This window comes from Lontra canadensis, unplaced genomic scaffold, assembly GCF_010015895.1.
Source record: "Lontra canadensis isolate GAN:19392208 unplaced genomic scaffold, GSC_riverotter_1.0 scaffold327, whole genome shotgun sequence".
Lineage (NCBI taxonomy): Eukaryota > Metazoa > Chordata > Mammalia > Carnivora > Mustelidae > Lontra > Lontra canadensis.
Genome location: NW_022631321.1, coordinates 1,346 through 72,903, shown reverse-complemented (window position 1 = coordinate 72,903; position 71,558 = coordinate 1,346). Strand labels below are relative to the sequence as shown.

Here is a 71,558-nt window from a genome sequence, read left to right as displayed (position 1 = left end):
TAAACCTTATTTAAGTCTACTGAGAATCTGACCTCTTGGAATTCATGGAAAAATACTTTAAGAAAGCGGGGCGCCTGGGTGGCTCAGTGGGTTAAGCCTCTGCCTTCGGCTCAGGTCATGATCTCAGGATACTGAGATCAAGCCCCATATCAGGCTCTCTGCCCAGCGGGGAGCCTGCTTCCCCCTCTCTCTCTGCCTACTTGTGATCTCTCTCTCTGTGCGTCAAATAAATAAATAAAAACCTTTAAAAAAAAGAAAGAAAGAGTTCAGGGGGTGCCTGGGTAGTTCTGTTGGTTAAGCATCTACCTTCAGCTCAGGTCATGATCCCAGAGTCCTGGACTCAAGCCCCGCTTCAGTCTCCCTGCTCAGTAGGGAGTTTGCTTCTCCCTCTCCCACTCCCCCTGCTTGTGCTCTCTCTCTCTCTCCCTCCTTCTGTCTGTCAAACAAATAAATCAAATCTTTTTAAAAAGAAAGAAAGAGTTCCAAAATAAAACATTTACTTTGAAATAAACCCAGATCTGTTACCTATTTAAAAATAAAAATGTGAAAAATCTCACAGCATTAGACCCCCTTTCCCCCACCAGTCAGTGAAGCAGAGGACAGGTAATCTGGCTTAGAGAGAATGTGGGCTCTCCCACGAGCCACATTCTTCACTCCTCCTTCCACCTCTGTTATGGAGACTGTCCGTTATGAAAACCATCCCACCTGCACTTCCTTTATTTCGGAGTGGACAAATATTTCTGTATTCTTCTATGGTGAAAGTTAAAAAGAAAAGAAAAGAAAAAGACTGAAAGACCCAGCTGTCCATCCTTTCTTGCATTATATACTTCAGAAATATTAAGACATTTGCAATTCCCTAAATATGCCACATAGAAGACATCCTCTCTTGAATGCTTTCCTCTACTTCTCTACCTGGAAACCTTCTCATCCAGACACTGTGCCTGGAACACTCCAGAATCAGGAGATAAAAATTGAGAAGCAGGAAGGGGCAAGAAACATGTGGGACCATTTTTCTCTATGTTAGGGAGTTTCTAGGACTTTCCTCTGCAAAGATGAAAAGCAACTGAGAGTCACAAGTCTGTTGTAGAGAGGCAGAGGGATCCTCTTCATAGAGCTTTCAAAAGATTGATATTATAATATTTGTCTCTGATATCAAAAATAATCTATTTCTGTCATCTGAAGTCAGACTGTGTTTAGGACATATCTGGTGTGGAAATGAACATTCCAAAATCAAGCCACATGACTGAAATGCTGAGCCATTGTGATAGTTAAAGTGCCCACTAGAGGCTGATCTCACACAACATTTCTAGACCTAAAACCTGAAAAATCTTTGCTTCTTCATTTCTATTGACTTTTGAAAAATTTTTAAGTTTAATTTTAATTTAATTAACATATACTGTATTATTAGTTTCAGGGATAGAATGTAGTGATTCATCAGTTGCATATCACACCCAGTGCTTGTCACAACTGTGCCCTCCTTAACACCCATCATCTACTCCATCTTCCTCCCTCCTCCCCTCCAGCAACCCTCAGTTTGTTTCCTGGAGTTCAGCATCTCTTATGGTTTGCTTCCTGTTCTGTTTTTACCTTATTTTACTTTATTTCCCTTCCCCATATTCATTTGTTTTATTTCTTAAATTCCACATATGAGTAAAGTCATATGGTATTTGTCTTTCTCTGACTGACTTATTTTGTTTAGCATAATACCCTCTAGTTCCATCCATGTCATTGCAAATGGCAAGATTTTGTTCTTTTTGATGGTTGAGTAATATTTCATTGTGTATCTAGTAGGGAATATTAAATATATAATGGAATATTAATATTATAATGGAATATATATATAGAGAGAGAGACCATGTCTTCTTTATCCATTCATCAGTTGATGGACATGTGGGCTCTTCCCATAGTTTGGCTATTGTGGACATTGCTGCTATAAACATTGGAGTGCAGGTGTCCCTTCATTATCCAAACCAATCTCTTAGGCCGTAAAGTCCTTGAAATTCTTTATTGGAGCTTTGTCTCCCATATTTGATGGCACCAAATACTGTCATTTCTTCCTTGGGAACTGATGCAGTGAGGACTGTGGGACAGTAATCTGTCTGAGGTTTGCACAATCTCAAGGTCACCATTGAGCCTAAAGTTGTCTGCTTCTTAGTAGGCCAGGAAGTCCATCAGCTACAAAGCATAGTTTATCCCTAATCGAAAGTATTTTCATAGCATCCATGATGAGGAGTAAAATCGCATTTTGGGTGAATGGGATTTGTGACTTCCATGGTTGCTATTCAATTCTATTTTGTAAAAGAGGTTGGGAAAATAAAGAGGACAAAGGGAGGAGCTTATGAAAGCCTATAGAAGTGAGGAGGCATCTGGAGAGCTCTTCTCACAGATAACTTCATTTAAGTATGTGGATTAGATACAGAAGAAAAGATTTCAATGGCAGATTTTTTTTTTTTTTTAAACAGAGGAAAGAGAGTCATCTCAGGTCATGATCCCAGGGTTCTAGGATCGAGTCTCACATCAGGCTCCCTGCTCAGCTGGGAGTCTGCTTCTCCCTCTCCCTCTGCCACTCCCCCTGCTTGCACTCTCACCCCCTTTCTCTCTGTCAATTAAATAAATAAAATCTTAAAAACACACACACACACACACACACACACACACACACACAAGAGGGAAGAGGATAGTTTTAGGAGCATGAGAATGACCTGAAAAGTATTTAAGATGACCAGTGCCTGGGCCTCACACCAGATCAATTACATCAGAAGGCCTCAGTTGGAGCCCAGGTGATTGAATGCACAGCAGGGGTTGATAACTACTCATCAGGTGTCTTTGGGCCTCAGGTACTCAATAAGCCTTTGCTTAATTTGTAAAATGAGGAGACTGAACAAGGATAACTTCTAATGTCCTTTCTAACTCTACAACACAATAATGCCATGGCCAACTAAAACAATCTTTCGCATATGCAAAATAATTCCCCCAGTATGTCCCAGGCTTTTTTCTTTTTTTTAAAGATTTATTTATTTATCTGAGAAAGAGAGAGCATGCAAGTTTGCAGAGTGGCAGAGGGAGAGAGACAGGGAGAGAGAGAGAATCTTAAGCCAACTCCTCACTGAGCATGGAGGCTGATCTGGGGCTCGATCTCAGGACCCAAAGATCATGACCCGTGCTGGAACAAGAGTTAGTCATTTAACTGACTGAGCCACCACAAAGAAGTATGCAAATAACTATCCCACATTCATGTAGATCAAGGAAATCATTTCTCTACCCCTTGATAACTGTTGGAAGAACCCTGAGAGAAATAAAGAATTACACACTATTGGACTAGTGGAAATGATCTGAGTTCATGTTACACATAGGGCATCGGCCCATCACAGATCTTTTCAGCTTCTTTGGGTGTATTGTCACAGTGGTTTAGAACTTAGCTGAAATGAAATATTTTTTATTTCCTTCTACATTATGTCATCCAAACTTTACACCTTTAGCAACACGTAATCTCTTGATGGTCTAACAAGAAATATGAGCTTATGTACTAGTGTAAACTGTGATCAGGGATTAAATTCACATATAGTGGGATTGCTTCATGATCTCTATTAATGATATTTGAGTGAGAGATAGGATACTTTCTTGGCTACAACTAAAACTGATCGCAGAACAATGTAAAATCAGCTATTTCTTGGCTCAGGTATTTGTAAACATTTGTTCACTCACTTTGCAGAAATGTGGAATTCTCTTTCTTTGAGAATTTCTGTAGATAGAGTTAAATGTGGTTAGTGACATGTCTTCTTAGACTTGGTATAAGCTTTAATGCACAGTGACTGTTTTTTCTTTTTCCTTCTTTTTTTTCTTTTAAGTAGCTTTTCTTTCCTTTTTTTCTTTTAAATAGGGAGCCAAATGAACCATGTAACCCAGTAAAAGGTAGGCCCAGGAAAGCAAAAGCCAGGAAAAATTTAATTAAAAAGCCAACATCATCCATTTGTCTTCGAGAAGATAAGGATTATTACAAAGAAAGGCAAAGAGAAAGTCAAGGTTCACCACTGGAAATTAAAAAATGGGATTTTTGAGTCTGAGAAAGTAGTCTTGAAAGCGAGGTTTGGTTGTGAAACGTTTTCTGAATTATTTTAGTTCCCACTGGCACGTCTTGAGGAGAAACAGAGGGGGATGATGAAATCTTCAAGGTAGAGTATTTGCTGAATAGAATCCAGTCCCCCAGTGAAATGACTGTACTTAATCAGGAAGAGGCTGAATTAAGAGCATTTTTATTAGTAGATTTAAAGCCCCACTCCCCACCCCCAACACTACCCAGTGTGGGGGAGGGTATGAGGATGATTAAGTATAACTTTGAAAACCAAATAGCCACATTTTCTTTGTCCAAACAATTGCCAGCTTTAATCTGAGCCACGATTTATTTTTTAAGATTTTTATTTATTTATTTTGACAGAGAGATAGAGATCACAAGTAGGCTTAGAGGCAGGCAGAGGGAGAGAGAAGCAGGCTCTCCTCTGAGCAGGGAGCCCGATTCGGGGCTCGATCCCAGGACCCTGGAATCATGACCTGATCCGAAGGCAGCTGCTCAACCAACTGAGCCACCCAGGCACCCCAGCCACAATTTTTTTTCTGCACATGGAACATAAGAAGGAGCAAGACGGAGCTGGAGGGATCGCCCCTCACTATCTATCTGCCTTCCAAGATAGTGCCAATATCTACATGTTGAGATCCTTGTATAACAAGCAACGGCAGGGCCTGTCACAAGGAGAAGCATGGCAGGTTTCCATGGGTCACTAGGAAAGTGGAATAACTTAGAAAACCAAACCATGACCTACCAAGGGCCTGGATCTAAAGGGAACTAGGAGAATCCTTTGAAGGATTAAGTTTCTGTGGGATTCTTTTAAGCAGACAACCCTGATCCAGGCTAACAGAGGAGAGGGGGCAAGATTGCTTCATGGATTTGATCGATGAAATTAACATGAAAGATTGCAATTAATTCCCAAATGTGAAAGAAACATAGAACAGGTAACAATTGGGACTAAATAAAATCCCAAAGGAAGATCTCTCTCTCTGTTAATAAGGGGAAGAGATGGGAAGACTCCACACCCAGATCTTAACCACTCTCCTGATTCTTGCAGCCCAATGACAGAAATAGAGTTACCAATTGATTTTGTCTCGCTGCCAAATATTGATTTCCAATTCTAGAGAAATACTAATTTAACAAAAGGATACAGTCTTTCAAGAAAAATATTCTATGTGTAAAGAACTATGCTAAGTACTTGGGATAGAGACAGATAAAGCATGATCCTTTCCTTTAAATGATTTGCCATCTCGTAGGGGTGAGAATCCAGGTACTTAATTTGACAGAACATAAAGGAGAACACAATGATGGGTATAAAATAATAAAAGGTCTAGTGGAAGGAAGTGGCTCTTCTGATTAAGGATTCTGGAGGCAATCACAGAGGAGGTAGTTTTTGCCTAAGTAGATCCTAAGGGATTGGAGGGGAAGGTGTTTTGGCTGGCAAGAGATGATATGGAAGATACTGTTGGAGGCCAGAGCACATTAAAATAAAAAGGATTGCATGACACTCTTGCTAAACCCTGATGTCAGTGATTTAATGACCGGAAACCCCATTTAAGAGAAGAGTCGTCCTTCTTTAGCTCTTCAGTGTTTTATGATATATTAATATATCACGATCATAATATTGATCTTTGTATTTAAAATACTAAAAAACAAAAAAGCTAAACAAAAAAAAAAACAAAAAGTAAATCAATAAAATATGAATAAACAAATGGACCTAGTTTATAATCTGTCCTATTTTCACAGAGAACCCCCCTCAAAGAATTCCACACACCAAGTCAAGGAAAGAAATGTTTAAAGAGATTGAGATCACTTGCAGTTTCCTGCCAAGTATACAGCCACTGGATTCTAGAAAAATAAGAAGCTGGCTGTGCATTTTGTAAGTAGAACACAAAGGTTTATCACACATGGCATTAAAAAATGGTAACTGGTACAAGCTGGCACTGTGTATTTATTTCTGATATGACAAATGAGACACACCTGCTATTGAGAAAGAATGACATGAATACCATGCAAGAATTCGAAAGAAAACATACCCGAACTGCTTAGTCATCTCATTGCTTCCTGCTGGAAATTATTTCTGGGTTCCTCACTGAGAGAGTTCAGAATTCTCTAGACCAGAAGTTCTCAACCAGGGGCAACTTTGTCCACAGGGGACATCTGGCAATTTCTGGAGATGTTTTTGGTTGTCATGACTAGGGAAGATACTACTGGTTTCTAGTGGGTAGAGGCGAGGAATGCTGTCCTAATATGCATAGGACAGTCCCCACCACGTGTTTACACACACACACACACACACACACACACACACACACACAGAGAAAGAATTATGTGGCCCAAAATGTCAATAATGCCAAAGCTGAGAACTGTCCCCTAGACAACAAGCCATTTGGCACAAAAGCAAGTGCTCTAAAAGCATTCACCTGCAAATTTCAGATTGTAAATCCCAAGTCAGTTCTGAAGATTTTCAGTGCAATCATTGTACAGAAATCCACAACCACCCTAATGATACAGTCGTCAGGGAGAGAGAGTCAAATTCTCATTTGATTATTTACTGAGCGACCTCTGGTTGTTTAACTACTTTGTGCCTTAGGTTCCCCATCTGTAAAACTGGGGAAAATAATAGTAACTAGCTCCTAAAGTTGATGCAATGCTTAAGTAAACAAACAAATATAAAGTGCTTAGAATAGGGTCTGGCCTATGTAAAATACATGTAAAATGTATTTTTTTAAGATCTTATTTATTTATTTGACAGAGAAAGAGAGAAAGAAAGAGTGTGCCAGCAGGGGGAGCAGCATGCAGAGGGAGAGGGAGAAGCAGACACCCCAATGAGCACAGAACCCCACTCAGGGCTAGATCCCAGAACCCCTGGGATCATGACCTGAGCTGAAGGCATACGCTTAACTGACTGAGCCACCCAGGTGTCCCTAAATAAATGTATTTTTGCCTTATTACTAATAATACTTAGCACAAAGAGGAATTTAAAATTTGCATTTATCTAGACCAATGTCCAAAAGTTCAGTCATTTAAATAATTTTATTATTTCCAAGTATCATCTAAACTACTATTTTCTTGAGATTTTTTTTTTCTGAATTGTCATGCTTCACCTATAAACTTTTTGTATCATTCACGGGTTCCAACCAGCTGTGGTTAAAGTTAACACCAGATGGTGCCCCTCATCAGTGTCCTTTTAAGAAACATACACTGTAGTCCCATAAGATAACAACCATACAAAATGGCTAAAATGGATTGTAGAGTCATATGGTATATATCTTGGTTCACCTTCAAAATCAGACCGATCTTTGAAAGTAGTGGTTTTCAATCAACGTTGACTCTACAGGAAGAATATCATGTATGCACGACTGTTTTAAGACAATAAGTGTGAGGGCGAATGTGTTTTAGTTTGAGCCCATTCATAGTAAGGGGTTTAGACTTTTAGGTTTAAGGTACCCACACAGACTAGCAAAATAGCACATAGATGTGAGCTCTATTGTAAAGAGAAAAATGAGATTCCATAAGCTCTGTATCACCCCTCAAAAAGAAAAAAATGGAGTGCCCAGTATGTACCTGGGACAGCCTTCCCAGAGCACTTTCCTCACTGTCTTAGATGATGCTTAGTGTCTCTTCCACAATTGTGCACTTAGCGACACCAAGCAACATCCTCACCACCTTCATCTTCAGCATTTGCACAGTGCTCAGCATTTAGTAGGGAGGGAGGCGAGTTTGCTTTGGCTCAGCAGACTTTTACAGACAGATCTGGTGCTGTCCGGTGGAATGAAACACAGGGAGGGGGCTGGTGATACCTTTAAATACCAAAACCATGATTTGACTCCGTACTGTAGCTTTAACAAAACCCTGACATCTTAGTCAAAGTTCTCCAGAAAAGCAGAACTCATGGAAGGTATACATACCACTAACAGAGTGATGGATTGATTGATTGATTGATTGATTTCAGGTACTATCTGGGTCACACAGTTGTGAAAGCTAAGTTGTCCCACAGTCTCCCCTCTGCAAGCTGGAAACTCAAGAATACCAGTGATGAGATCAGTCCAAATCTAAAGACCTGAGAAGCGGGAGTGCTCCGTCCGAGGGCAGGAGGAGATGGACATCCCAGCTCAGGAGGAGAGAGCAGAAATTGGCCCTTCCTTTTCCCTTCCTATTCTACTCTCAACAGAAGAGACGATGCCCCCTCACGTCAATGAGGGCAGATCTGTACTCAAGTCTACCGAATCAAACTCTTATCTCTTCCGGAAACACCCACCCAGACACACCCAGAAATGTTTTGCTAGCCATCTGGGCATCCATTAGCCCAGGCCAGCTGACACATCAAATTAATCAGCACACTTTCCAACCCAACGTGTGCTGACTTCCAGCTTCCCTCTCCATTCCAGGTTCCGCAGGTGTCTCGGGCGCCTAGACGGTCCTCAGGTACCACAGTACAGTCTCACCTTGGCTGGTTGCGGTAGACAAAATTCTATCAAATTTAAAATATCTGCATCGTATACGATATCTATAATTAGGTACTTGGGGGTTCACTATTGTCAATGTTGAGTGATGTTCACATGCTTATACAATGCAGTTGGTTTTTCTACAAGGTTTTTGGGTATCTTTTCAGACAAATAAGTGTTCTTTTGTATATATATATATATATATATATATAAAATGTATAATATATACAAATATATATATTTAACAGCTAGCTGAGAAAACAAATAAGTGTTCTTTTATATATATATATGTATATACATATATATATGTGTGTGTGTGTGTGTTCTTTTTAATAGTCTTTATTGTAGTAATTAGTTTTAAATACTTGACTCAGTAGGGCTTCCTCCAACCCCCCAAATTTCCCAGATGACACTGAATTAAGGACAAAAGAATATTATGACATAGAAAAAGATTAGAAAAAAATCCATATGGTGTTTTTATATGTACTAGCAGGAGGAAAAAAAAAGTGTCCTTTTCAATTCTTACCACTGTTCATTTTGTGCATCTACTTAGCACATAATTATTGTGTCTGTGTGTTTGTTTTCTCAGCTAGCTGTTAAACATCTCTTGGGTACATAGCACCCACCCAGCTAGATATCTTTACTCACTGATTGCTTAAAAGGTTTCATGTTTTCTAGCCACTTAACATGTACCCCAAAAGTGAAATGCAAAATTTCAACTCACTCTTCTCAGGGGGCTAATAAACATGAGTAGAATATAAAGGGGGAATTTTAAAAAATAAATTATGGTATGGAACACCTGGGTGGCCCAGTTGGTTAAGGTGGTTAAGCCGGTGACTTTGGCTCAAGTCATGATCCTAGGATCCTGGGATCGAGTCCCACATTGGGCTCCTTGCTCGGCGGGGAGCCTGCTTCTCTCTCTGTCTCTGCCTGCCACTCTGCCTGCTTGTGTTCTCTCTCTCTCTGACAAATAAATAAATAAATAAAATCTTTTTTAAAAATACCTTTTAAAAAAATAAATAAATTATGGTAAGTAAATAAAATAAGTCTCTGTGCCTAATTACTAAGTAAATTCCTTATAATAAATTCCTTGACTCCCTTGTTACTTTGAGAATTCTATCTCTAAAAGTAGTCTTGACTCTCGGGAACAGTTAGGAAGCCTTAGTTATCCATTAAAAAGTGAAGCATAACCTTTATCATTTCACCCTTTGGCAATGACGTTTTCTATGGCATATTAGTCAGCAAGTGAGTTATTAGCTTCCTGTTCTATTAATTATTTATCCATTATTGCTATGTATGACTTATATCACAATTTTCTACAGCCTTTATTTAAAGATAATTCAGAAATATTCAGGAGATCTGAAACGTGGGCTAAAAAATGATTTTTTATGGAACTGCAGTAGTCTACAATTTGCCATGTGTATGTCATCAAATAAAGTTTATAAAACTCCTGGGAGGAGCCCACCCATGTTGTGGCCCTTGAGAGAGCAAAGGGCCTCAGAACAAATAACTTTCCATATGCACATTCTTTATAAGAAGTTCAGATCTTGAAGTCAGCCAGCAAAATAGAGCCAAAATGGGGGCAGGAGTGTGGAAAGCAAGGAGTTCTTATCTTGGGTATCTTAGTCATTGTGTACCCTTACAAAGTCAAATCTGATTTCTAACATGGAACAGGCTTTACGATGCCATAAAGCAAAAAGACTCTGAAAATGCAGATCTTGCATCTTGCTACGGACACAGCTTTGCTCAGAATCATGAAATAAAAAGTCAGAAATAAAAATACTCTTTTGCCCATTAACACCGGCGATGCTAACAAATTAGCAAATTTTGGGAACAGCAACAAAACAATTTTTATTGAGGTTCATTCGTTTTAGTAAGAAAGGACTAAATGAATGGGCCTGGCTAGAATCTCAGAATCAAAGTAGACCTAAGATGGAAGGACTTTACAAGGTACTGGTCTAACCTCCTTGCTTCACAACTACAAAAATGGAAGCCCAGAAAGACAAAAGGACTTTCCAGTCATCAGCTCATTACAGAGAAGGACAGGGCCGGATGCCTTGTGGGTGACGTGCCCAAGGAGACCTTGGTGTCCTTGGAATGACCTTGTGAGCAACTACCAGCTCTACCTCAACCCAACCAGGCCAACTCTGATTAGAATCAAATCTCTTTACACAAATCAAATTAAATTTGCTAATCTTTAAAAAATTAATTTTTTTAAAGATTTTATTTATTTATTTGACAGAAATCATAAGTAGGCAGAGAGGCAGGCAGAGAGAGAGGAGGAAGCAGGCTCCCCGCTGAGCAGAGAGCCCGATGCAGGGCTTGATCCCAGGACCCTGGGATCATGACCTGAGCCAAAGGCAGAGGCCCCAACCCACTGAGCCACTTAGGCATCCCGCTAATCTCTAAAAAATTTAATTAAATAAGAATTTTTTTTTTAAAGAATTTATCATTGGAGCACATTGGTGGCTCAGTGGGTCAAGCCTCTGCCTTCAGCTCAGGTCATGATCTCAGGATCCTGGGATCGAATCCCACATCGGGATCTCTGCTCAGCGGGAAGCCTGCTTCCCCCTCTCTCTCTGTGCCTGCCTCTCTGCCTACTTGTGATCTCTCTTTCTGTCAAAAAAATAAATAAAATCTTTTTTAAAAAGAGGGAATTTATCCTTAATTGGTCATCAAAAAATAAAACTATCCAAGAAAAGATTGCTTCTGTTCATGTGGTTTGTATATTCCTGAAAACCTGTATGGTTAAGTTGTACAAGTAAAATACATTTTAGACACTTGGTTTGCTTCGTATTTCTCTCAGGTGCAGTCAGCATAGTTAAGCATGTTCCTTCTTGAAACACCCTCTTGCCTTTCTAGACATCCCGTTCTTCCCACTTTGCTCTGCTCTTACTCTCGGCTCCTTCTGTCTCCTTTGCTGTCTCCCCTCCCTTTCTCTGCCCAGTAGGTAAGTGTTGGTCACCTAAGATTCAGTCCTGAGCCTGCTCTTCTCCTCCCTTCTCTGCACTTCCCTTCTCCATTCTCACACTCTCTCCTAGGAATCTCCACCTGGCTCATGACTTACATGTGTGCTCATGACTCCAAAGGTGTCTCTAACACAGGCATCATGCATACATACCCAACTGCTCCATGCGGGTAGCTAATAAGCTACCACATACTAACAAGATCTGAGCCAAAACTCCTGCTCCCGCCGCTCCCAGATCGCCTCCCACTAGTTAAGTGATTGGCACCCCACCCAAGAGTTTGAGTCTCAAGTCTGAAAGAGACACCCCTGATTCTCTTTTGCACTCCATCCACAAGTCAACGTGCCAACAAGTCCTCTTGGCTCTACTTCCAAATCTCTAAACCCCACATCTGCATCCAAGCCACCTGCCCCCCCCCAACCTGCTCCACTGGGAAAGACTCTTAGTGATTTCTTTTCTTCTGCTCTGTCCCATCAAGTCCATCATAGCCCACACGGTTAGGTGATCTTTGAAATACTAACTCAGAGCCTGATATGCTGTCATCTAAAATTCTTTGGTGATTTTACAGTTCGCTACAAATGTCCTCAGAACCCCACCCTCACCCCCTCCCCCGTAGCCTACAAGGCTCAGCTGAATCTGCTTCCACCCATCCCACTGCATCCCACTCTCCCCCACCCTTCAGCGGTCATCTTTTCTGCCATTCAAATGTACTACAGACTTTCTACCTGGGGGCCTCCTTTCTCTCCCTCAACTGCCTCCTCTAGTTCTTTGAATGCTTCATCTAGGTCCCCCACTCACACAGACTGCCCCTTCCTGCCCCATCACCCCTGGCCTCTCCCCTTGCTTACCTTCCTATCACCCTCTTTATTCCCATCACAGCACCACACTCCTGGCAACCTGTCACTCTTGTTTGTGTCTTTGTGTACTTGTTTCTGTTTCTCCAGTGGAAGGTAAGTTCCATCACGACCCACAGTTGTCCTGTCACCACCAATCCCCAGTGTCCAGCAGAGCACCTGGCACATAGATATTCAACAAGTAAGTAAATAGTGGCTTAAAACATGCTAATGAATCTTCTTAAAAGGATGGTAATGGGAAACAATCTAAGAATTGCAGGATCATTCACATACACATCCTTGCTCATCTTTGGATGGGAATCTCAGCTTTCCTACCCTGAATTGACTGAAAGTGAGAAAAACTGTGTACACACACACACACACACACACACATGCACACACACACCTACTTTCCAGCCAGATTATTTATTTACTGAAAAGTCACATGAATGAAATTCCTGCTCAAGAAATTTTTGTATCCCTTGGAGATGGTCACCACAAAATCTGGCCTATGACAAGCAACTTTCTAAAGAATTCATTGATCTTGGCCACTCACTCAACAAAGACACATTGTAAGTCAGCTGCAGTGATTCCCCTGGGACAAGTGCCACACAAGACTCGGAGGGACAGAAGTGAAGAGGAGGTGTTCGTTGTCCACAGGAGGTCCAATTCTGGGGTGAGAAGGTGTAAGCAGGGAAACAGTAAGGTGAGGGCGGACGCAGGCAAGGTAGCCTGCGTCCAGCGATGCCACACATTCAATTGTTGTATCTCGTGTGTACTTTCTTTTCTTTTTTTTTTAAGATTATTTATTTATTTATTTGTTTGACAGGCAGAGATCAGGGCTTGATCCCAAGACCCTGAGATCATGACCTGAGCCAAAGACAGAGGCTTTAACCCACTGAGCCAGCCAGGCGCCCCTCTTGTCATTTTGTCTGAGGAACCTTTTGACTTACTCGATGGTCTTTTTCTGTTCCCTCTGCCCTCACACATCTCAAGACTCTATCATCCTTCTGCATGGATGGATCCCCGAAGGGCTCCATCCCTGACTTCTCGGCAAAGCCCAGCACCTCTTCCCTCTCCGGACCTTTAAACTCTTCATTTGTGAGCCATCTGGCACTTCAGCATCCACATTCCCTCCTAGAGGAGCTCCTTCCTGGACCGCTCAGTAGCTGAAAATGCCAGCCACCCCGCCTGAAACCCTGGGTTCTCTTCCATAGCTTCCCCTTCACCACTATTCAAGAGCAGGCGTCCCCATCTAGGTTAACTTTTCAGGTCTCCTCAGCTTCCCCTCACTGCTCAACACAATATATTCTCCCCTGTTCATTCCCTAAAGGCATTCACCACTTCCAGTGCCAACCCCTCCGTGTCCTTCCCCTAACTGCCCTTCCAATTGTTGCCAGAGTAAGGCACAGGCCCTCATGAAGCCTCCCTCATTCCTTCGGGCCATCATTTCTTCCTTCCCAACTTCTGTAACATTCTAGTTACAGAATAGCCTATCATAGTCTGTATTTGTCTGTAATAGTCCATAATGTAGTCTATAGTAGTCATTTCATACATCAATTTTATCCTGGCTGACAACTGTTCTTTTTAATATTTTATTCCCTACAAAGAAACATTACATTCTTGGAGGACAAACACCCTATTTTTTACCTTCCTTTCTTCTGCCCCATAGTGCTCAGCACAGAGTTATAACACTCCGAATGTAGCAAATGATACGTGTGTTAATGGATGAAGGCTGGGATCTGGAACCCTGCAGTGTAGGCCAAAAGTGGGGGTTCATCTTCACAGAAGTGTGGACCATGGAGCCCTGTCCACCAGCCGGCACTGAAGCAAAACTCCTGGGACAGAGCCCATAGGAAGGAGCCATTGGAATGGGGCTGCTGCATGGGCGCATGAGCTGCAGTCGAATGTGTCCATGGCGGTGGCTAACTGCAGGCAGGGTGCCCCCAGGGATGCACAGCAAGCTGGACCAGAAGGGAGAGCTCCAAGGAAGGGCACTTTGCTCCTCTTTTTGGTGGCTCCAAAGTCAGTTCTCATCCTCTTAGTGGGTTCAAAATAATCTGGACTACTGTTTCCACCTACTCTTCCCATTCTCAGGACCTTTCTCCCCTTTTCCTTTCATTCTCTCCTTTTACTTCCCGTATTCTGCAACTTTTGCCCTCTGCAGTGGACATGTCTTATTTGGCCACCCTACCATCCACTCACCCTTCTTTTATTAAAAGCATCCCAAGGGTGCCTGGGTGGCTCACTGGGTTAAGCCTCTGCCTTCGGCTCAGGTCATGATCTCAAGGTCCTGGAATCGAGCCCCGCATCAGGCTCTCTGCTCAGCGGGGAGCCTGCCTTCCTCTCTCTCTGCCTGCCTCTCTGCCTACTTGTCATCTCTCTCTCTCTGTTAAATAAATAAATAAAATCTTTAAAGCATCCCAGTTTTCTCTGGGTGTCCCCCTTCCCCCATTCTCAGACCATCCACATGGTTTGGGTGGACTTGACTCCTTTCAGCTCTAGAGGTGACATGAAATCCAGTCTTCACTATGTTCCCCCAGCTATAGTGGCCAGTTCAGAGAAAGTATGAGTCCTAGCTGCCACCAGAGATTCAGATCAGGATGTATATTTGGATTTGGAGGAAAAGAAAGCTCTCATTTTCTTTTCACTAGTTTTGGAATTGTAAGATGAACATGTGGAATCACCAGCAGCCATCTTGCCCTTAAGAAGGGGGGTACCTTTGAGATGGGAGAAAGCAGAACTAAGAACTAAGAGACACCATGGATTCTGCGGATATATTTTGAGTAGCTAGATCCTGCTATGCCTGAAGCTAACCATCTCTTCCAACTATGTAAGCCAATAAATTCCTCGTTTGATTAAGTGATTATGGGTCAGGTTGTTAGAACCCAATATGTCTTCTGAAATCCAAGTTATTCATCGTATTTTAGGTCTGGAAGTAAATGTAGAGATGAAGTTCAACTCTTACCTTTTTATAACAGAAACCCAAGAACTGGAGAAAATGTGATTCTAATATGAGCATACTCCTAAGTTGTAGTAGAGACCAGCCTAAAACCCAGGTCTTTGCTCTCCCAGTGCTATGGTTTTTCTGCCACAAAATGTTATATTAAATCAAAGCATTTTGTCTTCTATGGATTTTTTCCCCCAACTGGAACATAAACACCTAACAGGGCAGGGTAGGAGTGATGTCCTAGATTTTTCACATGCCCTGAGCCCAGCATGGTATCTTATGTGTGACAAACATACAACTACTGGTTAACCAATCACTGAGTTAAGAAAGCTTTTTGTACCGTGAGATTTTTCTTTTTATGCTTGCAAGATGATGTGTTACTCTCAGGGTTTTTACTATTGGAAAAGTATAGGAGTATAGATATATAGCTGTTGTTAGCAACTGTAATCATTTCCTGTAAATGTCAGTCTTTTTGTCTTAGTCAAGGAACAACTTTTATTAAGTAGCCATGGTATGAAGACACTGTGGGGATTTCTGAAGCAATAAGCCTGTCTCTGCCCTTGAAAAAGTTATTAACCTCCATCAACACATGGCCTTCTCCCCGTGAGCCTATGTCTTCACATGCTGTTTTCCTCTTCTTAGAAGGACACCAGTTATAATGGGTTCTGGTCCATCTTAGTGATCTCAACTTAACTTGGTTATCAGCCAAGACTCTATTTCCTCAAATAAAGTTACAGGTACTGAGGATTAGGACCTTACCATGTCCTTTGGGGGATACAATTCAAGCCATAAAAGATGTATAAGTGACATTTTTAAGAAGTGTTAGAAACTTCACCTTGGTGGGTGGTGAAGGAAGAGACTCTCTTCGGCAAGATCAATTTATGACTTGCTTTTGAGACTCATAAGGTTAGAAGGATATTAGAACTCTGGCTGCCATCACCACTTTGAGAACCATCAAAGTCCAAGAGATATAAATAAACAGGCCCAGCCTAGTAGAGAAAAATATGAGGCAACACCTGTAAACATCTAGAATCACTAAATATTTAAGATGATAATAACAAAACCCCCTCCCCCCTCACTGTTCTGTGTCCTCCCTCCCCTAAAATGTCTGCTTACTCTTCTCACCTCTCCTTTCCCCCCACCATGACAGCCTCCCAGAAATGACCTGGGATCACAGGAATTCCCCTTCCTTCCTCTTACTGCTATTGCTTGAAATTATTGTAGCCGCTTTCCTATGGACCCAACCAGCTGGGGAAGCAGAAAGTTGGTGACAGTAGAAACAGCCCTGTTCCAGTCAGAGCCAAACTTGATCACATGCAAAGTGAGATTACCAAGAGGTAGTTATAGTGGTGGTGATCCAGAAAAACAGAAAGTTAATGTCAACTTCTCACTTGGCTTCTAAGCTTTCTATCTCATCTCCCTGGAGCCACAAGTTATATCTTTTCTGTATGCATTTCCAGTGAACCTTGAACAGAACTTATCTCTACTTCGATCACTGCATATCGAATTGCGCCAATCCTCTTGAACCTTGAGCTTCAACAGCCTGGGGAGGGAAAGGAAGGAAGACATCCCTGATAAAGGCTTTTAGGGAGGGTTACTGACACAGAGGGTGGATTCAAACCAGCACAGATGTGGGGCAGGAGAACTTGGCCCTGAGCAGTCTGGGGCTGGGAGAAGGTGGCAGAGACCTATAGAGCCCAAATTAGATGTTAAAGGCCAAAATCATAGAGAGTGGCCGAAGCATTAATTGTTAATTTATGTCTTCTTGTCATCCCCCAAGCCCCATTCCACTGCAAATTCCTGGAGGAGAGTTTTGTCTTGTTGACTCCCTGCACCCATCCTCCCACCTGGCACACAATATATCCTAACCTCTTCAAATATCTTTCCTTTCCTCCAGTTAGCAAAGTTGTTTCCAATTTCTGAACCTCAGTGCAAACTAAGAGCATTGGATTTGGAACACTTTATTTTTTGAAATGATGGGCTCTTTCTCATCCTTCAGTTCCTAGCTTAAATGTTATCTCCTTGAAGAGTTTTACCACTGTTTAAATTACGCGCACACACACACACACACACACACACACACACACACTCGTCTCTATCATAGCACCCTGCTGGTTTTCTTCACAGGCTATACAACAATTTGTATTGGTTTGTTTCTTGCATACTTGACTCCATTCTAGGAAGAGGAAATTTGAATCTATCTTATTCATTGTTGTAGTCCTAGCAGTTAGCACATCCAAGGCACTCAACAGGTAAAGGTTAAAGAACAAAAGAACCAATATATGCAATCAGAATTTAATAAACCCATGAGAATTTAGTACTCTGTTGCATGGGAATTAGTGCAAATAAAGATGGATTCTTGGACCAGATGAGGAAAGACGAATTATTTACTAACTATCTTAGGATCTATGGAATAACCAAAACTAAAGCTGAAACCATTGCTTCCTTATTCTACATCAAATCAATTCCAAATGGATCGAAGAGCTATGCCTTTAAAAGTGAAGCCATTGTGGGGCACCTGGGTGGCTCAGTCCATCCAACATCAACTCTTGTTCTCAGGGCTCTTGATCTCAGGTTTGTGAGTTTAAGCCTTGCACAGTGCTCCAGGCTGAGCATAGAGTCCACTTTAAAAAATAAAAAAATAATAAAAAATATGTAAATAAAAAAGAAGCCATTAAAAAACCTGAAGAAAATGTACAAGAAGTCTTAATCATCTTAATACAGAGATGGGGTTTTTTTGTTTTGTTTTAAAGATTTTATTTATTTGACAGACAGAGATCACAAGTAGGTAGAGAGGCAGGCAGAGAGAGGGAGGAAAGCAGGCTCCCTGCTGATCAGAGAGCCCGATTCAGGGCTCGATCCTAGGACCCTGGGATCATGATCTGAGCGGAAGGCAGAGGCTTTAACCCACTGAGCCACCCAGTTGTCCCCAGAGATGTTTTTCTAAGCAAGCTAATATATCCATAAAAACTGACACTTTCTGTACTCACACATATGTGCTCAGAACACACTCAAACAGAAGCTAAAGACAAACAACAAATTGGGGGGAAATAGTTGTTACATTTGACAAAGGCTTAGATCTTATTATAAAGTGTTGTTACAAATAAACAATGAAGAGACTAATAACTCAAATTAAAAATAAAGGACATAAGCAGACCCCAGAAAGACTCATGCAAATGACCTTTAAGGATGTGATATATAGTTTTAAGAATAACAAAGGAAAGAAATGTAAATTAAACATTGAGATAACCATTTTTCATCTTTGAAATTGACAGAAATGAAAAACCCTCATAGTATTTATCATGGCCAGTATGTAGAAAAAAATGAGCCCTGGCTATTATTGTAGGGGGTTATACATTCCACCTTTTTAAAGCCAGGCTCAGAAAAAAATAAATAAATAGGAAAAGAAATTCAGGCTCATGGGTCAGCTGGACTTGGACTTGTTCAGCATTTCGATGTCTGTGCAGAGAACAACTGGGCAAGATCGATCAGATTTTTTTTTTAAGATTTTATTCCTTTATTTGAGAGAGAGAGAGAGTGAACGTGCATGAGCAAGGGGAGAGACAGAGGGAGAGGGAGAAGCAGGCTCCCTGCTCAGCAGGGAGCCTGACCTGGGGCTCCATCTCAGAGTCCTGGGATTATGACCTGAGCAAAACCTAACCGACTGAGCCACCCAGGTGCAGCTATCAGACTTTTAAATGCATATATTCTTTTTTAAAGTTTTTTAAATTTAAATTCAATTAATAAACTTGTAATGTATTATTTGTACATTACATTGTACATTACATACATTGTACAGGACTATGATTCATCAGTCTTACATAACACCCATGCTCTTTACAACACATACCATATACTCTTTGATCAGCAATTACATCCTGAGACTTTTATTTTGCAGATAAACATGCACACACAGGCAAAGATGTATAAATGAAGATAGTCCCACAAAAGCCAAAAAAAAAAAACAAAACCCCAAAACAAAACCCTAAATGACCTTGAACAGTGGACTGATGATATAAGGTTTGGTTCATACTCATAGCAGACTACTATGTGGCCACTGGAAAAGAAATGTACCAGTGTCATATACCTCTTTACTATATGAAGCATAAAAGCATAGGAAGTATTGCACAAACCCATTTGTTGACAATAAAACAAAACAAAACAAGAAAACAAACAAAAAATGCAGGCCAGAGAAAGAAGGGAAGGAGGGAGGGAAGGGAGAGAAAGAAGGAAGGAAGGAAGGAAGAAAGGAAGGAAGAAAAAGAGATAAACAGAGCCAGATAAGTAGAGACAGGCAGACATGGCTCTCTATGCAAACCATCAAAAACCACTGGGAGCCGGGGGCCTGGGTGGCTCAGTTGGTTAAGCAACTACCTTCAACTCAGGTCATGATCCCGGAGTCCTGGCATTGAGTCCCGCATCTCGCTCCCAACTCCCTGGTGAGTCTGCTGCTCCTGACCTTCTCTGCTCTCATGCTCTCTCACTCTCTCTCTCCCTCAAATAAATAAATAAAATCTTAAAACAAAAACAAAAACAACACTGGGAGAAGGGCCTGGGAGGTCAGTAGGCTTACTTTCCACAGTACCCTTTTGCACTATTAGCGAAACACTACCAACTACACATATTACTTTTTCAATTTAAAAACTAGCTAGATTATAAATATGATGTTGACATCACTCAAAGTCACCTTCAGAAGGATTCTGTGTAATAGTGATAGTGATGTTAGTAAAACATCATTTTCAGTCTTGTTTAGTGAATGCCTTTATTACTACAAGGTATAAATTTTTAAATAAATACCTAAAATAAAAAAAATAGCTACTCAGTAATCCAGAAGTGAGACAGGTTTAGTTGAGAATAAACTATTCACCTTAAAAAGCCTATACTTGATGTATTAACAAATACTTTGTTTTGAAAAGAAGGCCTAGAAAGCCAGCTTGGGAGGGTTCAGCTCCTTTGTAGCTATCACCACTCCCTACCCATCCCCAACGATGTATTCAAATTCCGTGCCAAGAGTTACTTATTAAACTCAAGAGCTATACCGAAACTATTATAAACTTGGCCTGTATGATTTCATTTCTTAATGAAATACAGAACAACTGTGTTAGAAAAACGAAAATGGGCAATCGTCATGTAAGTATTTATTGCCTTTGGGAGTCAAAAAAGTTTTCGTTGTAGTTAGCATGTGGAGAAGTTTAAACTGTGAAATCATGATTGATACTTTTATACTTGATCATTGTGTTACTCCTTATTGTATGATGGTTTTCACAACAGCGTACCATGCTTTTAAAATGCACTTACAATATACTTTCTCTCTGTTAGTCAAAAATCTTTTAGGAGGGGCTAAAGAGAAGTATTTAAAATGAGACAGTAAACAGTACCCAGCACAGGGCAAATGGTTAATACGGATTTGTGGACTGTATGACTAAAGCTGTTAGTTGTGGCAAAGTCACACAAAATCTCGTAGCTATGCCCACCTAGCATATGTGGGGGAAGACAGGTGGGGAAGACAGGTTCATGTTGTAAACAGCCAGAGGCCAAGGTAAAAGTATCCCTACAAGGCTGTATATAATGTGGGCTGAAAGGTAAACATGTTCTAGTATTCTAAAAAGCATCAAACATTTGGATATTTGCAGATATCCAGGGAATAGACTTAATCTTTGGGGTTTGAGGTTTTTTCCTGAAATGTCTAGGCCCATGTGGAATACTGTGTCTATAAACTATGAATGACTAAAAACTGACTAGAATACTACCATTTGGAACCAACGAGGCACAAGGCAGGGCAGATTGAAATCTTAATTTTTGAGAGGGAAGGAGGTGATGGACATTGGGGAGGGTATGGGCTATGGTGAGCGCTGTGAAATGTGTAAGCCTGATGATTCACAGACCTGTACCCCTGGGGCTAATAATACATTATATGTTAATAAAAATAATTTAAAGGAAAAAAAAAGAAATAAAAGGAAATAAATTTGTTGACTTGCAGTGGAAGTCTAGGGAACAGTTTAACCAGGATACTTTGGTGGAAGTTTATCAGAAATAAATAAATAAATAAATTGTGCTATATTTAAGGATAAAAAAAAACCTTGATTTTTTTTTTTAATATTGAAAAATATGTGTCTAAAGCTGTTGCAGTAATCATTTTAATACGGTCTGGCTGCACCTACTCTAGCTCTCCATGGCAAGAATGACTTATTCTATGTAAACTAGGACCAAAGAGAATGAAACTCCAGAATGTTCTGTAAACTTTAACTTTGTTTATAAGCTTTTTTTCCCTTTGCTACAAATTAAACCTGCACTTAGTGGTTGCAAGCCTACAAATAACTTCTTCAGGGAGTGTCATATTTCAAACCTTTTGTAGATAACATTTCTTTTTTTCTTTTTTCTTGTTTTGCTAGCCAAGAGCCTGCCATTCGGTATCTTTCAGAGATACTAAAACCTATTTTTAAGATACTTCTGATAGCTGCAGAGGGTTCCTGCCATAGCAGTTTAGGAAGACATTTTTATCTTTGGAGTGTCATCCCCATGGGGCAGCTGGCTTGTGTGAGTGGTCTAGCATTTTTATGTATTTCTTTTTTGAATCCTCAGAGCCAGTCTTACTCCCTCTCAGAAGGCAGTCACCAGTTGCCCAGAGGGGACAGCCAACCCTCAGCAGCCGTGCAGCCTCTCAGCCACCCATCAGGGCATGGACAGCCAGAGGCCCAACAGCCTGTAAGCACTTGATTTTTCCTCCAGATCATAGGCATGACTGGGCTCTCTCATGGTCCCAGTATTTACGCACCAATGACTTGTCCCATCGGACCCTCCACCATCCTCCAGCCTGCAGATGTCATCAGCAGGCACAGCTCCCAAGCAGGGGAATCTTTCCCTGGAAAATGTCTGTTACAATGTTTGCAGCTACAGTAGAAAGGTGGTCTAGGAGCTCTGCTTCTGTTCCCAGCAGTATCCCCTTAATCATGCCTTACGGTGGAGAGCGTGATGCTACAGATGGCCACTAGGATATTTTAGAAAATGCGAATGGAATTTAACATAGCACAAGGAATGAATATGTTCTAAGACTGTGTTTCTACATAAGTAAATGCAAAATCTTCTTAAAAGAACAAAAAATCATCTTGGTAATGATTTCAGTTATTTACATTAGAAAGCAACTTGAATATGTACAAACTTCGACCTCTAATGTTTCTGGTTTTGAAGCTTGTTTTGCACAACCAAAACAAATATATAAAACTAAATACTAGTAGAATCCGAGTTGAGAAGGTGCAAATGCATGCCATTGATTTAGCATAATAGATAATATTATCTTGCTGGGATTAAATGGCCACAGTCAGTGTAAAAAATGGCCCTGATGGCTATCATGTGGTTTCTTTTGCATTACAGCGTGTCTAAAATAGGATGTGATGTGTGACTTTTTAATTCTACTGTAATGTTTCTCTATCCAAAACTGAGAAGCTTATGTTTGTAAGACTCCCTAAAAACAATCGGGACTTCTCTTGGCTAACATGCATGATTTTTATATTAAACCTACCTCTCTCTGTTCTCTAATCTTTCATCACTGGCTTGCAACAATTAAACTACGGCTATCTGGCATATATACAATCATAAATAGAAACACAAATGTAAGTGTTGAAATCGTGTGCTTGCTCTTGGTCATCCTGATCATTTAATATGCTTTACGTTAGTTTTTAAGTTATTACCAGCTAGCAATAAACACAGATTTTATTTTTTTAAATAAAGTCTTTTTTTTTTTAATCTTAACTTATTTATCTGACACACAAAGAGATCACAAGTAGGCAGAGAGGCAGGCAGAGTTGGGGTGTGGAGAGCAGGTTCCCTGCTGAGCAAAAAGCCCAATGCGGGGCTCGATCCCAGGACTCTGAGATCACAACCTGAGCCGAAGGTGGAGGCTTAACCCACTGAGCCACCCAGGCGCCCCTAAACATGGATCTTAAAAGCCTACTAGGAAAGTTAAGAATTCCCAAGGATATGTCCATGGACTGGGATCCACAATTTCTTGACAGATAGTACTCCAAAGCCAGTTGGATATTGGTCAGGAAACTACATTTTCCAAGGAACTGTGATATAGAGGCTTTCCTAGCCAATTCGGAAAACTGGAAATTACTTTTTTATTTTGTGCTTTCCCCCAGTCCTATTGCTATTATTAATAGTTTCCTTCAACTGAAGACATAGTGCTTATGACTAACCTATTTGGAGCAGTATTAACCCAGATAAGGGGTTCCTATCATTTGCTAAATCACACAATGTTCAGAGTTTGCTTAGCCTAGAGGACGTGTCCTTGTGCTGAATGAGCTTTGTGCATCAACAGAAAAATACGATTTTCATATTTTTGGAAGATTCTGGAAAATCGTATTATTTAAAAATAAGGTTTTCCACAGGAAAATCTGCTTTGGTTTAGTGAAATGGCGGCTCTGTTCTCTTGCATGGGTTGTTTTCAGGAGAATCGCTTTCTGGAGGAAAATCCAGAATTGAGATCAATAGTGAAATCTCTTTGCCGTTAGGGTATGGTTACAAAGAGTATGGGCAGAGCAATAGGGAGAAAGCAAGATTCAGGGGAGCCGTGGACAAATGTTGAAATAATCACAAACTCAAGAGGACTTTTGGTTTCTGGAAAATCATTTGTAAGGCTGATAAACAGGCACTAGGAATAACTTGCCTGGCCCTTCAAATTGTGGTTTCTGGAATAGAGACAGCATCTGTATTACCTGGGTGTTTGTTAGAAATGCAGAATCCCAGGCCCATGAAGGATCTGCATTTTAGCAAGATCCTGCAGGGATTCTTAGCGTAGGACGGTCTGAGAAGCAACTAGGGAACAAGTTCTCACACTTGGCTGTACATCGGAATCACCTGCGGAGTTTTAAAAACCACTGAAGCCAGAAAGTTTGAATTAACTGGTCTGGTGGTTGGCCTGGGCACTGGGATTTGCAGATGTTCCCCAGGTGGTGCTAAATGTGAAGTTGAGTTTGAGAAACGCTGAACTGGAGCACAACACTCTTCTTCCAAGGGCAGATCAGCGTACCACCAATGAAAGCAGGTGTCCTTGGAAGTGCCCATAAGTGAAAAACAAATTGTGAATGTTAGAACATCTGCTCAGCGATCTGCCACGGTGTTTGGGAACATGCCACATTTATGACTTGCTTGTGCCAATATTTAACCAACATAAATCTTGTCTAAAATGGAAAACAGTTTGGGACTTATGGGAGGGGAACAGGCAAGCTCAGAAGCAGGTGGATTAGGAACACCCAGGAGCCAAACAACAGGTGGGAATCGGTCCAGATGCCCGAGAAGAAAAGGGAGGCTCTGGAGGCAAGTAAAAATGTGACTGGGAATGTGGGATAAAGTAAGTATGGTTTTAACCAAGAGTTGGCCTTAAAGTGTGATCCCAAACCCCAGAGAATTAGTGAAAGAAACCAAGCAGAATCCAGCCTAGACCATGCAGTCCTACCTCTACTATCAGGAAATCATTTACCCCAGAAAATTAGTCCCTCGGAACATCACCATGGCTATAGCAGGAACCAAAATGGGCCTCTGATGTCAAAATAGGACTTGCACTAAAGCATCCCTTCTTCATTTAAAAACAAGCCTCCCATTCAGAGTTGGCTGTATTTTATTTTATTTTTTATTTAAATTCAGTGAGCCAGCATATAATACATCATTAGCTTCAGATGTAGACTTGTGGCTCATCAGTTGTGTGACACCCAGTGCTCGGCTCGTCACATCACATGCCCTCCTTCATGCCCGTGATCCAGTTATCCCATCCCCCCACCCACCTCCCCTCCAGCAACCCTCCATTTGTTTCCCAGAGTTAAGAGTGTCCCTCTCTGATTTCCTCCCATTCCATTTTCCCTCCCTTCCCCTCTGCACTGTTTCTTATATTCCATATATGAATGAAACCGTATGATAATTGTCTTTGTCTGACTTATTTTGCTCAGCATAATACCCTCCAGTTCTGTCCACGTCAATGTAAATGGTAAGATTTCATCCTTTTGATGGCTGAGTAATATTCCATTGTATGTATAAACCACATCTTCGGGGCGCCTGGGCAGCTCAATGGGTTAAGTCTCTGCCTTCAGCTCAGATCATGGTCTCAGGGTCTTGGGATTGAGCCCCATGTCGGGCTCTCTGCTCAGCGGGAAGCCTGCTTCCCCCTCTCTCTCTCTGCCTGCCTCTCTGCCTACTTGTGGTCTCTCTCGCTCTGTCAAATAAATAAAATCTTTAAAAATAAATAAATAAATAAACCACATCTTTGTCCATTTATCTGTGAATGGACACCTTCCACAGTTTGGCTATTGTGGACATTGCTGCTATAAACATTAGGATGCGTGTGCCCCTTCAGATCACTACATTTGTATCTTTGGGGTAAATACCTAGCAGTGCAGTTGCTGGGTCATAGGGTAGCTCTATTTTTAGCTTCTTGAGGAACCTTCATACTCTTTTCCAGAGTGGCTTCATCAGGCTGCATGCCCACCAACAGTGTAAGAGGGTTCCCCTTTTTCTGTATCCTCACCAACATTTGTTGCTGCCTAACATTCATTTTAGCCATTCTGACTGGTATGAGGTGGTATCTCATTGTGGTTTTGATTTGTATTTTCCCTGATGTCAAGGGATATGGAGCATTTTTCATGTATCTGTTGACCATTTCTATGTCTTCTTTAGAGAAATGTCTGTTCATGTCTTCTGCCCATTTCCTAACTGAAGTATTTGTTTTTTGGGTGTTGAGTTTGATAAGTTCTTTATAGATCTTAGATACTAGCCTTTTATCTGATATGTCATTTGCAAATATCTTCTCCCATTTGTAGGTTGCCTTTAGTTTTGTTGACTGTTCCCTTTGCAAAAGCTTTTTAATCTTAATGAGGTTACCAATAGTTCATTTATGCTTTTGTTTCCCTTGCCTTTGGAGGAACGTCTAGCAAGAAATTGCTGTGGCCAAGGTCAAAGAGGTTGTGTGTTCTCCTACAGATTTTTGATGAATTCCTGTCTCACATTTGGGTCTTTCATCCATTTCGAGTTTATCTTTTTATATGGCATAAGTAAATGGTCCGATTTCATTCTTCTACATGAGACTGTCCAATTTTCCCAATACCATTTGTTGAAGAGACTGTCTTTTTTTCATTGGCTATTTTTTTTTTTAGATTTTATTTATTTATTTGACAGAGAGAGATAGCAAGAGAGAGAGCACATGCAGGGGTGAGAGGTAGGGGGGAAAGGGAGAAGCAGGCTCTCTGCTGAGCAACAAGGCCAATTCGGGGCTCAATTCCAGGACCCTGGGATCATGACCTGAGCTGAAGGCAGATACTTAACCAACTCAGGCGCCCAGGCACCCCTCTGTCGGATATTCTTTCCTATTTTGTCAAAGATTTTTGACCACAGAATTGAGAGTCCATTTCTGGGTTCTCTGTTCTTTTCCATTGATCTATGTGTCTGCTTTTGTGACAGGACCATACTGTCTTGATGATGACATAGCTTGTAACATAGCTTGAAGTCCAAAATTGTGATGCCATCAGTTTTGGTCTTCTTTTTTGATATTCCTCTGGCTATTAAGGGTCTTTTCAGGTTCCATACAAATGTTAGGATTATTTGTTCCAGCTCTGTGGAAAATGTCAATGGTATTTTGATAGGGATTGCATCGAATGTATAGATTGTTCTGGGTAGCATGGACATTTTATTTTTTTAAAAGATTTTATTTATTTATTTGACAGACAGAGATCACAAGCAGGCAGAGAGGCAGGCAGAGAGAGGAGGAAGCAGGCTCCCCACCGAGCAGATAGCCTGATGCGGGGCTTGATCCCAGGACCCGGGATCACGACCTGAGCTGAAGGCAGAGGCCCTAACCCACTGAGCCACCCAGGCGCCCCAGCATAGACATTTTACAATATTTGTTCTTCCAATCCATGAGCATGGAATGTTTTCCCATTTCTTTGTGTCTTCCTTAATTTCTTTCGTAAGTGTTCTATAGTTTTTAGGGTACAGATCCTTTACCTCTTTGGTTAGATTTATTCCTAGGTATCTTATGGGTTTTGGTGCAGTTGTAAACGGGATTGACTCCTTAATTTCTCTTTCTTCTCTCTCATTGTTAGTGTATAGAAATGCAACTGATTTCTGTGCATTGATTTCATATCCTGCCACTTTGCTGAACACCTGTATGAATTTTATCAATTTTGGGGTGGAGTCTTTCAGGTTTTCCAAATAAAGTATCATGTCATCTGTGAAGAGTAAGAGTTTGACTTCTTTGCCAATTTGAATGCCTTTTATTTCTTTTTGCTGTCTGATTGCTGAGGCTAGGACTTCTGGTACTACGTTAAACAATGTTGGTGAGAGTGGACATTCTTGTCACGTTTCTGACCTTAGGGGAAAAGCTCTCAGTTTCTCCCCACTGAGAATGATATTCACTGTGGGCTTTTTGTAGATGGCTCTTATGATATTGAGGTATGTTCCCTCTATTCCTACACTGTGGAGAGTTTTATTCAAGAAAGGATGCTGTTTCTTATGCTTTTCTGTATGAATAGAGTTACCTATAGTTGACCAGGATGGCAGCCCTGTAGATTAAAATGTAAATTCATATGCTACTTACCGAGCCTCTACTGTATAAAAAGCACTATGTGCACCTCTGAGGCGTCTGAATCATCATCATCATCATCATCATCAAGATCATTAAAATTATCCTACGCTGATTTAATTTCACTTTAAATAAGTTCTACTCCTAAAAAAAAAAAGATGCTGTGTTTTGTCAAGTGCTTTTTCTGCATCAGTGGTTCTTGTCCTTTCTTTTATTAATGTCCTTTCTTTTATTAATGTGACTTATCACATTGATTTGCACATGTTGAACCAAACTTGTAGCACAGGAATAAATCCCACTTGGTCGTGGTGAATAATCCTTTTAATGTGCTGTTGGATCCTATTGGCTAGTATCTTGGTGAGAATTTTGGTATCCATGTTCATCAGGGATATTTATCTGTACTTGTCCTTTTTGGCGGGGTCTTTGTCTGGTATGGGGATCAAAGTGATGCTGACCTCATAGAATGAGTTTGGAAGTTTTCCTTCCATTTCTGTTTTTTTTTTTTTTAGTTTATTTATTTGACAGACAGAGATCACAAGTGGGCAGAGAGGCAGGCAGAGAGAGAGGAGGAAGCAGGCTCCCAGCTGAGCAGGGAGCTCTGTGATTCAGGACTCAATCCCAGGACCCTGGGATCATGACCTGAGCCAAAGTCAGAGGCTTTAACCCACTGAGCCACCCAGGCGCCCTGCATTTCTATTTTTTGAAACAGCTTCAGAAGAATAGGTATTAATTCTTCTTTAAGTGTTTGATAGAATTGCCCCGGAAAGCCATCCTGCCCTGTACTCTGAAAGAATTAAGGTCGACAAACTCCTGGCCAGACTTCTCAAAAAGAAAAGAGAAAGGACCCAAATTAATAAAATTGTTAACATAAGAGGAGAGATTACAACCAACACCAAGAAAGACAAACAATTATAAGAACATATTCTGAGCAACCATATTGACTCATAGGCATTGACAAATTAGGCAATCTGAAAGAAATGGATCCATTCCTACAAACATATAAACTACCAAAACTGAAACAGGAAGAAATAGAAAACCTGAACAGACCCATAATCAGCAAGGAAACTGAAGCAGTAATAAAAAATCTCCCAACAAACAAGTTGGCTGTATATTAGTTAAAATCACACAGTCTTGGCTTTGGAGGGTTTCTTATCTATGGTAGCTAAAAAGCAGTCATTTTAAAGAGGTGGAAAAAATGCTGTCAAGAACAAATACACTAACAGAAGGAAGATCATACAAATCAAAAAACTGACACAAGAGCTTTAAAGATATAGGAGCCTGGGGCCTCTTGGTGTAGGGTATGGAACCCAGCCTATATCTGCTCTGCTCACAGCAGCAAGAACCAAGATTCCCAGTGATGGTGGACATAACTGGAGGTTTCAAGGCAGCCTTTTGAAAGGATACTGATGATTACTGACATTTCTCAAGTTCTTGCTAGACTGTGAGCTGTTCTGGGGACATGGGGTGAAGTTTGAGCCCTTCACCCTACCAAGCACTCCACATTGATGTGTCCTTTAGACCTCACACAACTCTGTGAGGGAGGTAGTAGTATTATCCCCCTTTGAAATATGGGGAAAGTGAAGCAAGGAAAGATTAAATAATTTGTCTAGTGAGGGTTGAAGCACAGATTGAGATTTAGGTAGAAGTTCTTCACATAGTGCCTTGGGTTCACATTATACCAACCAGAAGCTAACTTACCAGGATTTCTAAACTATTGAACTGGATCATTATCTTCTCTTTACCCCCATCCCTGAGTTTCCTTCCTCTCCCCCAGGCCCCCAGTTAGATTCAGTGCTCTTCCTTAGTGCTTTCATGCTACTCTGCATATAATGCCATCATTCCCCTCCCATGTGATTTTAGAACTATCTGTTCACACCTCCCCAACACTGGACTGATAACTCACTTGTTCATCTTTGTATCCCCATTACAAAACCCTATTACATTGTCCCCATTATAATGACACAAAACCTGGCACACAGCAACTGCTTGATAAAATTTGATGAATTTGTTACATTTTATAGATAAGCCTTACTCAAACCAATGTTTTGTTCTGTTGGAATTCAAATCCCTATGACCAGGTGCACCCCCAAACCACTGTGTGAGTAAGGTCCTTATATTTGTATTTTTAGAAACTCCCCAAGTGACTCTAATGTACCCAAAGTTGAGAGCCATGGATCTAATGTCAGGTGTTCCTCTAGTGCAGGAATGTGCCCAAATGTGGCCCCCAGACCATCATTGGAATAACCTAGGATCTTGTTAGGAAAGCAGATCATTGGGTCCCACTCCAGATCTACAGAATCAGAAATTCAGGGCCTAGGGCCCAGCAGCTGCTGCTGAATAAGCCCCTCCAGTTGATTCTGATGTTTGTTCAAGTGTGAGAATCAATGTTGAAGCAAAAGTATCTCACAGGCCTGGTATGGAGTTACAGCCCAGCTTTGCCTAAGAACCACTCTCATCATTAAGCCTGCAGAGCTGCCCGGATGATGGCCTTTAAAGCCAACTTAGCCCCATATCCTCCTCCAAGGCCTCGCACACCAAGTGCAACCCAGGGAACTGCCCCATTATTTTGTCCACCTGACCCCAGGCTGCATTCTCCCACCACTCATCTTCACATGCATAGAGAAAAGGTAGCTCAGGAGTCCCTCCACCAGCAGAGGAAGGAAGCCACTCTTCATTCTTCCCATCAGTTCAACATATTCTTTGAAAGAAACTTTTATGAGGGTGCCTGGGTGCTGCAGTTGGTTAAGGGTCTGCCTTCAGCTCAGGTAATGATCCCTGGGTCTTGGGATCAAGCCCTGTGTCAGGCTTTCTGCTCAGCAGGGAGTCTGCTTCTCCCTCTCCTTCTGCCCCTACCTGTGCTCATGCTCTCTCTTTTTCTCTTTCCATCTTTCTCTTTCTCCCCTCTCTAAGATAAAGAAGGAAAGAAGGGAGGGAGGGTGGAAAGGAGGGAGGGAGGGAGGGAGGGAGGGAGGAAGGAAAAGAAAAGGAAGAAGGAAGAAAGGAAGGAAGAAAAAAAGGAACTCCTATGAGCCAGATACTGTTTGGGGCTCTACAGATAAAAAGAGATATAAAAGACCACAGTCCATGCCCTTAAAATAGCCCACAGTCTAGCAAGGGAGGAGAACAAATAATTATAACGATGTGTGATGGATGCACTAAGAGAAACATGTCCAAAACTTGGACAGAGGGGGAAGTGATGCTGTGTGGGAGGAAGAAATAGAACAGGCTTCCTGACATGGAGAAGGGCATTCTTTACAGTGCTGGAGTATGCACAGAGATGTACAAGAAGGGTAATGCTACCGGAAGTACAGCTCTCCACTCACCAAAGCACTTAATCCATTAAGCATCACCTGCCTGTGCAGCTGCTAGCCCCTCCATCTCAGCTGGGAGCTTCTGCAGGGTAGACACTGCATCTCACTCAGGGGTCTGTCTCCGGGGCTTGACACCTAACAGGTGTGCCATACGTCCTTTGATAGATCACTGGACAGGAAACGGTGACACAGATGTGAAGGGGTGAGACCCAAAGGCCCTTGTTTGCTATGCAAAGTGTATTAGTACCCTAGGGCTAATATGCAAAGTATCACAATCTGAGTGGCTTTTTTAAAAGATTTTATTTATTTATCTGAGAGAGAGAGAGAGAGAGTGAGCAAGAAAGCATGAGTGGGAGGAGGGGCAGAGGGAGAGGGACAAGCAGACTCCCCACTGAGTGGAGAGCCCTACACGGAACACTATCCCAGGACCCCCCGGATCAAGACCTGAGCTGAAGGCAGACACTTGACCATCTGAGCCACCCAGGCACCCTACAGATTAGGTGGCTTAAAACAATGGAAATACATTCTCTCAAAGTTCTGGAGTCTTGGGATTTGGAATCAAGGTGTTAGCAGGGTGGGTGTTCCTGGGAAGGTACAGGGAAGATTTCTTTCTTGTCTCTTTCAGCCTCTGATGAGCCCCAGACATTGCATTTCTTGGTGCAGGGCAGAGAAACCCCAGTCTCTGCCTCCTTCTTCAGATGTTTTCTCCTCTGTGTGTGTCTCTGTTTCTCTTCTTCATAAAAGGACGCCAGCCACTGGATTTAAGAACCATTCTAATCCAGGATGATATCATCCATGATCCTTTACTAATTATATCAGCAAAAGACTCTGTTTCCAAGTAAGGCCACATTCTGAGGTTCCAAGTAGACAAGAATCTGGGTGATACTATTCAACCGACCACACCAAGGAATGAATTTATTTATTTATTTATTTATTTATGGCTTTAAGCCCATAGCGGCTTCTAAACCTTGTACATCAGATTCCTTCAGAAGGCTTGTTTAAACAGAGAGCTGGGCCCTATCCCCAGAGTGTCTGATTCAGCAGATACTCTTGAGGGGGGCCCGAGAATTTGTTTTCTCACAAGTTACCTGGTGATGCTGATGCTGCTGATCCAGGGACCACACTTTAAGAGCCAGTATCTCAGGCAATAGAGAGTCCCTCAGGGATCTCAGGCAAGGCAATGACAAGGTCAGAGCTGCACTTTGGATGGACTGTGCTAGAAGCCGGTAGAACAAGTTTTCAAGAGAAACATGATCAAAGACAAGTAAAAACACTTGAGAGGCAGTGGCCCTGGAGAAAGATGATGAACCCCTGCTCCCTGCTAAAACAGTGGCAATGGGATTGGAGAGAAGAGGACAGATTAAAAGGTCAAATAGATGTAACTAACTGGACAGGTAGGTGAGGGACAAGGAAAACTATAGAGTGATTCCCAGGTACCTGGCTTGTGTGCCCAGGTGAACGGCATGGATCCTGGGGACAGGGCAAAGTGGAGGTTCACAAAGTATGAGGATGAGTTTGGTTTTGGGATCTGTTGAGTATGAGATTCCATGGGACTCCTGGGTACAATGCCTAGCAGGTAGCTGGATCTGAAACTCAAGAGAGAAGTCTGGGCTTGAGGTAATTCGGAGAATATGAACTCATAGTTCTTCTGTTTCATCTTGCTTTCAAGTCGGTATGCGTTTGACTACAAGTAGCAGACTACAGGATTAACAGTGGCTTCAACAACAGGGACATTTAATTACTCGCCCTCAAACGAAGCTGAAAGGAGGAGACTCCATGTTGGTTTAGCTGTTCAGTCACACATTAATGCCACATCTGCTCTTCTGTTCTGCCATCCTCGAGGGGCTGGCAACAACTCCCCTCATGGGTACTAGACAATGGTCTGCGTTTAAGTTCATGATCTCATACAATAGGATCACAAGTAAGAAGGAAGGGGATAGAGAAAAAAGTGCCTTTCTTCTTATGTACCACCCCCCCCCATCACTGAGAAAAATCCTTTTGGAAAGCCCCAAGCAGGCATCCCATTCAATCTTATTGGCCAGAGTTGGTCAAAAGTCCATTACTAGACCAATCACTGGTCAAGGAGAAGAGGACAGCCATGAACCATGATTCATCCCTGGGGCTAGGGAAATCACCTTGCCACCTAGCATGCTATCTCTCCTTCTCACCCTCTTGCTTGCTTTCTTTCTTTCCATAATTTGGCCTCATTGTTTCCTACTGAAAATGAACTTTTTCTATTGCCCAGTCGTATGAAAAGCAAAAGCTTTTTTGTGAGAGGGAGGCATGGCCACAGATACAGAGAGGTCCATGGCCTCATGTAGCTCCAGATTAACAACATCAAGGAAAAGAGTTTCTTTCACCAAGCATCTATAATGTGTCAGAGAAAAGTTCTGACTGACTTGGGTCATATACCTACTCCTTGGACTGTCACTATGGCAGAGGTTGGCCTTACCAACCCTTGCGGTTTGGGGCTACTGCTTTATCATTATTGCTTTCTTATAACTTTATTTTTGTTAAGATTACTACAGCTGCTGCTGCTACTATTGGATGGACTAAAATAGAGAATGAAGACTCAAAGATTAGATAGAAAGGCAGCCAGATAACTCACCCTTCCTATAATGGGGGTTAGGATGGTTGTGGTGGGAATGATAAAGAAGATAAAAATGTTTAAAAGAATTTTAAAGAAATAATTAATGGGCTTGGAGCCAATGCATTTTTAAACTCTTACCAGGGGAGAGAATAGCATCCATTGTTTTGATTCTGATGGAGAAAGAAATTTGCTCAAAGCAAATGTAGCTATTTCACCTTGTTTCCTTTTTAGCAAATCAGAACTTGTTCACATACTGTTGGTTATGCCCTGTACACAGCACCATTCAGTGAACCCAGCTCAGCCCCCAGCATTTGCTCTTTTCAATTCCATCTACCCACTTATCATTGACTCTTGAGGATCGCAGAGTACACTTGCTTCTTTTTTTCCCTGCAAGCAATGAATCCCAAGTTTATCCTCTCATTGAATTGGCAGAAAAATAGCCTTTGGCGATAGAAGAAGGAAATGGATAATTCTTTTCTAATGAGAAAAGTGCTTCATTTTTCATAACTCCTGAAGGCATGGTTCTTTTCACAGCTGAGGAATGGCTGTCATCTCCCCACGACCACCTTATCCTCCAAGTTCACTTTCGTTGATGCAATACAGCAGTAATTGGATATCTGGAGGTCTAACACTCTTCAGAGGTTTCTGACTCCCAAAACCATCTGTGGACAACATCAAGGCAGTCACTTTCCCCAGGACACAATCTTGTTTCCAGACAATACATATAATTCCACCTCCAGGAGAAACTTCAAGTTGGTCAGCCGAGCACAGTACTAAAGGGCCCCCAAGAATGAGTCAGCAGAGACTGCTGGTTGAGCCTTCTGCCAGCTGAGGCCATGATGCCTATAATTGTGAGGCAGACAAAGTAGCAGAGGGTGATGACAGGCTTCTCACTTTGGACCAACTTTAACTCAGATTCTTCTTCCTAGTTACCTTGTCCCAGTACTCATCTTTCAGATTTGGCATCTGAGTTTCTTTGAAATAAAACTAAGGGAAAAAGACACCATCCTCCGCTTCTAATCCTCCCTTTTATATAACTACAGCAATTCACTCTTTGTCACTGGGGACCTTGCCTGAGTCAGTACCTGTATGCCATTTGCACTAGCACCCCAGCCTTCTCAACACCTTTGGAAGAAACATGTTTATACGATTGGTACAACCATTAGGCCAGGGTGGTAGACCCTCATCCTGTTAGATCTTCACACCAATGACATTAGAACCAAATAATTCTATGTTGTGAGGGGCTGTTCTGTGCCTTGTAGGACATTTAGCAGAATCCCTGATCTCTACTGAGACCAGATTCTACTAGCACTCCCCTGTTTATGACAGTGTCTCTAGACATTGCCAAATGTCCCCAGAAAGACAAAATTGCCTCTGGTTGGTTGAGAACCACTTCATGAGACACAGACCTTAGTAAAAGCTAGGCTAGAGGGCAGGAGATGCCCCATACTGTCTTTATCTGACTGAATTTCTGTCAGGATCCATGCATTCCCGTCCCTCTAGCCAAGATAGTCCCTCACACTGATTGCCTTTCTTTTTTTTTTTTTTTTAAGATTTTATTTATTTATTTGAGAGAGAGAGTGAGAGAGCATGAAAGGGGAGGTCAGAGGGAGAAGCAGACACCCCATGGAGCTGGGAGCCTGATATGGGACTTGATCCCAGGACTCCGGGATCATGACCTGAGCAGAAGGCAGTCGCTTAAACAACTGAGCCACCCAAGTGCCCTCTGATTGCCTTTCTTATCACAGGGTAGAGCCAGCTCTTTTTCAAGACTGGCCCTTGTCCTCCTGTTGGTGACAACAGCAGCTGAGATGCAGCGGTTTCCCCTGAAAGGCTGTTAGCCAATTAGAAACTTCTGATGGCCAGAGTGAGAAGGGCTTCCCTACAGAAATACCCTGTACTGAGGCTGCTGAGCTGCTGGGTTTCCTGCCTAGATGAGCAGAGCTCAACTGGAAAATCACTAATTGAAACATCATGAGTCCATTTGCTCACATCCCTTCTGTTTGGGTATATCCCCAAAAGGACTGCCCCATTTAGTCTCCCTATGCCAGAGCTTAGTGCATAGTGGGTCAGTCACATTGTATTTCTGATAATATTGTCAGTATCTTCAGAAATGATGGTGTCCACCACCTTAGGGCATTAGATATTGGAGGGTCTTAATGTTAGATCTCCTTAAGGACAGTTCCCAACCTTTGATAGGTAAACATCACACCAACTTAATGTGGAACCCAGAGGACATAGCCTGAAAAAGTTTGTCTTTCTGGAAAATGACCTAATTATAGCAGTCTTCATTAAAAGTTATTCTCAAAATGCCAACATACAAATAATCCCAAATTTAGAAGGAAGGTCATTTTTTTTTTAAAGATTTTATTTATTTATTTGACAGAGAGAGATCACAAGTAGACAGAGAAGCAGGCAGAGAGAGAGAGGGAAGCAGACTCCCTGCTGAGCAGGGAGCCCGATGCGGGACTCGATCCCAGGACCCTGAGATCATGACCTGAGCCGAAGGCAGCGGCTTAACCCACTGAGCCACCCAGGCGCCCGGAAGGTCATTTTTTTAATCTAAAAAGTTTCACTCATTTTTTAAGAACACATATCAAGATCTGAACCAAGTGGATGTTTTTCCTCTTTTCAGCCTTTTTTTCCAAATGATGCGACCATTCCTACCCATTTAGAGTAATGGCCAAACACATACTTCATATATGTCACCTTACAATTGCATCTCTGAAAGCATAGATCAATAGCCAAACAGTTCTGTGTACTCAGCACTCCTCAAAGGTTAGCTAGAACTCAGGCATCCTGACACACTGCCTAGCTGTCTGGTCGACCTCCTTGATTAACAGACCTCTGGAAAGGTCCAAGTGGAAAGAAGATCTAAGAATACAGGAATCAGCTTCGCTGTCAGTCGGTGTGACTGTGGAGAATCCTAATGGAACAGTAATTACATGGTGAAATACCAAATATTCTTATAAGATTGAAACTGTGTTTAAAAATAGACCCAACAAATACAATGTGATACATATTTTTCCTTTTTTTTTTACATATCAAGTTTTTTTATTATGTTCTGTTAGCCACTGCATAGTATATAATTAGTCCTTGATGCAGTGTTCAGTGATTCATTAGTTAAGTATAACCCAGTGCTCAACACAGCAAGTGCCCTCCTCAATACCCATCACCCTGTTACCCCCTCCCCCAACCTTCATCCCCTCTGAAACCCAGATTGTTTCTTGGGGTCCGTGGTTTCTCATGGTTCATCTCCCTCTCCATTTCTCCCCCTTTGGATTTCCCTCCCTTCCCCTATGGCCCCCCATGCTATTGCTAATGTTCCACATATGAGTGAAACCATATGATAATTGTCTTTCTCTCTTTGGCTTACTTCACTTAACATAATCCCCTCCAGTTGCATCCATGTCAATGCAAATGGTGGGTATTCATCCTTTCTGATGGCTGAGTAATATTCCACTGTGTATATGTACCACATCTTCTTTATCTAATTAGTAGTTTTATTTCTTGCTCTGACAAGCATTTAAGCAGATTTTGATTTAAAACACAAAGATCAAGACTTAAAAAAAAAAATGTGCTGCTCTAAGGAAACCATGCCCTAGAAACTATCAACTTAATGAAACTATATGCCACTAATCACCCAAGAGTCATTTTTAAAGAGGTGAATGGCCACTCAGTTGTGTTTCAAATTGCCCATCAATGTCTACTAAACGTGTCTGTGGAAATGTTGCCAGGATATTTCTGGCTTTGAATTTATGAACTTTAGTAGTACAATATGTTGCATTCACACTAACCGGTTTCAAAGTACAAACAAGTAACCACTTAGAGGTAAAAGAGCTTTGTTCTCAGGGAGGGGCCCAAATATTTCCATAAAGCAAGTAAGTGATCCTGGGCAAAATTACTTAATAACTAGGCCTCAGTTTACCTATAAAATGAGGGGACTGAATACATTCAATGTTTCCCAAACTTCAGACTTAAGTATGAACTTCATGAATGTTGCCAAATACACATGCCACCTGTTCTACTAATAGTTCTGTTAACTATTTTCTTTAAACTCACTCATCTTGTTGACACACAAAAAATTTATCTTAAAAAGAAAATTTATATCAATACCATAAGTGGAAAATCATTATCAGTTGATATAAGTATAGATAACTAAATGAAAGCAAAAAAGACTATATTAAATTCTAACTAAATACTATTGCCAACAGAAGACTCAGGTTCTGCCATCTGTTTTCTGATAAAAAGATCTACTTGCACAAAGTATGGAAGGGGTTGGCAAAATAATTATTTCAGGCTTTGTGGGCACACAACCTCTGTTACCACTATTCAGCTCTGCCATTGAAGTGTAAAAGCAGCCATTGATTAAATGTGTATGAGTGGGTTGGCTGTGTTCCAATAAAACTTAATTTATAAAAACAGTGGACAGGCCAGAATTTGACCATAGTCTGTAGTTTGCCAATCCCTGGGTTGAAAGAGTGTGAAAGACATAGTGTCACCAGGCAAAGAATGATTCAATCAGAAGAATTGAGAGAGAATTTAAAAACAAATTCCTTTTTCAGTTAAAAGTCCAAAGGGTTTTAATATATTCAGTGTTCCATGCCACCCATTTTGAAAACCCTAGGTTGAATTTCTACCGTAAGAATCTATGATAAACCTCTTTCCTTTATCTTTTGCTCCTTGGATAAAGTCTAGGATTTCTTACCTGTGTCAACCCTCAGCACATTTTTAAGTTTTCTTTCTGATTCATTGGGCTGCCAATGGGAAAGTTTCTGATCTTTGTCAGACCAGCACCTGGCTGCACATTGGATTATCTGGTAAGTTTTGAAAGTACTTATACCTAATATATACCTCGATCAGAGATTCTGATTTCATAGGACCAGGATGAAACTCAGTCATTTGTTTATTTTAAAACATCTCAGACGATTCTAATGTGCATCTGTGGTCAAAAAGCTATTCATCTATATTTTGCTCAGAGCATCTTGCTCAGAGTCCAAAATTTCTTCCATAGGTTTTAATTCTGAGAGCCCCCAAACTATGGTTTGCTCAAACGATTCCAGACCTGAAAGTCTTAGGTATTCATTTTCATTTGTGTTTCCTGTCGAGCCTCCAGGTGGGGTCTGAATGAGCTCTCTCAGGTGTCCTGGCTAAGTTTACTATCCTTTTTTCATCCTCTCTTCTTCATTACCCTAGAAGGCTTGACATCATTATCAGTTCTAGATGTCCAAGTGGTAACTTTGCTCTCCCCTTCCTCTGTCCCCACTATCGCCACTGACCCCTGACATTGATACAAAGAGGAATAAGGCCAGGATGCAAAGGAAAAGGCTTGTGGCATATTCTGTCACATACAAAGGAAGAAGATTCTTCATCCTCTAGAGGGACGAGAAATGCCTCATGGCTACAGAGACTTCAGACCAGCTTCCATTAATATGGTAACATTTACCAAGTACCTGTAATGTGTCAGGCATTATGCTAGGTGCTGGAGATACAACAAGGAATAGGACATGGGTCCTGGTCCCAAGAGGTTTACAGTCCAAGGAGGGAGATAAACTAGTGAATAAGTATAATAATGTATCTTAAGGAGATCTGATAGAAATCTCTAGAGTATAAGTTCAAAGGAGAAACTGGTATGCTAGAACATGTCTCACAACCAGCTCTTGGTGGGGGATGGGGGACAAAAACCCAATTTGTGCCAGAGGCCAATTTCCATAGCATAAATATGAAATCCCAGCTGATTTCAAGTTACTAACATGAGCTCATTAAATACAGAGTTGGGAAGAGAGGCACACAGTTGGCTCTTGAAAGCTTGTAAAGTCAGCTTCAGCTTGGGTGGCAACCATCCTGGTTTACTCAGGACATTTCAGCACTGAAAACCTCACATCCTAGGAAACCCTCCGCCTTGGGCAATCAAACAGCTGGCCGCCTTAGGTCCCACACCCAGCTGAGTCCTCAGTCTTTCCCAAGAGGGTCAGGAATGGTTCCAGAGAGGAGATGAGGCTTCAGCAAATTCCCTTAAGTAGATAGATTCTCCACTGCTGCTAGTGGACTCAATGGTGGGCAACCAGGTATTTAAGAAATGGAGGAGCAAGGGGCACCTGGGTGGCTCAGTGGGTTAAAGCCTCTGCCTTCAGCTTAGGTCATGATCCCAGGGTTCTGGGATTGAGACCTGCATCAGGCTCTCTGCTTGGCCGGGAGCCTGCTTCCCGCCAACCCCCCACTTCCCTCTCTGCCTGCTTGTGTGGTAAGGAATCTGTCGGCAGTATCCCCCCTCCTCTTTCCCCCATTGAGCACTGATTGACCCTTTCTAATAAGACAAATCAGCCTAGATTCTGTGAGGTAGGGAGAAATGAGATTTTACCTATGAAAATGTTAGACAGTTTATCAGGCTGGAAAGCTGTCACCCAGAAGAATAAACATATGGGAAACCTTGGTCATCCTGCTGACTGCCTGCTTTTCAGCTTTCAAATGGCCTCTGCAGTCCCTTAGCTAGGATCCCTACATACTCAGAGGGCAAGATGTTTTAGTAAAGAGGGAACAGGAAGGTTTGGGGTGAGGTGGGGAAGAGGAGGAGGAGGAGGAAGCACCCTGACAGCCTATTGGAGAAAGACAAAAAAAAGCCAGTTTCTCCCCCTGCCAGTTCTGGATCATCATCATGAAATCTCCCTGCCCAGAACTCTCACATTATCTTTTTATATGGCTTTGCTGAGATACAATTGACGTATAACATTATGTAAGTATAACCTGGACAATGTGTTGATGTGATACACTTACATATTGCAAAGTGATTGCCACTATAACCTAGCTAACACCTGCATTATGCATAATGCATTTACAATTTCTCTTTTGTGGTAAGAACATTTAAGATCTACTCTCTTAGCAACTTTCAAGTATGCAGTACAGTATTATTAACTATAATCACATTAGATTCCCTGGAACTTATTTGTTTTAAAACTAAAAGTTTGTATCCTTCGATAAACATCTCCTCTTTCTCCCCACCCCCATTCTAGTCTCTGTTCTATTAAGTTTGTATTTGTTTTTATTTTTTTAAAATATTTTATTTATTTATTTGACACAGAGAGAGAGATCACAAGTAGGCAGAGAGGCGGGCAGAGAAAGAGGGGGAAGCAGGCTCTCCGCCGAGCAGAGCCCGACTCGGGGCTCGATCCCAGGACCCTGAGACCATGACCCAAGCCGAAGGCAGAGGCCCAACCCTCTGAGCCACCCAGGTGCCCCGAGTTTGTATTTTTTTAATTCCACCTATATGTGATATCATATATCATATATATATCATACATCAATATCCTACAGTACTTCTTTCTCTATCTGATTTATTTCACTTAGCATTATGCCCTCAAGGTCCATCCATGTTCTTACAAATGACAGGATTTCCTCCTCCTCTTTTTTTTTTTTTTTTTTTTTTTTTTGAGAGGGAGAGAGATGTGGAGGGGCAGAGGGAGAGGAGAATCCTAAGCAGGCTCCATGCCCAGCGCAGAGCCCAATATGGGGCTCTCACGATCCTGAGATCATAACTTGAGGTGAAATCAGGAGTCAGGTGTTTAATTGACTGAGCCACCCAGGCACCCCGACAGTATTTCCTTCTTTCTCGTGGCTAAGTAATATTTCAGTTTTGTGTGTAAGTGTGTGTGTGTGTGTGTGTGCGCCACAGCTTCTGTATCCATTCATGTGTTGATGGACACTTACGTTGCCTATATTGCTTATTGTGAATCATGCAGTGATGAATCACACTGTCTTATTTCATCGTCCCAAGATTCTGCTATGTAGGGCAGGTATTAGTCCTAGTTCACAGATGAGAAGCAGAAAACACAATTCCATCAGACTCAAAAGGATACTGACAGCAGAACTGACGACAGTGCCTTTCCTGAACATATACTTTGCCCACGGGAAGAGGCTGTCCATTTTGCCTTGCAAATCATGGTAACTGGCCTTCATTTTCATTTCACTTCCTCCTAGCTCATGGTCAAGAGCATTTCTTGATCTCACGCTATGCAAGGGAACCTTGGCTTGCCTGGTCAGCGGACAACTCACAGGTCTCAGCTGGTGTTTCTGTAAAATACTAACGTTCTAAGAGCTGAACTGAGAATTTCTACCACCAAATTAAAAAATAATAATTTTGAAAGGGACCAAAAACTGTGGTTAGTAGGAAGTCAATGGTAGAGGTTCTAGATCCAGACTCTGTAGGGTTGAATCCCATCCCTTAGGAACTGTGGGATTTCAGACAGCTTATTAACCTTTCTGTTTCTTGGTTTTCTCAACTTATTTATAAGGTGTTTGTGAGGATTAAATGAGTACTCTATGTGAATTGTTTTGGCCAGTACCTGGCACAAAGTAAGTACTTTGTATTTTGCTGTCGTTCTCAGTTTTAAGTGGTCATCCCTTACATTTCTCTTTAACTCTCAAGCCCAACTTACTACTTATCTGTAAGTAAAAAATAGTTTATGATTTAGGACAAAATTATGTAATCAGTTATTTTAAAGGTGCTACACAAAGCAACATGTCAGGGGCTCATTTGACCCCCCATAGGAAGCAGGTCAAGATGGGAGGAAGAAATAAAAATAACACTGAGCACTCACCGCGGGCCAAGCTTCCTGCCACGCATGTTTGATGCATATCCCTGTAACAACCCCAAGACGTTGTTACCTTTCAGTTGGGAAACAGAGACTTAGAAAGGAGAGAAAGATAGCATCATGCCAGGTTCAAGGGTAGATCTCTTTGGGAGAGTGGATACCTGTGTGGCCACAAAGAAGTCCCTCCCAGAATGGATCTCAGTTTCCCCAAGTCTGTAATGACTTTAAAATCTATACAAAGCAAGATTGGCCCTTATCGCCGACGCTGGCTAGAGGTACCAGGAACTAGCAGTGGTCATGGTCATTGCTTACAAGGGGGAGAATTCAGCCATGTCTGAAGCTCTCCCCAGCACAACCCTTGCCTGCCTCTACCTTCCTCCCTGCTTAAAAAGCCCAGGCCACCACCTGGTTTTAATCCTGGTCCTCATTTTTAATCTCCTCAGCCTGCTCCTGATTTCCTGTCGGCTCAGGCAGTAGCCCCATTTCGATCCGTGTACAATGAGCCCTCTGCCCTCTGCTCTCCAGCACTTCCTCAGAAGCCTCCTATCTCAGATCCTGGGTACCAAGCAACGGCTTTCAAATATTTACCGAGTGAATTGCAGCAAGCCGGGCCTTCTGGGGAACTGCACTGGAAAGCGCAAACAATGCAAATACCAGTCCTATGACATTTTGATAATGCTTCAGGATTAACAAGTGACCCCTACATCCTTACGTCACTGAGCACCTCCTACGTGCCAGCGACCAAGTGATCGCCATGCTCCGGCATGGCTTCCTGCACACGACTGCATCCAGACTCCATGCTGCCAATGAGCAGGTGCACGACCACTTTAAACCTGAGACAGCAATGGCTCAGAGATACGGGTCAGCTTGCCCAGGGGGGTCCTAACCACCAGCGAGGGTCAGAGCATAACTGAATACAGTAGGTCCTACTCCCAAGCCCATGTGATGTCATTATGTCATGTTTAAATCAATGTCTGTTCTGCTTAATTCAATGGCATGTCATAGGTAGGCACACACATACACAGACCCAGAAAGCATCATGCTGTGGTCTCTCCCCGCATTGTCCTTCCCCACCTTCATCCCTCCATAGGTATATATGCATGTACACCTATATGTATGTCTGTATTTTGCCTTCCTAACTTCTATTCATCTTTCAAGAACCAGCACAAATGTCAGCCTCGTCCTAAAAATTCCTCTTCCTCCTCCCAGCTATTTGCACCCAAAGTTTGCGTCCTGTCATAAATGCTCTTGGCGCTGATCTACCTCCCTGTGAATTTCCCCGGGGAAGGACGGCACTTCATTGGTCAAGTCCCCCTCCCCTGGGGCAGTGCCTGCCACGTGGCAGGGCTTCCCTACTTGTCTGCTGAAGGAAGGGGAGGGAGGAAAAGGGGAGGAGGATGGAAAAAAGAAGGAAGAGAAAAAAGAGAAGGAAGCAGGGAGAGAGGAGGAACCGCTCCAAGGAGAGTCTAATTTGCCTGCTGTGCATTGCTCTTTAATTAAATTCACAGGTCTCTCCTGAGAAATATATCCTTATTTTCCAGTCTTGATGCTCTCCAGATAGATCAGGTCAGCAGGACTGATGAGTGGGAGCATCCTCAAATAGGAATACAATTAAGGCTGGGTCCTGGAACATTCTGGTTACCATATAATACATAGCAACTGTCTGCCAGTCATAGCCCTCAGCCAGCTTTTTCACACACTGTCCCCAGAGCTCAGTGCAAGCTGGAGGAAGGTTTTCTCAAGATGTTCTCTTGGATCCTGAGAGTTCGGCTTTCCTCAAACTTCACTGGGGTAGAAGCCTTCGGTCAGGTGTCTGTTTCTCCACTTTGACCCTACTGGTTGGCAGGGCTGTGGGCAGGGGACAGTATCAAAACTTGAGACAAAAGCCAGCCTCCCTCCTGGACAGTCGATGTGCTGAAGCTGGCCCATCTCTGAGTCATTTCACAGAGTGTTTTCAGCATTCTTTCTGCCCAGGTGACACTGCTTCTAGGCTCACAGTATCTCGGTTTATTTCGCATGCCTCCCCCTTCCATTAAAATGGATCATTCATTTCCTCGTTTAAGATGCAGGAGTGGGGGGCACCTGGGTGGCTCATTCGGTTATGTATCTGCCTTCAGCTCAGGTCATGATCTCAGGGTCCTGGGATCGAGCCCCACAATCAGGCTCTCTGCTTAGCGGAGAGTCTGCTTCTCCCTCTGCCCTTCACCCGCCTGGAGCTCTCCCTCTCTCTCTCTGTCTCTCAAATAAATACAAAAAAATCTTTAAAAAAAATAAGATGCAGGAACATGGAGACACAGAGAAGTGCCATGCAGACACACTAGAAGGAAGCAAAAGGAAGACTGAAAGATACCGGCTTATCCATGCACCAGGCAGTGCCTTTCATTGAATTAATGGTATCTGCTTCCATTGTGAGCCTCACTGCACTGGCCTGACTGCAATGGCAAGCACCTCACCAGGGTTGTATCTCAGGGAGCTCCTCACACTCCATGAGGTGCTAATTATCATGCTAGTCAAATGAGGCAGTTAATAAAATGTGGTGTTGGGATGTCATCCTGGGTCACCTGGTCTGCACACAGCCTGAATTGTGAGCCACTTTACTGCCTGGTGTGGAAAAAATGTGTCTGGAACTCCAGATCCAAACTGCGGGCGATCGGTGAAAAACTGACCCTTAGCACACCATTTACAAAGTGAAAACCCTGCAAGCAGGAGAGGGTTTAAAATATTCTGGAAGGTTCGTTGCTGATCTGCCTTCAGTAGATACTGTTTACATTTTTTTTTTCCGTTTACATTTTTTAAGCACACAGTCTCTGCTAGGCTTTATTTTAGATGTTTTGTATAAAGGACTTCATCTAAATTTTCATAAGATACCTATGACTAGACACTATTATTATCCACATTTTGCCATGAGGGAACCACAGCACAGAGAAGTTCTTGAACTTGCCCAAGGGCACGTTAGTAATGAGCAGCTACGCTGGGATTCAAATCCAGTCTGGGGCATTAGAGATATATCTATATCTCACAATATCAAGTTTGGAAGATACCTCCCACATAGATAGATGATAGATAGATAGATCATCTTCCAAACTTGTCTAATGAAAATATCCAGAACTGAAATCCTAATATCAGTCTGAGCCCAAAAACCAAGAGTTGACCCGAAGAAGCAGAGAAAACCGTAGCAGTTCTGTGGGTCCCTATCTATGTAGCCTTGGAAATGTTATCTTGCGTAAGCCTCAAATCTTAACAAGGGAGACATTGACCCCATTTTACAGGTGAGAAAATGAGGGCTTAGAGGTTAATGGCCCAAGTTCACATGGCTGCTAAGGGGCAGAACCACATTCAAACTTGAATTCACGTGGGCTCACAGCCCAGACTTCTGTAATCATTTTTCTTAGCATCTAACATTGTGTCTTTTTAATGCGTCTCATGAGTGTCAGTGCAAATGCTGGGAAGAAATTGAAAAAAAAAAAAAAAAAAAAAAGGACTGCTGTTCTGCCTCTGTGTTGCCTAGAAAGCAGGTGGAATATTGTGTATTTGCCTAGATCCTCACGGTGGGGTTGTCCTCAGGCCGGAGTCCCCTGCACCCCCCCTTTTGTGTCTGATGTGCATTCCTGCACACCTGCTTCCCGTGGAAGTTCTGCTCAGTGGCCTCAGGTTTCAAAAGGCCCCAAAGGCAGCTGCCTGGCTTGCTAACAATGAACAATGGAGGTGGAATGTCCGCTCCCTATACATTCCAGGGAAGGTGGTTCCCCAGCTCATCAGAACTGGACAAGGACACCCCTTGCATCAATACTGGGTGGCACTGATGAATGTGTCCATTGTGGAGGCTGTCCCAGCCACGCAGAGGGGGAAATTCCTAACACACTGTTTTCTTGCCTCCCTCCCCCTTTTAAATAAGTCCCTCACATGATTCTGACTCTGGAATCATGGCACCAAATAGCTCGCTGTTATGAGGAACAAGACCGAATTCTCCTTGGATTAGGAAAGATAAGCAACATGGCAAAGAGTGGTTCTTAGAAGGAACCCGGGAAAGATTAATTTCCACCTGCCCTGCCCATGGTTGTGCATCTGATAGAGACTTTTACGCTGCATTTTTTGAAGACAACATACATTTATTATCTTACACTTCTATAGGTTAGAAGTCCAACGGAGGTCTCCTAGAAAGACTAAACACTGCACTTTCAATCAAGCAAAAAAGGAAAAAGTTGTCTCAATGTTATCTTTATTCCTAAAATGAGGTTCAACATTCTCCCACTGCCCCCCTTTCCCCACAGCACAGTTATTTTGGACTAAAAGACATGTCTTTGTTTTTTAGCCTTGGATGAACTAGACTTTCAGAAGGTTTTTTCCCTTCTTTCTTTCTTTCTTTCTTTCTCTTTTAATAGAAATTCACATTAATTTTTTTTTAATTTCAAACAACACTTGGTATTGACTAGGACTGGGTCAAGCTCTGAGGCACAGATTCCCCTTCTTTCTGCTCCTATAACTCTGTGACGTGTATCATTGAACCACCTTCCCGAAACAGGGGAGGAAAGGATGGGATTGTCCTTTTCGACTTGACAGAGCCAGTCTGGCTCTGGCTCCAAGTCAGCCATCACCTGGCCCAGTGATCTTGAGCAAGTCTCCACATGGCTTCTGCAAGTCCTGGCCTCATCTTTGTGCAAAGGAGGAAAGAATGTGTCTCTCTGGGGGAGCAGCAGCCCTGCCAGCCTGGGACTGAGCAAACATAACCCCAGCTGAACTCCATCCCCTCTGCCTCAGCCGGGGCATCACCGGCTTAGCCGTTCGCGGAGCCCTGGGTGTCTGTCTCGATTTCTGTGAAGTCCTACCTTCTCAGCACCGAAGAGGCTGAAAGAACAGTTTATAAATCAGCCTGTTACAAAGAGGTGTCTGCTGTTCTGGTCCAATTCTGACTACCAGAACCCTCCAGAAAATACTCCTAACGAACAGCCAAGACACCATTTGCTCTTCTGAGTCTGAGATTGCCAACCCCACACTCCCACACTCAGAGAATTCCATCGATAGGCAGGACAGCCTCTCTGGTGTGTAGCCAGGGCAGTCACACAGGCCCCACACCCAGAGAGGCCTCGCACTCTCTCTAATGCTCTGATACCACCACCTTAAAGTTCTAAATCCGTTTCAAACCCAGGCCATTCATTTTCATTTTGCACTGAACCCTGCAAATGATGTCGCTCACCCTGCCAACAAGCCTTCCTCAGTACCAGATAGCTTTCTCACACCACACAAGCAATTTGGAAAGAGAAATGGGAGACGTTGTCCTTCAGTTGAACAAGATGGTCCTGGTCATACTTGGAGTGTGAGAAACGATGGTGAATGAAGAAAGGTCTGTGAGTGAAGAAGTTGTTGGGCATGTGGCAGGCGTTCAACAAATGCAATTCCCCTTGTCCACATGCTTCAGAAATCGAGACTTCAGGATGGGCCTGACCATGGAGTGATTCCATCCAGCTGAGAGGGGATCAGTGGTCCTAAAAGACCCCTTTGGCTCTAGGATTACAGGATTCTCAATTAACCAAGGCCTCAAAGCCAGCCCTCCTCTAGTCCTCGGATATGAGTCAGAACACTTGGTGCAAGGGCAGAAATCCAACTCATTAACTTTGAGAAAGTGGTAGTTCACTAACAAAACTGGGACGTGTTAGGAAACAGGCATTGCTGTTTGAGAATTTATACAGTGTTATTCAATCTCTCTCTCTCTCTCCCTCTCTCTCTCTCCTTATTTCTGCTTTTTGTCTCTGCCTTGCTTTGCTCTAGATTCATTCTCTCAGCTGGACAAGCCCAGTCAGAAGAGCGCTCTCTCTCTCTCTCTCTCTCAACATCTCCATATCAACTGAAGACAAGACTCTGATCTGGCTTGGGTTATACTCCCACTCCTGAGCCAGTCACAACTGCCAGACAGGGTCTGTGTCCACCCAAGGGCAGGACAAGAGGTTTTAACCCTCTTGACTGATGGCCCCAATGAAAACACATAAAATGGGGGACAGGAAAGCCCCCCAAAGGAACAGCAGTGCCAGACAAACACAATATGTCTACTGGGCCTTACGTGGTTTCCTATTCCTTCCCCAGAGGTGCCAAAGGAAATGAAAGGCAGGATCAAGTGGGCAGTGCAGACAGTGGCACTTACCCCAGCCTTCATCAAAGGATGGGAGGAAAGGGACATACGTCATCAAAGAGAATCTCTGTGAGGGAAGGCCAAGAACTAAGAAAACATAGGGTCTGTTCAAAGCTGCAAGTTGTGTCACTGCAATTAACCTCACACCTTTACATTTTTAATAGTGACACATTTATTTTTTTTAATTTTTTATTAACATATAATGTATTGTTAGCCCCAGGGGTACAGGTCTGTGAATCATCAGGCTTACACACTTCACAGCACTCCCCATAGCCCATACCCTCCCCAATGTCCATAACCCAACCACCCTCTCCCTACCTGCCTCCCCACCAGCAACCCTCAGTTTGTTTTGTGAGATTAAGAGTTTCTTATGGTTTGCCTCCCTCCCAATCCCATCTTGTTTCATTTTCTTCCTTTCCTAACCCCCAAACCCCTCACGTTGCCTCTCAACTTCTTCATATCAGGGAGATCATATGATAATGTGACACATTTATTTTTATGTTGCTCTTTCATTTGGGCAACCAATACTGTTTTTCCATTTTAGTGCTAATAGATTTCCTTTTTAAAATAACTTTCAGTAAAAACCAAGTAGGTCAGCTGAAAGAAAAATAATAACCAAATAATAATAATGTAGACTTTGATAGCTGTGGACAAATTTATGCATGTATTATACCAATGACCAAAGTCTGAGAAACACTAGCTTAGTGTATAAACAGAACATTCTCTCCCCAAAGAACAGTAAAAACCAGTAACTCTGCTATTGCCGGCCCATAGGTATGTCTTGCAAACTAAATACTGGGTCTCTCATTGGGTGGATAGCAAAGCTTTAGTCTGGGTCACCAGATGCTTCTGTGATAAGATCTAGAACCCTGGCTTCTGCCTGGCAACACTATTCCCTAGACTTATTTGTGTCTCATGGCAAAAGAGGAGAACTAGCATTCCAGGACATTGACCCACTGTATTATTCTCTGTCTCAGAGGCAGTCACACAAAGGTAGGATTGATGTCAAAACATCTCATCTCGGGCTGATTGTCCTTACAAACAGAGGGACCCATTCTCAGTGGTCATCCAAGGCCAGCTGGCTCCAAGGAGTACCAGTCATCTCTCTGAGGCCAGAGTTTCCCCAGCTGATTTCCACATGCACCATGTGTAAAGTGGCAGCTGGTCCCTCATTTGGATGACTTCTTCATCTTTCAAATAGCTACCAGTGTCATTCAGAGATAATTCAAGAATGCCTACATTGTCCACTAACCTTTTCAATTATTTTCTCCAGGCCAAAGCAAGGAGTCATCAGGGTTTTGATGTGGATCGGGATGCCAAAAAGCTGAACAAAGCCTGTAAAGGAATGGGTATGAAATATATTTTGCTTTTTAACTTATTTTAGAAGTTGATTAAATTTGATCTCATGTCTAACTTTCCCATGATCTTAGAAAGATGACCTTGTGCATTCCAAGCAACCCAAGTTAATTACTTCTAGCGTTTTCTTTGTAAAAGATCTCCAAACTATAACCAGATCCTAATGCTTTTCAAGATTCAACATGATAGTTAAAAATTGGATACTATGACATTGAATTTGACCTTGAGGTGGAAGAAACTTCATGGGAAGTGTAAGCATGCAATCTTAATGTCATCCAAGCCCCTCTGATCTCTTTCATGAAAGGTGGTAGGAAATAGGGACTGATGAAATATGGATTAGGGATCTGGGAACTGCATCTAGAAGTAGACCAAGTAAACATAAAACTGTGGCCAAGGTCAAGACCAGAGAAGCCGTTTACATTGATGCCTAAGGTAAGTGCATGACTAAGAATAAGAGACAAAGAAAGAGATCAGGAAGAAGGTAACCCCAGTAACAAGGTGAGATGAAGGGGAGAGCATCTTGAAATATGGCCATGAGGAGAGGCTTTGAAACCCAAGGAGGAAGTACATTTCTAATCCCAGAAACCTGGGTTGTAGTATATTCACAGGATCGGTAAACATCATTTTTAATTCCAGAACTTTTCCAGTGGCCCCCCAAAAAGGCCATTTCTATTAGCAGTGACTCCCCAACCCCTCCTCCCTTCAGTCCCAGGCAATCATAGTCCTCTTTCTGTCTCTATAGATTTGCCCATTCTGGACATTTCATATAAATGGAATCATGCAACGTGTGACCTTTTGCATCTGGCTTCTTTCACTTGGCATATTGTTTTGCAAAAACAAGTGCTAGATTTTTTACTTAGAAGTAAATCAGTGAAGATTTACTTCCCTAAGAATGAGTATTGTGGTAGAACAAATATGGCCATAAATTCTTTGTGTGACTCCAGAGAAAGAACCGGGATCCATAGCAGAAGTTCTAAAAAGAGATATTTTGCTTCAATATAAGGAACTACATGAATATAAAATAATCCGTCTTGCCCAAGAAATGCTGGAGAAGTTCCAAGGGGGTAGGGGTTGGAGAAGGTCTAGTACGAAAGTGGAAAAGGGATTTCTACATAGTGAGGGTTCTTGAGTAAATCAGAGGGAGAGGGAGCTAGAAATGAAGGATGACAACTAGCTTGCTTGGTTTGGGAGGGGAGGGCACCAGAAGAAATCTCAGCAGGGGCACCTGGGTGGCTCAGTGGGTTAAAGCCTCTGCCTTCGGCTCAGGTCATGATCTCAGGGTCCTGGGATGGAGCCCCAAGTCGGGTTCTCTGCTCAGCAGGGAGCCTGCTTCCCTTCCTCTCTCTGCCTCTCTGCCTACTTGTGATCTCTGTCTGTCAAAATGAATAAAATAAAATAAAATAATAAAAGAAGAAGAAGAAGAAGAAAGCTCAGCAGAGAGGATCTGCTTCTTGCTCATGTCCTGACCTGGCTTATGTTGTATTTGGACAACAGCTGCCAGGAGCCATGTTTGCCTGGAAATGGCAGGATGTTTATAGTTCTGAGTCTTGCTGAGTGGCTGAGCTAGACCCACAGGTGCTTCCCTGCTGCTTCTCAAGTGAGGTCCTGACACCTGGATGTGGGTTGGAGACAGGAGTGAAGTGGGTGTGGACATAATTCAGCTGCACTCAATGATACGTCTCCACATTCTTCGCCACATAGTGAGTTAAGTTCAAAAAGCACGGATGGAGCACCTGCTGAATGCCAAAACCAGTGTTTTCTTCTCCTTTTTGGATATGGCTTCAAGGTGGGACTACTGTTGTGCTGATTACTGTTGTAGAGCGCCTTCCACGTGCCAAGTGTTAAGCTGGGCACTGCACACAGGTCGTCTTGTGTAACCTTCTCAACAAATCTGTAAAGCTGTCTTCTAATGGTCCAACAGATGAGAATGCTGAGACTCAAAGGTTAAATATCTTGCCCACGGTCACAGAGTTGGGAAATGAGGATAGGGTGATTGGAAACTAGGGCCATCTTGGAAAGCTATGATTTGGTTGAAGGTCTAGAATTCTAGAATTCCAACCTCTATTAAAAAGTATAAGCCAGGGGCACCTGGGTGGCTCCGTTAGTTGAGCATCTGACTCTTGGTTTTGGCTCAGGTCACGAGCTCAAGCACCATGTTAGGCTCTGTGCTCAGCGGGGAGTCTGCTTGAGATTCTCTCTCTTCCTCTGCCCTTTCCCTCTCTCTCTCTGTCTCAAACAAATAAATCTTTTTTTTATTTAATTTTATTTTTTCAGTGTTCTAAGATTCATTAATTATGCATCACACCCAGTGCTCCATGCAATACGTGCCTCCTTAATACCCACTACCAGGCTCACCCATCCCCCCCACCCCCAAAAGTGCCAAGCCAAAGCAAAACTGCATCACTGGAAAGATTTGTCTGCAGGACCATGCAACCATCTCATTGATATCTAAGACCTGCCAGGGCTGGCTTCACATGTCTAGGGTCATACTGTCCCATAGCCACAAAGGTGAATGATATAAATCATTTTAAATTTTTGAGAAGCCAAATTTTAAAAAGCAGATGAAATTAATTTTAATAATATACACTAGCTAAGTCAATTCTGTATCAAAAATATAATCTCAACAATCTAAAAATTATTAATATTTGACAACCTTTTTTTTTTTTCGCATTAAGTCTTCAAAAGATAGTGTGGATTCTACACTTACAAAACATTTCAACTTGATCCAGCCATACTTCATTTCCCCATAGCCACAGGCAGAGTGGATCTAGGGGCCCTACTCAATCAAAAAGATTTTGTGCACTCCCCACCCACTAATCCTACAGGATTCAAAATAAGAATGCTGTATCCTAAAATAATATTTGATTTTTCCAAATCACATAAAACTTAGAAATTTCCTTGTTTCTTTGGTGCCCTTCCTTTCCTAGGTCCTGACTATGTGTGTGGTCTGGGTCTTGGTTAACCCAGAGCAACCTTTTATCCTCCTCCCTACACTGACACTCTTTGTCGGGCCTTCCTCTTAGAACTCCGTGTCCCTCTGCTGGCCCTTCTGAGGAGAATGTCTTAAACCTGAGAGAGTGTGGACCCCGCACCCATTATCCTTTCTGAAATGTAACAGGATGCTTGTCATTCTCCCTCAAAGAAACACAGAAAGAGGCTCCAGAAGGAAAAGCTGCCATGGAGTTTACCCTAGTTCTAGTTCACGACTTCTCACTGGGTGTTCACATGCAGGTTCAAACTGGTAGTTCTAAGCAGTTTCTGAGATCCTGCATTTCTAGTAAGTTCCCAGGTGTTGCTTGTCCTACGAGTCCTAGGACTGCACTTTGGGGAGCAAAGTCCATCCATAATCCAGTTAACACTTCTCAAGCCACACTAGAGGGAAGCTGGGTCTAGAACTCAGATCTTGTGATCCCAAGCCCAACTCTCTTTCTCTCACCAGGCATGGGAATGAACCTCAGACCTGGGTTTGAGGCCTTGCCCAGGTGCCTACTGATGCCATGACCTTAGTTTTCTCAACTGCAAAATGGGGCTAATCATGCCTCATTACAGAGAGGGGCTGAGGATAAGGAGGCAGCACTGTGCTCAGCACGTCTTTGGGCCTCATTACATGCTAGCCTGCTCCTTTCAAACAATAAATTCAGACCCAAAATCCCCATAAAGCCCAGCAGATCAGTATGAGCAGCGAGGAGGCCCGCCCTTGAGCGGCCTTTGTTCTGCATCACTGTGGGTGGACTCAGTGGAATGGTGCTCCCCCCAAAGATATGTGCACCCAGAACCCGTGAATGTGACCTTAATTGGGAAAAGGGTCTTTGCAGATGTAATTAAGTTAAGGACCTTGAGAAGGCCCTTCTGGATTACGTGGGTGGGCCCTGAATCCATTGACAAGTGTCTTTAAAAGGGAAAGACTGGCTCAGTCAGTGGAGCATGCAATTTTGATGGTGGGCATTGTGAGTTCGAGTCCCATGTTGGATGTAGAGATTACTTAAATAAATAAATAAATTTTTTAAAAAAGAAGAATGAGAGAAAGAGGCAGAAGAGAAGCAGACACTCAGGGAGAGGCCATGTGGATCCAAAGCAGAGCATGGAGTAATATTCCAGAAGCTGAGCTAAGGGTTGCCATCAGCCTCTGGAATTTGGAAGAGGCGAGGAACAGATTTAACCCCAGAGCCTCTGGTGGTCGTGTGGCCGTGCTGACATCATGATTTTAGACTTCTGGCCTCTGAGTCATGAGGGTATTAATACATTGCTGTTTTAAGCCACAGAGTTTGTGGTAATTGTTATGGGAGCCTCAGGAAATGAATACAGTGGGCAAGTGAAAAGCAGTGACCTTCCTGGCAGACAAGGTTCTCCCACTCATGGCTTCCTCTACCTTCCCTACACCCCCATTTGCAAAAGAGACACCAAGGGACTGGGAAGCCGAGCCCCCGCCCACAGCATGCCTCCCAGATCCCTCATGTGGCACACGGGACCCGGGTGTGAAGCAGAGGGCACTTCAAACTCAACGGCCTCCCTCCTGCTGGAACTCAGCTCAGTTTCCTCCCAGAAAATTGCTGGGAGAGCAAAATCGAGGAGGCCGATCACCCTGGGCCTGACCTCTACTGTTTAATTACCCTTCAGTGTCTGATGCACAGGCAGGGCTGAGGTTCCTTCTTGTTTTTAAGAAGTCTTTCCCAGAACCACTGGAGCCTGGCCCCAGTGCCTCAAACCATTGTAAATGTTTACAGGAAATTGTTCAGCAGCACAGACTGCTTATATGACACACATATTATGAAATGTAAAATGAGGTCATTGTTCAGTAAATCACTCCTTGGTCGGGTAGTGGGAAAGGCTCCCAGGATAAACCTGAGACCCAGATTCAAAGGGCTTGAGGGAAATCTGGTAATTTCCAGGTTTTCCCCCAAGCTCCAGGCTCCTGCTGAGCCATCCCAGAACGGCTTTGGTCCCTGGTCTCACTTTCTACAGCATTCCAGGAAGGAAAATCTAAAAAACATTATTTTAAAAAATTTGACTTTCTTGAATTATCCAGATATGGGTTGACTCTGGCATCAGAGTAGAAGATTTCCAGTTTCTTTCCTCCAAAGAGCCCACCCAAGTGGCCCATGCCGCTTACACCAATGCAGAGACAAGGTCCTTCAGAACGCTATCCAAAAGTATTTATTCACTCACTCATTCATTCATTCATTCATTGCATGCATTTAAATATCCACTCATTCAACAACTTGTCTGATGAATACTGAGAGGTTTCTATGTGGGTACAGCAGTGAGCGAACCACCCTGTCCCATGGCCACGTGAGGGACACAGAAGGCAGAATGCTTCATCTGTTCTGAGTAAGTGCATTGAGTTGAATCCTAAAGGAGGAGTGGGAGCAAAGGTGAGGGTCAAAGACATGTCCCAGGTAGAGGGAAGATCCCATGTGAAGACCCAGAGGTGAGAAAGGAAGTGTTGCTTGTTCTCACAGTTGCCCATGGTTTATGGAGAAGCTGGGAGAGGATGGACGGGAGGCACGTGACTTTGAAAGGCAAGTAGAAGCGACTCCAAAAGGCCTCATATGCCCTACGGAAGCGTTGAGACTCTATTCTGGATTTGAAGGGCCTGATATTATAACTTTGATACAGAAGAATGAGCAGGCGAGCTGCTCATAAGGAAGCATGTTCTGGGGCTAGTGAATGCTGGTTGGAAAAGGTGTGTGTAACGCAGGAACCCCCTTTGGGTATCCGTGATTGTGCTGAGCAATGCAACAGAGGTGAAGCTGAAGAGAAATGAGTGGGTCTGAGAGATACCAAGGATGTGGAATCGTGAGATCTTAATGGTAACTAGTTGGATATGGGGTGAGGGGAAAGAGGGAGCCAGGGAGAAGCCCCAGATTCCTGGCTGGCACAGGCTGGTGATGGGCCACCTGGGAAGTAGGAAAGGCCACCTTCCCAGGTGAAAGTAGGATGATTCCTTCCAGGGGTGACACCGGCAGGGAGCCAAGTCTGAGATGCACAGATCCTCGACCCAGGCAGGAGCCGTCCTCATAGAAATAAAGGGGCTGATTCAGGAGAGCTTTGTGAGAAAAAGAAATCCCTTCTAAAGTGGATTTCTGGCACTCAGAAGTTTAAAAAAGAAAAGTTACAGAGCAAGTAATTGGATACCCGTCACCAAGGTGGAGCTGCAGGAAAAAATTCAGAGGAACAACATCAGTAACAGCACTCGAACTGACCCAGAACTAGGTGGTGATTAATCACCACTCTCTCATAGGTGAGCTCATCCTAGAATTTTCTGTTTCTCCAGCTGGAATCAAACAGCTAGGTCTTCCCAGAGTTGTGCAGGTGGAACTAATCCCTGAGACTACATGAACAGTCTGAGGACACAAAGCTAGTGGCTTGCCAGGACCGGCCCGTGGCTCTCCTATCCCCGTCTCCCCAAGTGCTGCTGAGGGGGACGGTGCCCGAGGCGAGACACGGGTAAAACTCCTAAGCCCCTGCCAGCAAAGACAGAAAGAGAGTCTTTTTAGTCCCTTGCCCCTCTCTACAGTGATGCCCCCACTTCTGCACCTTCCCCACACTCATGGCCCAGATTTGTCTTCCCCCTACTCCTTTCACCAAAAGGCATCAAAGGCATCTACCACCTCTTGTTCCTTGTGGATTCTGATCGCTCAGCTGGGTAGGAGTGATCACACAAGTTCAACTAATTCAGGTCCCTTCAAAAGTGACCAAACCCATGCAGGTCATAGGGAGCGGTCATCAGGAGTAGGAGTGGGAACAGGCCAATGTAGGACTCTCCAGACGCTGGTTGTGAAGAGAGGGTTTGGGGCTGCTTTCTTGAAATCTCAAGATGCTGCTGAGGGTAGCAGGTGTATGAGTTTCCTAGAGCTGCTATAACGAGAACCAGTAACCACATGGCTTCAAATAGCAGAGACCTACTGTCTCCCAGTCCTGGAAGCCAGAGCCTTGAGGTCAAGGAGATGGCAGGCCGTCCTCCCCACTGAAGGCACTAGGAAGGACCTGCCCCAGGCTTCTGCTCTGCTTCTGGTGGCCTCAGCTGTTTCTGGGTTTAGAGACACATCTCTCCTCTCCTCCGTCCTCATGTGGCCCTCTCACCGACTCTTTGTGGCCAGAGTCGACATTCTGTAACAGGCTTTCAAACTTCGATCATTCAGCTACCACCTTCCATGATTTTGATCAATCTGAGTAATAGAAACATAGCATTTTTTCTTTTAATCAACTCATTCAGCCCCTGTCCTTTGCAAAATGTCAGCAAAATCATGTGTTTAATGTCTTAGTGAGATCTTCATATATGGTTGACCCTTGAGCAACAGGTTGGAACTGAATGGGTCCACTTATATGCAGATTTTTGATAGTATTATAAATGTGTTTTCTCTATGATTTTCTCAGTAACATTTACTTTTCTCTAGTTTATTGTAAGAATATAATATATGATACGCAAAACATACAAAAATATGTCAATGGGCTGTTTATGTTATCAGTAGGCCTTCTGGTCAACAGTAGACTATTACTTAAATCCTTATGTTTTTGGAGACTCACAAGTTATACATGAATTTTCTACTGCAAGGGGAATTGGTACTCCAACCCCTGTATTATTCAACGTCAATGGTGTGTCAATGTGTATGCATGTATGTATATATGTGTATGTATATGTATATACATATATATATCGTACAGTCAGTAAAGGAAGAGGCCTTATATGAATCCGGGCTGAAGAATGTAATTCAGGGTTTGCCATTTTCTCATTCCCATACCTTCAGTACCTGGAGCATTTTTCCAACCCTGTCTCTATGGATATTCTAAAAAGAATATTCTCCTCCTCTTTCTTATTCATTATAGGTTTTGGTACTGATTAAGTTGCCCACAATGAGTATGCACTGCTTTGAGCATCAGGAAAAAAAAACTTTTTAGAAAAAGTGTAATTTAAAGATGTAATAGTCAGAAGTTTAAAGAGGCAACTACCCATGATGCCGCGCAAAACCCCCAGAGCGGGAAAAACCTTCATTAGGACTTCTTTCTTGAGATGGACAGGGTTATAGGTGGACTTGATCTTGTAGCAATCGGGGCCTATATTTTATTTTATTTTTTTAAATTTATTTATTTGACAGAGATCACAGAGAGAGAGGAGGAAGCAGGCCTCCTGCTGAACAGAGAGCCCAATGCGGGGCTCGATCCCAGGACCCTGGGATCATGACCTGAGCCGAAGGCAGAGGCTTAACCCACTGAGCCACCCAGGTGTCCCAAGGGCCTATATTTTAATCTTTTCCATTCAGTTTGAAGTACATGGAGACCAAGGAACAGACCACACCTTTTTTTTTTTTGAGATTATTCAGTTTTACTGAGGTATAAATTCACATACCGTGCAATTCACCCATTCAAAGTGTACAATTCAGTGGTTTTTAATATATTTACAGATATGTGAAAGCATCCCCACAGTCAATTTCGAACATTTTCATCACCTGAAAAAGAAACCTCCTACTCTTTCATTACCCCCTACCCATCCCATCCCCACACACCACTTTCTGCCTCTATAGATTTCCCTATTCCACACTTTCGTAGGGATGGAATAACATAATGTGTGGTCTTCCGTGACTGCCTTCTTTCACTTAGCAGGATGTTTCAAGGTTCATTCGAATTGTAGCATATATCACTACTTTATTCCTTTTTCTGGCCAAATAATGCTCTGTTGTTTAGACATACCACATTTGTTCATCCATTTGTCTACTGATGGGCATTCAGGATGTTTCCACCTTTTAGCCATTATGAATGATGCAGCAGTGAACATTCCTGTGCAAGTTTTGTGTGGACGTTTGTTCTCATTTTTCTTGAGTATATACCTAGGAGTGAAATTAAGGCCATACCCGTTCCTCTTTCTCCTAAAATGCCCAGCACCGTGCTTCACACAATGTGAGGCCTCCATGGATATTTCTCTAGTGAGTGAAAAGAATACACTTCTCCACAAGATTTTAATGCTGAAGGGTCCATCTAAGTTCCCCCCAGAACCTCTGACCACGGTCCTAGCTTCCTGAGAATTAACCAAAATCAACCTCCATCTTCTTTCTTTTCTTTTTTTTTTTTTTTAAAGATTTTATCTATTCATTTGACAGAGATCACAAGTAGGCAGAGAGGCAGGCAGAGAGAGGGGGAAGCAGGCTCCCCATTGAGCGGAGAGCCCAATGCGGGGCTTGATCCCAGGACCCTGGGATCATGACCTGAGCTGAAGGCAAAGGCTTTAACCCACTGAGCCACCCAGGCGCCCCTCCATCTTCTTTCTTACTCACTCTTGGCCTTGTGTCTTTCTCCTGCACTTTAGGAACCAATGAACCAGCCATCATTGAGATATTATCAAGCAGGACATCTGATGAGAGGCAACAAATCAAGCAGAAGTACAAGGCAACGTATGGCAAGGTGATTCCAAGGGTCCTTGCAAGCAGGCACACACAGCCTTGGCCTAGACGGTCTCTGCTTGCTCTACACTCCCAAGGCAGCAGAGAATATCTTTAAAGCTTTACCGAGTTAGCTCAAGAGAAAACAAGGTGAAACTACTCTTTACAATTTTAACTGATTACAGAAAAACTGAAATTGTGTTGTTAACTTAATAGCCTACAGAATCAGTATTCCTAAACCCTTTCTGAAAATCGACTTCCTTATTCTATAATCCCTCTGTCATTTTCCCACTCATTTGGACCATTTCTACTTATTACCATACAGATAGGCCAGGGACTTGGGACCTGGTTTTCACAGGTGGGTCTTCATACAAGAATTCTTCATCTATTCACTGATCTTCAAGAATGATTCATTCTTCATAAGTGATTATGACAGAAAACTAGAAAAAAAAAAAGCAAACAAAACACAAACCTCCATTTCATTAAACATGAACACGTGTTTTCTTTTTTCATGTTTCTTTTCTTCCTTCTTTTTGTTGTTGCTGATGTGTTACATATAGAAATCTTTAAGTATGCATTAGGATTTCTGTTTTCTTTATTAATGTGGGATGGACACAATTTAACCTTTTCCTAATGTCATTAGAATTATTAGCATACAAAATGAATATTGATCATTATGCTATATTTGAATCCATATTTATAAAACCTTTACAGTTTCAATCCCTCTATGTATAAATAGGTAGAGAAATGGGTTTTCTTACTTACTTGACACTGGGCAGGCAACAATCTCTTTAGACCCTGGTGTCCTCACACACAGAATGAAAATGGTAATTTACCTTTCTTCCCAGGTTGCTGAGAGAATCAGCCAGCCTAATAACAGCACCTGTCAGTAAAAGGAAGCTATTCTAGGTTTGACTGTTTCCATTTTACAGAGAGGAAACTTGCAGCTCCTCTGCATACATGACTCATACAAAATCACATGTTTAGTAAGGAAAATAGCCGACAGTCCAATCCCACTCTTTTGAGTCCGGGGCCAGCGTCCACTCCTAAAGAACCCATTGCCATGAGAGGAGCTGTTTCTTTCCGCACTATGTGGCCCAGATGGCTGTGCTTTTACAGTTTCTCCGCAACTCTCCTCTCGGTCGGGCTTGTCAATGTCATTCCTTGAAAACATTGACCAAAGTAAGTGAATTACTTACTTACTTACTTTGGTAATTACTTACCAAAGTAAGTTCAGCTGCATGGAACGGAGTTGAATGACATTGAACTTTCATCCTCGTCGGCGTGCCTAACCATAGCAGCCTCTCGTGTGCCCCGTCTACCTCCCACCCTGCCCTCATGGAAAGTCAGTTCAGGCTTCTTAAGCCTGAGGGTAAAGCAGAGTAAATAAGCTCGAGGTGAGGACTTAGGGGCTTTGCTAAAGGTCAGTTGGGCGTTTCCAGCTTCAAACTTTGCAACACCAACACGTGCCCATCATTTACTTATGCACCAGTTCACGGCTGCTTCAGACAGCTGGGACTGCCAAGGAGGTGGTCTGGAATCACAACATCTGAAGCTCAAAGACCCTGGCAAGGGACCAATCTAGGTCCCCCCGTCAACGGAGTTCCAAAGAGAACACGCACCCTAAGGTGACACAGCTAGTGAGCAGGAAAACCAGGATTAGAGCAAAGATATCCCGAGCCAGCTTCTGTGTCCAAACAGAATGTAAACACACAGGAATTTGTTTTCGTGCTTGTGGCTTGGAAGAGTAGGCAGCTGGGATTTCTCTCCCCTCCAGTTCTATACAATGGCCGTCTGGCCTGAAAGTCATGTCCAGTCTTCGGGTGGGTCCACACTGTGGGGCACTGACCACAGGCCTGCCTTCCCGGGATGCAGCATTAGACGGAGCCTTAAGACAGAGACAGTAATACCAGTAATACAGTAATACCACTGTAATGCCCCCTCATGAGACTGCAGATCCCATAAGACAAAGTTTTCGAGGTTTTTCTCCCAGGCGCAGAGCTCAGAGGTTCATGTGAGAAAGAGCTGATGAGTCCATTCTTCGAAAGTTCCTTGCAGCACGGAATAATAATAACACTCACTCACTGAACATTTAAAGTGTGCCAGGCACTGTGCTTGGGTTTTATACAGATTGTCTCTGCTATTTCTCCCAAAAACCCTAAGGAGGGAGTCTTATTATCCCCCCATGTTCCAGAGCAGGAAACGGACAGTTGGCGAAAATACATTTCCAAAGTCACGCGGCTGCTGTGACCATGTCGTTAGCCATCATGCCGCGTTGCCAAGTGGCCAGACCCACTCTGTGCTGTGATTTGGGTTCCTAAGATGCTAGCTGCTCCAGGGGTTCCCCCACCCCGCTGGTCTGACCCACAGGGCTCCATCTGGATAGGGAGGTCCTGCTTTGAGGTCCTTCACTGACGTTGGGGGCACCGGCGACTCTAGTTAGACTGAATACCAAGTCTTGTCCCTTTCATCATTAACCCATCACGTCAGAGAGACACTGGTAGGAGCAGGCAGTTTACCTATAATAAGAGGCACTTGCCAGAAAATACCCATGATGATGGACACTTGCTGAAAACAGATACCAGTGGGCATTTCACATACTTCGTTTCTTCTCCCTACCTGAGTGCTTCCGCACGTGTCTCCTGTTCAGGTTTAACAAGCTAACCAAAGCGACGACATGTAGTGAGCTCAGGACGGTCCCCGTTATTCCTGCTGTGCGCCTGCAAGGATGGCTACTTTATTGTTGCCCCTTCACTCTCAAACCCATTCCCATTTGGGTGACAAAGGATCTGACCCCCCCTTAGAGATAACAAACCCAGAGTTCAGTCCTTTCTAGTCGAACAAGTGTTTGGGGGCAAGTCCTTCATTTTTTTTAAGGTCAGTAAATGGGAATAATGCCAATCCTTCTCCTGCTGGGGCTGTTCTGAAGATCAGGGAGAAGTCTTTCTGAACCCTAAAATGTCCAGCAAATGTTAGCCTTAAGCAAGGGATCTTCTCTGCCTCTCTGCCAGTCCCGGGACAAAACGGATAGGAAGTCTCTGGCTAGGAAGGTGACTGCCACCAGTGTCCTCCAGAGCAGGTCACTCAAGCCAATAGAGCTCTGTCCCCTCACTCCCCTCCCTAAGTGTCCATGGAAGTTTTCCTATTGACCCTGAGGCCATGCAGAGGGGAGAGCAACACCTGTCCCTCTGCTTTGGGCCACTCCCCAGTCAGGGCTCTTGCTGTCTTCCTACAGGACCTGGAGGAGGTGTTCGAGAGTGAACTGAGTGGCAACTTCGAGAAGACAGCCTTGGCCCTTCTGGACCGCCCCAGCGAGTACGATGCCCGGCAACTGCAAAAGGCCATGAAAGGTCTGGGCACAGATGAGGCGGTGCTCATCGAGGTCCTGTGCACAAGAAGCAATAAGGTTAGTTCCAGCCAAGCCCTCAGCCCCAGCCCCTGAGGGAGCATCCATGTGTCCGTCAGAGACGGTGGCAGCAGCCAGAAGGAAAACGATTCCCTGCATTCCACTCGGGCGCTGAGCCAGCATCCAGACAGAAACGTGTCTGCTTGTCCCATGCAGGAGAGATCTCTCTCCCAATCTTCTGGCTGTCAGTTTTGGTGTTGCTGCCCTTGGCTTGACAGACTAGATCCTTCCAGAACAGCTGTGTCAACGTAGCTTTTGTTTTTCTTAAAGGAGTGCATAGTTATATATGCAGGAGGCAAGATTCTACTTTGCTCTTCCCAGCCTGGGTTTGCAGGTCTTCTGGCACAAATAACACAATGCGTGGTCTACGCGCGCTTGTGCAGCTGCCTTGTCCGCGGTTGTCATCTAGCATAGAGTGTAAGTAGGACTGCCAAGAGGCACGGAGGCAGGTGGTGCAGACAAGGATCCCAGTGACACCGCTCCTGGCTGCCGGCACCTTCCTGGAGGTTTCCCTCTGCTTCTCTCAGCATACCTCGCCCCCGTCCCTTGGGCACACGCTGCTGTTTCAGGAGCTGGAAAGAGCCTTTGTGAAGGTTTTGGTAGAAGCCTTGTTGTTGGTCCCAGAAGCCATTAGGCCCAGGGAACTCATCAAGAGCAGACCGGGTCCACAAATCATTATTCGGAGACCCCTTCCCTCTTCCACAACCACGCGTCATGTAGGGTGGGGAAGTACAGCAAGGAAAATGGCAGAAATTCCAAACATTCGTGAAGCCTCCAGCTAGGAAACAGAAGCAGCGTTTGGAGCAGACCGCAAGGAAAAGCTTCAACAGAGCTCTGATGCTGAAATGCTGTTTTCAAAGCCTTGAGTGCAGACAACCCTGGTTTGGTTCCTTCTGCTCAGCCTGTGCTGTCCAGCAAGTTTCTTGAAGCACAACCATGCTCCAAGCTATAGCCTCAACCCCCTTCCTAAGCATCCCTGGACTTCTCTTCTTTCCACAAGAGAATAAAAACCCTCCATTTCAGGGAGTTTCCATTCAGGACCAGCCCATGGGGAAGGGTCAGCAAAGGAGGATGCTGTCAGTTTGGTCCAGGAGTTACACAGCGTTCCTGACTCAACATCCCCCACCTTCTGGAAACAGCGCAGTCCCAGACAGGAGGCATCCAATATGGGGTCAGTCGGCAGCCTGCCTTGGCAAGGTTCCAGTCATTATTTTTCTCTTATTTGACCACATGTGGTTCCCCCTCAATCTAGTTTCCTTCAAGCCCTGCTCTCAAACAACAAACAAGCTCTTTTTCCCCCCGGATCCAGGAGATGTGACAATAGAGAGAAGAAAAGTCGGGAGAGAGCAGCCCTCAGGTTCAGACCTGTCCCGGCAGTGGGTTGGAAGGAGAACGGGAAGAGCTGCATGGCCACAAGTGGCCAGCCCCCACCAGCCCCTGTGTCCCCCCATGTCCCTGCAAGCTCCTCACCTTCCCCTGCCCCCACCTCCCCCCCACCCCCGGCTGCCTGCTGACTCTCTTAAACAGCTTCCTGGTGAAGCTTTGGGGGGAACGCCTGCTCTCAGACACAGCTGGCTTAAATGTAAACTGAGGCAGCCCCCGAAGGGGCCACTCAGCGCGAGTCATTGAAACACAAAAAGCACATCTTCCCACTCCACACTCTAGAGAGAGGCCTGCCCTCCTGCACACAGCATACCGTGGACTGAACGGAGCCTGTTCGGGTAGAGAGAAACTGGAAACAACCTAAATGTCCAGCCATCGGGAGGTTGGCTGGATGAACGGTGGCTTATTATGGGATGGAACATTTTGTATCCCTGAAAAACCACCCGGTGACTACGCATCAACAGAGCTGGATCTCCAAGGCATCTTACTGAGTGAAAAAATAAGTCAAAGAACAACATATACAGTATGGCACTTTCCTAACGCATTCACGGAACAATGCTATATATTTTCAGTAGCGCATCCATCCCTGTACAAAGGGGAAGACGGATCCTTGGGCAGATACTCACTGAACTCCTGGCACTGATGACCGGAGTGGGGATGGGGACGTGGGATGGGGTGAGGCGGTGGTGGTCAGATGTGAGCTTGGCGCTAGTAGTTTTGCTTTTAACTAAGGAGAGTGCGCGTGTCACTTGTGTGGCTTGGAAAGTTTGCACAAGGGGCTTCTTCACACCTCCAGGGACCCAGGCCAGCCCCAGGCCCCTGAGCCAGGGCGTGGTTCTCTCTGGAGGAAGTTCTAGAGGCATCCTGAGTCCAGAGTCAGGCTCCGGCCCCTTCCCTCTATGTGGTTCCTACTGATCATCCGACTTTGGAGTAATGATTTTTCTTTTACTACTCTTCCTAGGAGATCATCGCCATTAAGGAAGCCTATCAAAGGTGTAAGTGACTTTTTGTTCTGACTTTGGGTAAAGAATGTTCCTTTTGGGGCACCTGTGTGGCTCAGTTGGTGAGGCGTCTGCCTTCAGCCCTGGTCATGATCCCAGAATCCTGGGATGGGAGCCCTGCATCGGGCTCCTGGCTCAGCGGGGAGTCAGCTTCTCCCTCTGCCCTCTGCTGCTCCCCCTGCTTGTGCACTCAGTCGCTCGCTCTCTCTCAGATAAATAAATAAATAAAAACTTAAAAAAAAATAAATTTTACAGAACATTCCTTTTAAAACACCTCTGGGAAAGAAATCATCTGCTTTCTCCCCTCCCTTTTTCTTCTTCGAAAGTATTTGACAGGAGCCTTGAATCAGATGTCAAAGCTGATACCAGTGGAAACCTAAAAAAGATTCTGGTGTCCCTGCTACAGGTAAGATCAGCCCCACTAAGGGGAGCTTCTCTTTTGATCAACTCAACTTATTACTTGAATAATATCTGCAAAACTTCCTTTGTATAGTAATGTAACACAATCATGGGAGCGACAGCTTACATTCACAGGTCTTAATAGCCCCATGCAAGGGCAGGGGATCATGCAAGGCTGGGCTGCTCAGGGTCGTCCTAGAATTCTGCCTGCCACAAAGGGCTTACTTAGCTTAGACTTCCAGGACCTTCCAGGACCAAGTCTCAGGGCTCTTCGTACCAGGAACCTCAAAGAGATGAAAAGTGATACTTTTAAAGGAACACTATTAACTTTCCCATGAAGTCACTCTAGGGGACATTATGAGGGTGCTTTCAGCCTGCTTCAAGGTCCTGGGGTTTGTGAGTGACCCTGGTTCCTACAAGAAGGAAAACCCAAGTGTCATCTCAGAAGTTACTCTGTTAATCAGTTGTGCCCTAAAGATGGCAGCAAAGAGCAACACTGTGGCTCTGCCGGGCTCCCACCTCCTCCACGCCACCCCTCTGAGATGGCCCCCAGCTTTCCAGGACTTTCTCTTTCTGTCTTCTGTGGTCAAGCAGGAGCTCAAGTTAATAACAACGTGTCAATTTCTCTAGGCTGATCGTGATGAAGGAGATGACGTGGACAAAGATCTAGCTGGTCAGGATGCCAAAGATCTGTATGATGTAAGTGGGCCGGCCAGCAGGCCTCAGCTCATTCTTTCTCTTTTTAAAAATTTATTAGCGCTATTTTCCGCAAATGTCTCTTTATGTCATGAAAGTAGGAGTTACTTGAGAAATAAGTATGATCTTTAAAATAGTTCTTCATATACACGGTCTTCGTGAAACCCTAAGAATTGTTCCTACTCCTGCACTCCAGAGTTGACCACATCAGATCCACTTTGGAACAAGGGAGGGCATGAATAATATACATAAATATGTGAAGTCTACTCGCGGTGAAAGCCTCAAGTGCTTCGTCGATCAACTTGACTTCTATTCGGTGTATATTTTATAATTTCCTGCCAGTGAGGCCTGGTCACAGAACAGGATACTCAGTCTTCCTGCAAAAGGCTTTTTTCAGAATGTTTGCTTTTGGCCCGCAAGGCAGGGGAAGGCCGCTGGGGCACTGACGAGCTCGCCTTCACCGAAGTCCTGGCCAAGAGGAGCCACAAGCAATTACGTGCCACCTTTCAAGCCTACCAGATCGTAAGTAAACAAGTCCTAGGGTAACAGGGTTCACACTAAAACTTCTTATCTCTGTAAGAAGATCAGGGATCAGGAACTGCGGGGGGGGGGGGGGGTCTCTGACAACAGTCATGCTTAATCAGAAGTGATTTGGCTTCTCCCCCACCTCAAGGGATATTTGAGAACGTCTGGAAACATTCCGGGGTGTCACTTGGGTGGTGGGGAGGCTGTACTAATAGCATCTAGTAGATTGAGGCCAGCAATGCCACTAAACACCCCCCAGGGCAGCACAGCAAAGAATTATCCAGCCCAAATGCAGTGCCGAGGTTGGGAAACCCCGCTTTCCAACCGAGACCAGGCGAGCAGAGGAGAGCCACATTGAGGAGCAAAGCCCTAGAGTCAGCATCCAGGTTCAAATCCTGGTCCTATCACTGGTAGGTGACCCGACCTCCCTGTACTCATTTGTAAAACAGGGACCACAATCCTTATCATCCTTACTGTACTTACGCCCTTACTTTACTTACAATCCTTATCATCCAGGATTCTTTTTGGGGTTAAATAAGATACGAGTAAAAGGCTCAGAATAGTACGTGGCATGTGGTAGGCACACAAACGTTCTCTCTCATTATTATTCCAATTTACAGCTGAGCTGACAACGTGCCTGCCACTCCCACAACAGATGGCATCTACCTCAGAGACAGGCTCCTGAAAAGATGTGTATAAATGACTTTCATAACAATTATTTTTTTTATCTAATGATAATTTTAAGCCAAGAAGAGGAGTTCGTTATCTCAAGGCATTTAGTGCTGAGTCCTACCCTGAAAATCAATCTTTAATTGCAAGAAGCCTTTTTGTGGAATGTCAGATTTTCTGTCTCCCATTTTATACTTGGAGAGTGCTTTTAACCATTCCAAGCACTTCTGTGCCCCATGTCTCATTTCAGTGTCACAACAATAGTGCAACGTAATGTAGGCTGAGCAGCCATTGTTACCTACAACTGTTGGACAAGGAAAGTCTTGTTACGAGTAAGGCGCCATCTGTAACTTATCAGGACCACACAGCAAGCCAGTAGCAGAGAGTGGACGAGAACTACAAGATTCCCCAGCCCCAGCCTCTACCTCGGCTGGAGCTGGCCGCTCCTCACTCGAAATAGTGTTTCCTGTGTGTTGCCAGCAGATGAAAAGACAATAAAGCTTAGGAATTTTATCATTACTGTATATAAGCCTTGAGGCCCTCTGCTTTCAAATCGTGCCCAGAGTCATGATCAAAGCCAGCTGACCCTGCACTCCCTTGGCCTCTGCTCCTGGAACTATATAGACTCTGAGCTAGAAGACTTCTCCATGACCTACACCTTCTTCCCACATGGCTGGGGCCATGGCTGGAGTTCCGGGGGATGGCTGCCATTGGTGATCACTCTGGAAACACACGTACATGGGAGCGTGCGTATGTGTGTGTGTACTTGAACTACAGGCCACCTGCAAGGATACCCTCCAAGCCAGTTGTTCTCAAAATTAATCCCCAAACAGCAGCATCAGTTTCACTTGAGAACATGTTAAAAATGAGAATTCTCTTATTTAAAAAGAGAGAGAGAAAATTCTCAGCCCCCACCTTTGACCTACTAAATCAGATTCTCTGGAGTTTGGGTCCTACTTCCAGGTGATTCTGGTGCGTTGTTAAAATTTAAAAGGTCTGCTCTAGACTATTAGCCATATGACCTCGGGCAAGTTATTAAGGATTCTGTGCCTCAGTTTCCCCAACTGTAAAACAGGGATGATAATGGTGCCTACCTCATAGGATTAGTAATTAATTAATGAGTTAATAGTAGTAAAGTGCATAGTACCTGGCATGCAGTAGGTGCTCAATAAACACTAGCAACTGTCAGTGCCCAATAAAGTTCAAATGGACAATAAGATAATTTACTGATTTAATGATTCTTTACATGAAACTAGCTCTAACATATTACCTATTCATCATTCCAAAAGCTTTCCCAGAACATCATCCATCTTGATCTTTCTCATTGATTTTCGTGAGTTTCCCCTGATCTTAAGATCCTGGTTCATAATTCTTCCCATGGGTCTCTGGCTAAAATCAGTAAGCTGCTAGCATGAGATCACGGGAGTATGTTATGTGGCATAGGTCATCCTGGCATAGAGGTGAATTTTTATTTTGGCGTGAAAACTTAGGGTTTTACCCTTTCTTTGTCTTCCAACTGTGAGCCTTAACTACTGACACTCTCAGAAAGCCCCGCCATTTAACAGACCTTCCCCCTCTCTGAGACACCACACGAGAACATCACAGTCCCAAAGTTGACCAACCACAAAAGGCCTGTATAGTTAGAAATATATAGTTCAATTTAGATATATTTCTAACTGTATAGTTAGAAAGCTGAAGTAATGGGCCCCTGGGTGGCTCAGTTGGTTGAGGGTCTGCCTTTGGCTCAGGTCATGATCCCAAGTCCTGGGATCAAATCCTACATCATCGGGCTTCCTCCTCAGAGGGGACTCTGCTTCCCCCTCTCCCTCTGCTCCTCCCCCCTGCTTGTGCTCTCTCTCTCTCTCTCTCTCTCTCACGCTCTCTCTCTCATATAAATAAATAAAATCTTAAAAAAAAAGCAGAAGTGTGTTCCCTACACAGGGCTCAGTATAAATTGTAGGTACACATACCCAGACCCAGGCACATTGTGTCCCCACCATGCCTGTCACCTCTTCTCCCCTCACCTCTCTGTGTTCTGAAGCTTGTTCCAGAGCCTCTAGCTCTAATCACTTAGGCCAAAGCCAGAGAGCCTAGGGTTCTTCTGTGGGAATGCTGTCTCTTTGGGTGAATCGGCTTGAAAAGAAATGTCTCCTCTATTCTTCTAACAATCTCCCAACAGGCATACTACCTGGTAACTAGAGGCCTCGGAGGCTTGTCTGGAATCCAACCCAGGCTCTGTGTTTTGTACTAAGATCGGAAAACCTTATCTGTCTAAAGAGCCCCCTAACAATTAAGTGTTCCAGTAACTGCAGTGAAAAGCCTGCCATTTGCAAAAGAGATTCATAATAGCCTGAGCCAGTCCATTGTTTTCCATTTGTGTTCCCTGGAGCCCCTGGGGGTGCCTTGGTAGCTCCCAGGAGGGGGATGTGGGCAGGAGAGAGGGAGACAAGAGGGGGCAAGGTGAGCAGTGCCCCCCTGGAGTTGTGTGACAAAAAGGCTGGAAGAAAGCAGAAACCCGGCAATATTGCCCGGGGCTGGGGTACAGAAGCCCTCTCCCACCTCCCCAGAACAGCTTCTTTCCTGTTTTGATCTGTTGTATGACTGAGAGTCTGCAGAAAATGTAATGCACTATTCTGGCCCAGCGTTAACAATGGAAACAGAAAGCGGTTTAATGTGAGAATTATTTTTTTAGTAAATGCAGACCTGTGTGAGCAAGATGTCCTCTTGAAATGCAATCTCAGTCTGCAGAACGAGAACCCTGTGCGTGGGAAAGTGAAACCAGTCCCTTTCGAAATACCAGCTCCTGCAGCAAACCGAAGAGAGTCTAGGGACAGCTAAGGAAGGGACAGGACTGAAAGCCCCCCAAGCCAGTCCCCACCGTCGAGGTCCATCACCCACACCAGCCCTCTAGATGTCAAACCCTGACAAGGAGATCAAGCACCAGGGCCTCATTAAATCTCAACCCTCCTCCTCTCCCCTACCTCTACTGTGCTTTCTTTGCCAAGAATATTTTATCCACTTGTGTTTTCGGAATAAACCACACACACCCCACCAGTGTGTCCTCAAGGACCCCGATTATTTACGGAACCACAATTGTGTCACACCCTCAAAAAACAATTTCTACGAAAGAAGTTTCAGTATTCTTAATGCTTAACTGCATGTCCCCAGACCCAACCAAGAGCCCTCCTTTCTCTTTATTTGCCTACCCTGAGTTTGGCCCCGGTGGTCCTTGCCTGAAACACCGTCACCATTTACTCTGAACTTTAGCTTCTGTAAATATTTGGAAAGAAACCTAACGTGGAATGGTGTGCAGAGTGATAGGTGGGCCGATGGTGAATACGGGATCATTTGGAATCACCGCCGAGTGAAGGAAAGTGGCATTTTGATGTGGTCAGCCCTCTGGCTCCCAGCCCAGGCAGCCCCATTCTATCAGAAACATCAGACCAAGTTCTTATGATGAACTTCACAGTCCCCACTGCGTATTTCGCCCAGACTGTGGGTGGCTGAGTCCCCAGTTCAGGACACGGGAGATGAGAACAGTACGGGTAAGAGGATTGCCCCCACAGACAGCCTCCTAGGAAATGGGAAGCGAAAAGAATTTTAAGAATTTTAAGAACGACCCTGGAAACTTAACTATTACCAAGATGTAAAGTATAGATTCATTGTTTTCCCACTCCCAATTTCATAGATGAGCATACAGGCCAAGGGAGTGGTCCTCACTGGGGTCAAATCTGACCCCCCAGAGGTCAAAAGTCATCAGCCATGAGAGCCCCTACTCAAATGGGGGCCACCATCCCCAGCCATGTAAGGCACAGGGCTGGATAGGTTCCTTAAAGCCGCATGTCCAAATTGGAAGAGTTCAGTGCTTCTTGTAGAGAAATGACCCCACGAGTACCAAAGCCAAAAGCAAAGCCTGGAATAACAGCTGGCCTTTGGTTTTCTCTCCAGCTCATCAACAAAGACATCGAAGAGGCCATTGAAGAAGAAACGTCAGGAAATCTGCAGAAGGCCTACTTAACTCTCGGTAAAGTAGACCATGGGGAGTCCCTGCCTTAGATTGGGCTGCCAGTCCCAACCAGACTTGGAGTCAGAGGTTGGCATGTTGGAAGATTTTAGGGAGTAGCTTGGAAACCACACTTCGAAGCAGCATTGGGTAAGGGAGAGAGCGAGTGTGATACAACTGCGGTGGGAGATTTGCTGCCCCCCCCCCAAGGAGCCCTGGGGCCCAGAGGCCAGGGGGCCAGATCTTTGCACCCCACATAAGCAACCAGGAGACACTGGGAGCATTTGCAACCCTGGGTAAGGCAGCTC

At 43.6% G+C, this 71,558-nt stretch overlaps 1 protein-coding gene across 1 annotated transcript; it reads left to right on the top strand.

Annotated features, from left to right (window-relative positions):
- Positions 1-20,341: 20,341 nt before the first annotated feature.
- On the top strand, positions 20,342-71,271 carry LOC116862784 (annexin A13; the record flags this gene model as incomplete). Its single annotated transcript, XM_032850179.1, has 9 exons — positions 20,342-20,390; positions 49,712-49,787; positions 59,096-59,190; positions 62,404-62,574; positions 64,919-64,952; positions 65,285-65,364; positions 65,988-66,056; positions 66,474-66,575; positions 71,196-71,271. Coding segments are annotated over exons 1-9 (718 nt in total), but the record flags the coding sequence as incomplete, so codon positions are not given.
- Between the last annotated feature and the right edge of the window lie 287 nt (positions 71,272-71,558).